This window comes from Pongo abelii, chromosome 22 (genome assembly GCF_028885655.2).
Source record: "Pongo abelii isolate AG06213 chromosome 22, NHGRI_mPonAbe1-v2.0_pri, whole genome shotgun sequence".
NCBI classification, from domain to species: Eukaryota; Metazoa; Chordata; class Mammalia; order Primates; family Hominidae; genus Pongo; species Pongo abelii.
Window position 1 is genome coordinate 33,377,572 of NC_072007.2, and position 72,089 is coordinate 33,449,660.

The following is a 72,089-nucleotide window of genomic DNA, read 5'->3' on the forward strand; positions in this document are numbered from 1 at the left end:
TATCTTTTGCTAGCATTGAATGCAATTTTAGACTTGCAAACATTCATAACCAAAACCTTTCCTTTTGAATGTTTCAAAAGGATTTTTTCATAGTTTAAGTATGGATCAGAATGTGCTGTTTATAATGGACTCTGAAAGATTACATTTGCTTGATAAAACAGTAACACAACAGAAATTGTTTCACTTTTCACTTACTGAAACAAGTGCTTGACACATAGTAAACATTCTATACACATTAGCTATTGTATCTCACAATATCTGTTTAACAGAATCAGGTTATTTTCTAAAAGGATAGAATTAGATCGTACTTTCTACTTGACATGAATTACTTATAAAATAATTTTAATGTCTATCTTGCCACGGTTGTAAAAGTTTTATTTATTTAAGCAAATTAAGCAAAAAAAGCTTACCTTCTGCTATGTAGCTTTCAGTGTAATTAATATAGTCATTGACTCACAATAGTGAATTTAGAATTTTCAAAAAAGATATTTCATTTAGTGAGAAGTGATACGGCTTCTCTGGAACCTGACTACCTCAGTTGGAATTCTGGCTCATCCTCTCACTAATGGTGTGAACTTGGTCACGTTAATACGCATTTCTGTGTCTTCTTTCCTTGTTGGGAAAATGGGAATATAATTAGTAAATACCTCCTTGTGATAGTGCATATAATGTATTTAGAAGAGAGTTTTGTACAGAATAAGAGTTCAATTAAGTGATGCCAACTATTATCGTTACTTATTGTTGTTTCTGTTACTATTATTTCCTTAAAGATTTATTAAAACAATAAACAAAAGGAAAACATGAAAACATGCCTCTTTAAGTCTAGTAATAGCTTTGTGCAATTTATTTTTACTTCCAAGAAAATAAAATATTCCCCCTAAATGTACTTCTTATTAGTCAAAGGCTATCTGTTTAAAATCAAAGTCTTGGCAAACTTGATGTGACAGTTGCCTAACTTGTCAAAACTATTTACTTTTCTTTTTCCTTTTTTTTTTTTTATTGCGCATATAAATGTGACAGAGGGAGCAGGTATGAGAAAGTAGATCATGTATCATTTCCTAAAAAGGAGAGTAATCATAAAATAATAGCATTCCCTCCATAAAGGAAAAGGGCTATTGGTGTCATGACAGGCCAATGGAGATTATATGAAAAACCATTTCTTGGCCAGGCACGGTGCCTCACGCCTGTAATCCTAGCACTTTGGGAGGCCAAGGCGGGCAGATTGCCTGAACTCAGAAGTTCAAGACCAGCCTGGGCAACACGGTGAAACCCTGTCTCTACCAAAATACAAAAAATTAGCCAGGCGTGGTGGCACATGCCTGTAGTCCCAGCTACTTGAGAGGCTGAGGCAGGAGAATCACTTGAACCCAGGAGGCAGAAGTTGCAGTGAGCTGAGATCACGTCACTGCACTCCAGCCTGGGTGACAGAGTGAGACTCCGTCTCCAAAAAAAAAAAAAAAAAAAAAAAAAAACAAACAAAGCCAAAACAAACAAAAACCATTTCTCCATTCAATATATAAACATATCACCCTGAGTCTCCTTTCTCACTTGTGAAAACTGACGTTCAGGTCTCTGTGATGTTTTCACAGAGTATGTCACAGTGGTAGACACAGTTGTACTGCCAAATTGGCCAAAGAGTTTTGTTTTTTCTTTTGGCAGATTCTTACTCTGTCACCCAGGCTGAAGTGCAGTGTGCCATCTCAGCTTCCACAGCTTCTGCCTCCCGAGTTCAAGCAATTCTCATGTCTCAGCCTCCCACGTAGCTGGGATTACAGGCCTGTGCCCCCATGCCTGGCTAATTTTCCTATATTTTTAGTAGAGACAGGGGTTTCACCATGTTGGCCAGGCTGGTCTCAAACTCCTGGCCAAATGATTCAGCTGCCAGAGCCTCCCAAAGTGTGGGAATTACAGTTGTGAGCCACTGTGCCTGGCTCCAAAGAGAGTTTTTAACAACAGTAGTAAAATATCTGCTGACATTTTTAAGAAGTGAGGCAATAGTTTTTTTCTATTATTCCCCTTAAGTATTAAGAGTACATTAAAAAATCTTTTTGCTGCATTACTATACTTAGCCAGAAAAGTATTTAATAACAATAGCCATAGTTTTTGAAGAAAAAAGATTCTATTCTCTTCACTTAGCTGCATCTTTATATTTTAACAACAAATAACAAGTGTATAAAGCTTACCAACTTCTCTATATGAAATAATGAAAAACATATTTTTCTCCTAGTTATTCTACTTAATACATAAGATTATCCATTGCAATATGGAGAAAATAAAAATCTAATATTTATAACAATCACATCACATAAAGTCAACTTTAATCCATGAGTTGTCAACATGATGATCAAAATTATGTTAATACATTATTGTAGAATACTGCAACTCAATAAGAAATTATAAGTGCATTGATTTTCCTTCTTATGAGGGAAAGATTAGGGCACTATCAATCAACAGTTCTTAATTTTTGTATTATTTTCACCCTTACAATTTAAGACACCATTTTTCTGAGCTAAATGGAGTCAAAATATTACTGAACTCATATAAACTCTTCATATTAGACTTTTTTGTGTGAAAATACATGTTAACTTTAGCATTCAGGCGTAAAAAATAGAAAGTAAAAAAGACACTCAAAATATATATTTACTTATCCCATTTAAATAGGTTACTACAAATATTTTCCTTTATTACTGAAAATGTAAAAATGTTAATTTTCACAATTAAATTATATGTCTCCTTATATTATCATAGATTTTTTCCTATCACATAAAGTGAACTTCAGTTTATTGTATATTTGTTGATTGATAAACCCCTCAGGAAATATGCCTTATAAGGCACTCTGTATTAAATCTCAAGTCTTCATAAAAACAGAGAGAGATTATATTTCTATGGTCAACTTGACTGTGATCCGTAAATCTACAGAAGAATATAAGAAGGAAATTACTCTTGTGTTCTTTTGAACTCGCTTTAATTTACCACATTTTCTAATTAGAACAATGCAGCTCAATATTTTGTTTATTGTCATATCTGCCAGAAATCTCAGACCAAAATATGCTCAAATTGAACAAATCATCATTTTTAAAATATTGCTTTTTTTTGGTTTTTCTTATTTTTGTTGTTGTCTTGCTTCTATTTTATAGTGTTATTTCTGTTTCAAATGTGTATGCCATCAGAAGCCCTTTTTGGAAGAATGAATGTATTCAGAGTAGTATATACATATGTACAAATACATTCAGACACACATATATACGTATGCATACACATTTGTGTATGTATGTATACATATATATTAAGAGATTAGATAGATGATTAGATATATATATTAATATCGATGTTACTGATTAGACATAAGAAAACTTTTTCCTGCAAAGGACTATATGTATTTTATTTTATTATTTATTTATTTCTTTGAGACAGGGTTTCAGTCTTTTGCCCAGGCTGGAGTGCAGTGGTGTTATCTCGGCTCACTGCAGCTTCTGCCTCCCAGGCTCAAGTGATTCTCTTGCCTCAGCCTCCAGAGTACCTGGGATTACAGGTGTCTGCCCGGCTGTAATTACACACCTGGATAATTTTTGTATTTTTTTAGTAGAGATGGGGTTTTGCCATGTTGGTCAGTCTGGTCTCAAGTTCCCGGCCTCATTGATCTGCCTGCCTTGGCCTCCTGAAGTGTTGAGATTACAGGCATGAGCCACCATTCCTGACCAGCTATATGTATTTTAAATGGCTCGTGGATTTGTCATAACTGCTGAACTTTGCCACTGTAATAGGTAAGCAGTCATGGATAATATGTAAACAAAAGAGCATGGCCGTGTTTCAGTAAAGCTTTATTTATGAAAACAGGCAGCAAGCCAGATTTGGCCTACAGGATGTTGTTTGCAGACCCTGGATATAGATGATAGATTGAGTTACGTAATGGATAGGGATATATAGCAGATCCTATGTACTCATAAAATACTGTCCTTATTAATATACATTCATCTTCTATTCTGATCTTTCTCATATTTCATGTTTGCCAAAACATAAAATAACTATATATCCAAATCCAGTGAACAGTGGTATGAATTCTCATTACTTATAGGGGCTATATTAATCTCTTCATGAAACTAAAACATATCCTGTGTAATTGAATAATATCATATTTATTTATTTTAGACATTTTTTATTCTAAAGCCTTTACTTTGAGACATGAAGAAAAAATTTTACAGGTACACATGGAAAAGACATGATCACTGCTGAGTGAAAACGATCTAACCAAAAAGGCTGAATGCCTGTCAGCTGATGTTGAAGCTGAAATTCTGGGGGTATAACATGCTGCAGGGCTGAAGACAATGGATAATTAGTATTCCTCTCCTTCCTTCTCACCCTCTCCTTCAACAGAATCCACACTAACCACTTCATAATCCTTCTTAAGGACAACCATGTCCTCGTGGGCCTCAGAAAACTCTCCTTCCTCCATCCCTTCACCCACGGAATAGTGAACAAAGGAACTTGGCATACATCAGGTAAAACTTGTGGTCCAGGTGAGCCCACACCTCAGCAATGGCTGTGATGTTGCTCAGTATGCACACAGCTCTCTGTCCTTTGGCTGGGTCTCCAACAGGTACCACAGTGGGAAGTTGGTAACTAATGCCAACCTTGAAGCCAGAGGGACAGCAATCCACAAACTGGATGCTGCATTTGTTTTTGATGGTGTCAGTGGCAGCACTGAAGTCTTTGGGAATCATGTCACCAGGGTACAATAGGCTGCAAGTTATGCATTTACCATGGTTTGGTTCCATCTTACCATCTGGTTGGCTGGCTCAAAATAAGCATTGGTGATCTATACTACAGAAAACTGTTCATGGTAGGCTTTTTCAGCAGAGATGACAGGGACACACATGGTCAGAGGGAAGTGGATGTGGGTATATGGCACTAGATTGGTCTGGAATTCTGTCAGATCAATATTCAGGGCTCCATCAAATCTGAGGGAAGCAGTGATAGAGGACACAATCTGGCCAATGAGATGGTTAAGGTTAGTGTAGTTTGGACACTCAATATTGAGCTTTCCATAAGTCATCCAAATCACTTTTGGAAAACTGATTAAATGATAGAAAAGGTCGAGGTGATTTTTCAACCTTTTCTATATGAACTATATCATTGGATAACCAAATGGTAGATGTCATAGATGGCCTCACTGTCTACTATGAAGGCACAATCTTAGTGCTCCAGGGTGGTGTGGGTGGTGAGGATGGAGTCGTAGAGCTCAACTACTGCTGTGGAAACCTGGAGGATGGGGGGTTGCTGAGTAAATGGAGAACTGCAGCTTGGACTTCTTGTTATAATCAACAGAAAGATGTACCATCAGCAGGGAGTTGAACCCAGGACCAGTCTGTTCACCAAAACTGTGGAAAACTAAGAAGCCCTAAAGACCTGTGCACTGATCAGTCAGCTTGTGAACTCAGTCCAAGATGTGGTCAACGACCTCCTTGTCAATGAGGTAGTGGCCTCATGCATAGCCATTGGCAGCATTTTCCTTGTCTGGGAAGGGCTTCTCAGGCTGGAAGAGGTGGCTAGTAGGTGTCAGTGTAAACTGTGTTAATAATTGTGGGTTCCAGGTCTACAAACACGGTCCTGGGCACATGCTGTTCAGTGCCTGTCTCACTGAAGAAGGTGTTAAAGGAGTCATCTCCCCCTCGAATTGTCTTGTCTTGTCACTTGGCATCTGGCCATGGTGCTGGATGCCATGTTCCAGGCAGTAGAGTTACCAGCTGGAGCTGCCAGTCTGGACACCAGGCTGGTCAATGTGGATGGAGATGCACTCACACATAGTGGCTAAGAGTTAGGAGACTAAAGCGACAGGAGCAGATAACGGGTCCAATGACCGATCCCAACAAGCTAAGAGTCAAGGTAAGTAATCCACTCAGCAATATTTATATTTAAACACCCCCTTTAGAATTTGCACATAAAAATGATCAAGGTAAAACTAATGTAAAGTTAAATAAATCTAGCTATAAAAGATTATGATTAAGACAAAATGTTGAAGTCATGAAATGTATATGAAAAATACATCTGTAGTTGGAAGTAATATAACATTCTGGTAGTTTTGAAGGAGATCACAAGGAAATCTGGTGTCAACTGTGATGAGGCTTGAACTATTGCTTATTGCTAGACTTTCAATTGCTCCAAGAAGGCGTTGACATATCATTTTAACCTTTACATAATGGTGACAAAACTTGGGTATTAAGTTTTGAAATGTCATCTTAAACTAATTAATTTATGACTGTCAGTAGCAGTGGACATGTAATGTAAAATACTGTTTAAATGTAGTAAAAAGATGACAATGAATAGCTGTTTCTCTTTCATAAATACAATGAAAATATATAAACTTCCATACTCTTTCAATTAATTTATTATTAACTTTATTTCCAAACATTACACTGTATGGTACATTATAGTTTGTTAATACCTATTTTTGTATCAGTTTTCTTTTTTTCATAAATGATTCTTTCCTTCAACTCTGTCTCTGTATTTTTCGATAACCTTTTATTTCTTATCATTGTCTCAATTTCAAAAGGTCAAACATTGGACTTATTTGATTTCTTATTATATCAAACTTTTTTATTTCACTTTTAAAAGAAAAATATTTTGAGCTCTAACTTGGGGAATGCTTTCAAAACTCCTGCATAGTTTCATGAAACATGAAATTATTGTTTTTAAAAATAATCACTATGAAATTATTTCTTTCTAATATAGCTAATTCTCAGCTTCTACGTGGAACCCTTGGGGTTACAATCGGGGACCACATTAACATAAATCCCAATCTCGCAGATTTCTATTAAAAATAATTTCAAATGGTTCTCTATTTTATTGTATTAATTTAGAAATGTTTTCTAAGCAAAATCTGTCACATACCTATTATTTTCAGTAACTGTGGTATAAAACTGACTTGGAAGTCACATTAATGAAAACTTCACGATTACCTTATCTATTTATTTCCAAAAAAAAAATTTACAATACACATGACAAGTATTTCACAAACAGCATCATATACATGGGCATTTTTAGTTTAAAAAAGATGAAAATTATATTGGCTAACATTTCTTGAGCTCCTAACATGTACTAGGCACTGTTCTAAAGTGTTATTTAATTATATCGTTACAGTTCAGGATTATAACGAAATCTTTTTTTTTAATGAACCATTGGTAAACTTACCTATTTAAAGCTATCTGTTGAGAAACATTCAAGCCATATTTAAGTTCACTTGGCAATTAACTTGTAATCATAAATGAGTAAAATCTTTTAAAATAAGGAATGTATTTTATTTTAAAACCACGTTAAAAATAGATGGGAAGACATTGAGGAGCAATTTTTGTTTGACCTTTAATGGATGAATAGCTGAAAGCCTAGAAAATAAAAATAAAATAAAGTCAGCAAGGCTGACAGGAAAGCATGAGAGAAAGCCACACTGATCTACATGCCACACTTAGAATACTTGACCCTACAAAATAATAGATAAATAAAATCAATTTACCCAAAATGTATACTTTGAGAAGATTAATACAATTTATAGTCTTCTAGTCAGACTAATCAGGAATAAGGAAAGAAGATACAAATCATCAATGTAGAAATAATATAAATTGGAGAATAGAGAAATGCAAAACAAAATAACAAAACTCTTGTTAGTAATCATAATCGGAGATGGTAGTATTAGTACTGCTATTCCGAGACAGTTGTATGTGCAATGAGAAATCAAGCAAATGAGTAATTACAGGATATTCTCATTCTATCATCTTTTGTATTTTGAGAGCCAGAATTATCAAGGCATATGAATTGCAACAAAGAGGTAATATAGAAGCCTTGCAAAAATCTTTTTTTTAAATAAATAAATTTAAATAAGCAAAAATCTTATAATTTTGAATTGGAAATGAAGATGGAAATATCAGTATGGCCTCACAAGCATTTTATCTGTATAACTTTCTCTTTATCTATGAATCCTAAATCCCCTGAAAAGAACTAGAAAATATAATAAACTCAGATTGTAGTACTGTCCAATTTAAAAGAGAATGTGTTTTGTGGAGAAATAGATGTGTTCATGCCTATGGCAGAAAATGTACAAGATTGAGTATAGACCATCTTGACAAAACATATAGCAAGGAAGCTGTCAATGACCGCTAGGATCACGCCTGAAGAATTCAAGAGCCAACCTTCTGACGTTTTGCTCATCATAGATGAGACAAATTGAACTTCAATAAGGATAAGAGGCACAGTGAACTGAAACTCATCATAAATCCATGAGTTTATATAAATGTGAAAACTAATAATTGATCAACTGCTGAAAAAACAGTGATCCAAATCACTTTTGGAAAACTGATAAAATGATAGAAAAGATCGACATGATTTTTCCACCTTTCCTGTATGAACTGTATCATTGGATAATCAAATAGTAGATGAAAGGTAGTATTCCTTTGCAAAATTATTACACACGAAAAAATAAAATGATAGAATTAAATTGTGACCACTTTTTAACACCAAATGGAAGATGAAATGAACAATTAGCAGGCAATAAATGGCTGGGAGAAAAATAAAAATAAAAGCCAGAAGGCAGATATACTGAGTCTCCTGTTAAAATAAATCGTCTAAAGACTTTAATCAAATCCTTTTCTGAAATATATTAAAGTGTACCAGGAGTTTATAATCAGCCTGACTCAGATTCAGGAAAACTTTCCAAGGCAAACTTTACAGTTTCTTTAAAAAAAAAATAAGAAAGAAAAAGGAAAAGAAAAGGATGCAGATTCAGACACAGCAAAAATGGGGAATACTATATTCTGGTGTCTCAGGATACACATTTGCTTGACAAGACGTAAAGAAATTCAAGGACTTGATTCTGTATCAGGATAGTAGTTAACTACTGAGATAAAGAGCAGTTAGTGGTCTGGGCCACAAAGGGAGTCTTTTGGAGTGGGTGGAAAAGTTATATTTCTTAACCTATACAGGGAATACAAGTAAGGGCAACTTATAATAATACACTAAGCCAAATAAAGAAAATTCAGAGGTAGTTGTTTAACTGAATTATCGCAAAATTCAAAATCATCAATTTTAAGATAAAAGTTCTTTTATTGTATTCTTTCTTTTGTTAGATTTGTTAATAATGGCATAGATTTCTTAAAACTAAATGTAAAATTATTGACAATTTGATTGTTTCCATCCAAGAACTTCATCTTACTTCATTTATCGTATTAGTTCCTTTTCCAGAAACTGGGGCAGTAAATCATATTCCCTCAAGATATTCTACATATAAGCACAGATCTTAAAGAATACATGGCTTTAGCAATTGAACAATCAAATGGATTTAGAAAAAAAAAAAAACAACAACATGGAAATAGTCAACTTAAATTTAGTGTCCTTTCTTCTACTAAGGTTTCAAAACCATAGGGGAAAATGAAGACAGCTTCAACATAAATTCTGTAATAATGATATGCCATTTTTGGCAAAGTAATTTGTATTGTTAATTAAGTCCCTAATATATGACTTTTATATGCAATTACTAACTGGTTAGGAAACAATCAATGAGAGCATTACCTACCAATTAGTGTTCTTTCTCAATAAATATTTAATTGCTCAGTGGAACCAAACATCACATGTCCTTGTCCATGTAAATTGAGGAAGATGAAAGATAAAGCAACATATCTGAGTAAAATGTCATCTCTCGCATCCAAATTGCTTCCCTTTTATTTTTCAAATGATCTCTTTAACACCTTTCATTAAATGGCTAGCCTGTGGTATTTTTGTATCAGTTTTATCAGTACAGTTAGGGAATATTTCCCAGAGAATGGTTACAGAAATATGAAACTTCTCATTATGCAGTCACCAATTTTCATGTGAAAATTGTGATTCCAAAACTACGTTCCCTTACCTAAGGTAAATCTTGGTTTCCACAAATTACCAAAATCTTATTTCAATCGCTTGCTGAAAATATTGAATGATACAAAAACAGCTACTCTTGCCCATTTGAAAATGAAGAGTCGGAGAATAAAAGTCTTTCATATGAAGATTTAACAGAAGTTAAAAGGTGAGCAAACCTTTTCTTTAAGGAGGCACTTAATAATTTTGTCTTTGCTAACTTCCCATTCTGTCACAACTATTCATCTCTGCCATTGTGCGAAAGTTGCCATAAACATGTTAACAAATTTGGAGGACTCTTTTCAATAAAATTTTATGTACTTATAGAAAACAAATGGCTGGCTAGATTTAGTCTGAGGGCTTTAGGTTATCTGCCTCTGGTATAGAAGTAAAACTCAACTCCTGTCTTTTATGTATTAATTTATTCATTCATTTAACACATATTTATTCTGTATTCGTTAAATATTCTGGTGATTGACTGGCAATAAACAGATAATGAGTAAATATGTGTCAAGTCAAGTGGCAATAAATTGTATGAGGAAAATTAAAGCAATAAATTGGGGAGATGGTGCCAAGGCATGGTTGGGGGATGGGGGCATGCTATATGGTGGCCAGTGTAGATTTCACTGATAGGTGACATATAGCAGAAACACCTGAAGGATAAAGTGATTGTGAAACATTATCTGAGGAAGAAGATTATCAGAACCGTATGCATAAAGGCCATGAGTTAGCAACATATATATTATGGTGGAGACACAACAAGACAACTAACAGCTTAGAGCAGAAAGAGAAAGGGTGAGAGTATAATATGAAGCCAGTATAGTAGGGGGGTGGCATTTGGGGAACACATAACATAGTCTCTTTTTGGTATTCTAATAACTCTTCACTTCGATCCTGAGAAGATGAAAATCTACTAGAGCTTCAGAGTAACATGAGGTGATGTGATGTGACTTGTATGTTTCAAGTGAATCACCCTTGTTGCTTTGTTGAGAATAGAATGTAGAGAGGCAAACGTGGAGGCAAGGAGAAGTCGTAGTAGGTATTGTAGCCACCTAGGTTAGAGGTCATGGCGACTTCAGAGCAGTACCTGCAAAAACGGTGAAAAGTGGCGTAAGCAATGACTTAAAATAATGTGGTTTCCTGGGACTGGAATCAGAATTCAATTACTATTAAACTGAAATCTGAAAAATGTAAGCACGTTGTTTCACAAATTGTCTTTTACTACAAAAATAGTTTTTTCACCTTAAAATACTTTGATTAATTTGTATATATGTGAATGATCTCAAATAACAAAAAATGATCAACATTCACAAAAATATAAGCGTCATATGTTTAATATATTTTATTGAATTTAGGCTTGAACATACTCTGGCCACAATCTTTTCAGAATATGACGAAAAGTGAAAAGGGAAAAAGTCTTATCTTGGCCACTGATTTCACAGAACAAAAATTAAAGAAATGTTACTGCTGTTTCTCCTACCAGATTTGAGCAGTGCTTTGACTACATTATTGGAAAAATTCAAGCCTGATTAAACCTTCTTTAGATATTTTGCAAAATTCTTTAAATGGCTATGTTGACATTTTTCTTGAATTGAGGTCATCTTTTAAAATATATTAGAGATACTGAGTCACCTCTAACAATCAAGAATTAACTTGATGTTTTTCAAACTGAGTGCCATTACATAGGTGACTACCTGTAATAAATGTTAATGCATCAACTACAGACTTTGCTAAAAAGAAAACCTACAATATTTAGAATGTCTTAAATGAACAATAATCTATTAGCATTAGATCTGCACATTTCTAGCATTCATCTAAAGAAAGCAATAAAAGAAACGTGTAGGAGGATTTTACCTAAATTATAAGTCCCCCAAACCTACCTATAAAATAGTTGTTTACTTAAAATTTCTTTAGAAATAGTGATTGACATTTTCTATATGCTAATGGTAGATGTTTCTCATTACTTTCATCTAAAGAGATGTCAGTTTTATGTTTTATGGAACAATATTTTTAAAATATTAATATTAATTTATAAAATGGCAATTTTAGTAGAAACTAAAGGATAATTGTCTATAAAAATATTGATAGAATTATGATTGTGTTAAAATATTTTGTGTTCAGAATATGAGTAATATGTTTATTAAAAATAAATATTAATCAACTAGAGGCAATTAAATTACTTCCAGAAAAGTTGTTTTTGATAGTGTTTTACTCAACACCATAGAAAAATATTTGGAGAGAAAATAACATTATGTATAATTATAAATTCATGAGATCTATTTCCTTACCATATATAATGAGATTTTTTTGGTTTTCTATATGCCTAACTTTTTGACTGATGTTAGGTCAGGTTTTAAAAAGCGCAATTTAAGAGCTCAGCCCTCACAGAGCTTAGAGAAAGAGTCATAGCAGTAATAATACAATATGAGAGAGTACATAATTAGGTAAAGATAACTTGTGTTTCTGAAGGAGACTCAAGAAAGAGGAGACTGATGCAGTTTAGAAGCTGTGTGGAAATTTTTATCAAGGAAATAGGACTTGTTCTGCTCTTTAAAATATGTGGAATATTGAGGTGGCTCTTTTAGTTTTAGGGAATTACTATGGACAAATTATAATTATTTAAATGCAACATGCCTGAAATGAAGAGATGTATTCTGTTGGATTCAGGATTGCTCGTAGTCCTTTCTGTATTAGTTACTGAGATGCTGGAACAGGGCGTTGGAGGAAAGACAAACATGGAAGGGCAAGAAAATGCAAGTGATAGGGTCTGATCAAAAGCAATTCTCATTTTCTGACAATTAGGAAGGCATAATGACATAATTTCATTGTGAATCCTTGTTCTTTTATTTAGATTAATTTCTTTACCAATGCAATTATTTTATTCACAGTTTATAGTTTATGTGAATGATAAATCATAAAAATATACAACATTGTTTCTAATTATATATATTGCCTCTGTATCTACAAAATTTGGTAAAAGCTAATTTTCTAAGAGGACAGAGAGAGAAGAACAGAGAGAAGAAAGAAAGAGAACTAAGGGATCATTCTGAAATGACTTTAATGGTTAAACAGCTAGTTTTTTGAGGTTAAAATAATCTTGATAAATAATCATTAATTTTTCTGTCACTCTTTTTAGCCCTGAAGAATAGCTTAATTGGTTAATAGCTTAACTCTGCCAAGCCTCTCATCTTAAAAGCAGAAATTTAGTGGAAAGGCAAAGTTTATGAAATACTTATTTTTTTAAAATGTAGGGGGAAAAAAAATGGCAGGCTGTGGGAGGCTAAGGCGGGACGATTCCTTGAGACCAGGAATTCCAAGCTGTAATTCATGTAGTAAGCCATGATCGCAGCCTGCGTGAGAGAGTGAGACCCTATCTCTGAAAAAATTTAAAAAAAAGACAAGATTGGGTGTGATCTGTTGAGTACAAGCCATTGATGCCTTACATTGATTTAGCAAATAAAATTGAACATATAATTCACTGGTAGTAAGAATAGTGTTCTGCAAAGATGTTTAATACCTAATCTCCAGCAAAAGGGAATTTACAGGAGTGATTAATATAAAGATCCTGAGAAGGGGGGAATATTCTGGACTATCTGGATAAGACCAATGTAATCACAAGTCTTTATGAGAGAAATAGGAAATCAGAAATGGAGATAACAAAGAGGTCTTAGTGATGCTGTTGCTGCCTAAAAGGGCCATAAAGCCAAGGGGTAGAAGATGCCACCCCTGAAAAAAGTAAACATATTCTTCATTGAATCTCCACTGGGACCATGACCCTGCTCACACCTTGATTTTAACACCGTGAGATGCCTGTTGGACTTCAGATCTCCAGAACTGTAAGATAATGATTTGTGTTAAGCTACTAAATTTGTGACAATTTTCACAGCAGCAATAGGAAACCAATACAGTGTTAATCAAATACTTAAGTTATATTTTGATATGTTGCATTAGCAGTAGTATTTGAAGCAAATGAAAAATGTGTTTTACTGTAGAATACATCGTAGAGCTCAGAGATGAACTGGAGAAATGCCTATTTTTTTTCTCAAAGGCCTCTAATCAGAGAAAAGATTAAGTAGAAGTAAGATCAGATAGCTAACAAGTTCTAGAACGGTTAAAAAAGACCTCACTCAAACTCTTATGTACTCTTAGCTACCACACGTTCCTCAATCTTTTTTAATCTAAACCTCCAAAGTGGGTTTTCCAAACTTATGTACATTTGAATATGTTTATCGTTTTTTAATTGACAGCCTTGCAGTTTTACCTTTACAACTAGATTTCAACTGAGTTTGCACAAATAACAATAATCTCCATATTTCTTATGATTTCTTGTAAGATATCCATTTTTACTTTTTTCCCAAATTGAAACCAGGTGAGAAAATATTTTAAAACTTTAATATTTTATGAGAAACATAGAAAGGGTTATTTTTGAGCCTCTCCAGTTGCAATAGGAAGATTTTCCTGTAAGAACTGGAATACTAACATATTGTAACCATCGAAGTAAGTACTTCACTGGCAATGCCAAAAAAGTCAGTTACTGAATGATTTTTAAATGAAACATTTGATGAATTTATTATTATATTGAACATGACTTCAAAATGCGCTATACTGCCTGAGGGTTTTGTAGATGTTATAATTCACTTTAGTTCTTTGTATTCCTATATTAAGATCACAGACTTTGCAATAAATAAGACTTTATATCAAAACAGCTCCCAATATTATAGTAAGCATGAGTCAAATATAAGAAAATAAACAGAGTGAGAACATGAAGTAGCAATGCTGCTTGAATTTGTCATTTGCATTGATTTATGGAGTTACTTGTAGAAGGGTATCAACAGTTTAGCAAAAACTAAACCAAAGCAGGAAGGTAAGAGCATCAACAGTTTTCTGGCACACTTGAGTCAGGTTTTCATGCACAGCTTTAAATATGATGTACAATATTGTGAATATTATATGCAGTGATACTTAAATATGAGAAAAACATCAATTCTCCATATAAATTATTAAACCATGTAGAATTTAGTAAACTTTTCAGATGGTTGGCACAAATATTTTACTTTATCATATAGATTATATAAATATTTTAAAATATTGTCTATTTTAAGATTCTGGAATTGAAAAGAGATATTGACTGTTGCCTTAAGATGAAGATAATTATCTAATTATGACTTTAATATTCATGTTCATAAAACCAATTACCTTCAATGTATCAACCAAGTATCTGATGGTTATGATATGTAATGGATCTAATGATTGCTCTTCTGATAATGGCAATAGCATAGTATTTTTAATTATCATTTAACATAATAATTACCACAATATTGTGGGCTGAACAATTGATAAATACATGAATTTTTTCATTAATTTATATTTACATTTTTATGCTATTTATCATTCTGAAATACTTTTATTCAGTCTTGAGATTATGTTAGTAAAGAGACATTACAATGAACAAATGAATTTAATATTCTTCCAGGCCGGGCACGGTGGTTCACTCCTGTAATCCCAGCACTTTGGGAGGCCGAGGTGGGTGGATCATGAGGTCAGGAATCAAGACCATCCTGGCTAACACGGTGAAACCCCGTCTCTACTAAAAACACAAAAAATTTAGCTGGGCGTGGGATTGGGCGCCTGTAGTCCCAGCTACTTGGGAGGCTGAGGCAGGAGAATGGCGTGAACCCGGGAGGTGGAGCTTGCAGTGAGCCAAGATCACACCACTGCACTCCAGCCTGGGCGACAGAGCAAGACTCCGTCTAAAAAAAAAAAAAAAATTTCCAATACTAGCAATATAACTGGTAAGCTATATTGGCTTCTGATTTTCTTAAAAATCCGGAAAGTACCTGGAAGGATAAAGAAAATCCTTTGAGCTTGGTTTCACTAGCATTAATTTTCATAGTGAGGCCACAAAGCAAGAATCCCAACACCCAATTTTTTGCTGCTCCTCAGACATTCTGATGACTGGCAGTGAAATTGCCAGGAAGCACTTTATGAGCACATGTCTGATTCACTTTGAATTTATTGTTCCTGTTTTCTTTTCCTTTCTTTTTATTTCCTTATGTTTATTGCATTAGCTCTATTTTCCCTCATAACCCTCCTAGTTGGGCATGTCAAAAAGATTAAGAAAGGCACTTCATTTGTATCATTTGCTGTTTATGTTCACAGCCACACATTGCATTGAACAACATCCCATAGTTCATTTAAGAAGCCATATGCAATAAACCTGCTTAAAGACTACAGAGAAAATGCAAACAGGATTGGGGCAATTTTCATTATTTTACTATAATCTTGTTTGTGATTTGTTTTCACTCTTGTTCACTAAGTGTCATGTGTACCAGAGGAAAATTATAAAGGAAACAAATAACTAATTATTAGGCAGGAAAAAAAAAGACAGAAAAAAAATTCAGTCAACTACGGGTGTTCTCTTCAAATGTATTCTACTTTGTAGCAATCTGATGTTGGCTATTTTATATTCGGTCATACACTCCTTTTGAATTCTGTAGATTACTTATAATAACTGAATTTCCTGGGAGCACTTTAAATAAGACTCTTCAAGTTTGAGCACTTTACCCAGCAGGCTGATTTGACAGAAAGTGCCAATTACAGGTACTAGAGAAACAGATGGGAAGTATTTGCCTCAATAAATAAATAAATAAACACTTTAATAATATGGGTTAAAATAGGGGAAGAGTGATAGCTTTGGAATTAGTTTGAATTGTGTGCACACTTTAAAAAAATATTACTGATACTTAATACAATTAGAGCAAAAAAATTAGAGGATATAGAAAAGAAGTTTGTTTTTTGTTGCTGTTTTTTTTTTTTTTTTGAGATGGAGTCTCTTTTGCTCTGTTGCCAGGCTGGACTGCAGTGGCAAAATCTCGGCTCACTGCAACCTCTGTCTCCTGGGTTCAAGTGATTCTCCTGCCTCAGTCTCCTGACTAGCTGGGATTACAGGCACGCGCCACCACACCTGACTAATTTTTGTTTTTTAGTAGAGATGGGGTTTCACCATGTTGGCCAGACTGGATCTCGATCTCTTGACCTTGTGATCTGCCCACCTCAGCCTCCCAAAGTGCTGGGATTACAGGTGTAAGCCACCGCGCCCAGCCAAAAAGAAGTTTTAACACATATGAAAAATCTACAACAAAAGGAAAAGTCTAAATTAAATAAGGAAATAATAACGATAATATTTTTAAAGCACTTATATATTTTTGAAATTTATATCTTTCCTACAAATGCAGTATGATCATCAGTCACCTCATGAGTTTACAATCACTAATATTGTTCCCATATAAGGTAGAAAAGTGTAGAAAAGTATGTAGAAAATATTTATCCAAAATCTATTCCCAGAGGGAAAATGCAAAAAAAGTACATAAAATAGAAAATATAGGATTATTAATTCATATGAGATAAGATGCTTAACTATAATATATACTTCCTGCCACGCTGTTCAGGGAACAGTAATACTATGTAATTATGTATATCACAACTTATAATAGTGTAACCTGAATGGTGACTATGCATATCTGTGGATAAAAAACAATTTATATTACTCTTACATCACAGCCTTCCTTTTTTTTTAGACAGAGTCTTGCTCCTCTGTCACTCAAGCTGGAGTGCAGTGGCGCCATCTTGGCTCACTGCAACCACTGCCTCCCGGGTTCAAGCTATTCCCCTGCCTCAGCCTCCCAAGTAGCTGGGATTACAGGCACCCACCACTACGCCTGGCTAATTTTTTTGTATTTTTAGTAGAGACAGGGTTTCACCATGTTAGCCAGGATGGTCTCGATCCCTTGACCTCATGATCCTCCTGCCTTGGCTTCCCAAAATGCTGGGATTACAGGTGTGAGCCACCGTGCCCGGCCAGACAGCCTTACATTTGTTATATTTTACAAAGTATGTTTAGAAAGCTAATATATTGAGACAATTTGCATTCACAGTAAAATATTTGAAAACTATAAATATTCTTTCTACCAGAGTCTCTGCTATAAGTTCAGATAAATTTAGCCCCTTTTGACAATATTGATGGAGTGTAGTTGGACATGAAATAGTCTAATCTCCATCTGAATACACTTAATAGAGGAGAAAATGCAATTGTGAGTTATTCCTACTTAAGAAATAAATACTTTCTAAGAAATGAATCAATTTATAATAACAATATAGATAACAAATAGGTAGCAAAATAGTGATATTTGAATTAAAAAACACAGGCTTGTCTAAAATACAAAATATGTTTTATAAAATTAAGATTTTTGTATTCAAGATGGTTTAATTACTAATCAGGTTAAGAAAACAATTACCTTAAATAGAAGAATTGAAAAGAATATATTTTAAAGGATTATACAAAGATGTATGAGCAGTGAACAATTTTGTGGAAATTATAAGAGGGGCTAAAGGATATAAGAAAACAAATAATGAAGTAATAAATAAAAAATACTTTTTGGCTAGGTTCAGTGGCTTATGCCTATAATCCCAGCATTTTGGGAGGCCAAGGTGGGAAGGATTGCTTAGAGCCCACACATTTGAGACTAGCCTGAGCAACATAGGGAGACCCCATCTCTGCAAAACATAAAATAATTATGTTTTGGTATATGGTGGCAGGTGCCTATAGTCCCAGCTAGTTGGGAGGCTGAGGCAGGAGGATTGCTTGAGCCCAGGAGGTAGAGTCTACAGTGAGCTGTGAGTATAATTTTAAAGTATGTGATAAATTAGGGAAAATATTTTATACATGTTTATAGACTGCAGTGCCACTTCGAATGTTGGGACCATTATTGCACTTGTTTATGGGGCTAAAATCAGCATTCAGAAAACCAAGCAAGCAAACAAAAATCGTAAGCAATTTAGGTAAAGAATGAAATTTCACCAACCTGATAAAGAGAATTTATATGAAACTCACTAGGTTAACTCCCAGCTATCAAGCAGCACCAATTTGCCAATGTGTGGGTGAATGGTTTTGTAAATGGTCCTCTGCTGCCCAGCTCACATTTCATGGAACAGACAAATTATCTTCTTTGCGCTCTTCCTAAATTCAAATTCATGGACTAAAATATGTGTATATTTTCTGTTGTTTAAATAGGCTAAGTTTTAAGGAGGCTTACTACTGCAGTACCGCTTTTGTAACAGAGTGCCAAGCAGCTGGGGAAACATGATACAAGAGGCATTGGTTTTGGAGAAAAGAAAAAGGCAGAAGCTGGAAGACCCTTGGGGTTAGTATTAGAAGAAGCCTAAAAGGCTTGAGAAAATTATCAGTAATGGCTTAACAGAAAGTAAAAAAAGAAAATGGAATCTGGAGGAAAGGAAACACTTTGTAGGTAGTAGCTATAAATAGAAAATAGAAATGTACAAAACAAATGTGGTGATCTAGCTAAGAGGATTTTCAGGAAGATTACTGAAAATAATACCTAATGTTTGACTGACTGTAAAAAAATGTGAGAGGAGAAAGATCAACTAAGAAAAGTTAAAACTAATGGAGCCAGGATTTGTTGTATTAAAAAAATAAACACTTTCTCATTTCAAGTCTCTCCAGAGGGAAAATTATACTTAAATTAAGAACAGCTCTCAAGCTTAAGATCAAATCCATAGCAGGTTTAAAAGAGTATTTATGAATGCATCATAGCAAGCCACCTCATAAAAACCTGCAGACCAGAAAAAAACAAACCAAAGATCCTCTAAGTATCTTATAGATGTATCTTGTAGGTTCACTTTCTTAAAACAGTAAGTCTCAGAATCCTAACAGTCATTGGTTGCAGGGAGTTCGTACAATCTTGAAGGCATGTGTGGGTTTTGCTTTTATTAAATAGAGTGAATGATAAATGGATATACATAAAGGTCAGAAATATTGTAAGGCATTGTTTCAGCTTGGACAAAAGGAACAGAGACATTATTACTTGTAAAGAGGATATTGACATGAAATTATTAATATAACGAATTCAGATGAGAGATGTTAAGAGGTGTTATTGTTAGAGTAGGAAAATGGGCAGATGTGAGCAGGGCAGCAGAGCTCCCCCAACCCCTCTCCCCCACCATAAATGTCAGGCAACCATCAGGTGTTGGTCAGGCGGTTGTTAAACTGTCTCTCTAAATAATAATGGGTGACAGCCAGCACCAGGATGGCAGTCTCCCAATAGTTAGAAAATACCGGAAGCTGGTGATCAGCACCTTCCCAATAAGAACTCAGGAGCTGGATACCTGGGCTCAAGCATGCGCACTAAGGGGCAAAATGCTGGAGTTTAACTGGTATACGACCTTCCTCTGGGAACACTTGACTGGTAAGTGAAAATGCCTCAAATGAGCACGTGCATAACTTGAGTAAACACACTGTGTGTGTGCCCCTTTGCAAGTGCCAGCAGGCCACTGCACATGTGAACCCTAGGAAAATTCGAGGGAGGAGAGAGGTAATCCCCTGCCCCAAAACGTGCCAACATATAAAACCTGAAGTCAACGGCTGAACAGCGGATTTGGAGCTCTCAAGTTGCCCTTTTGTCCCTCTTCCGAGTGTAATTCCTTTTGTTTATGTCCAAATACGTTTTAATAAATTCTCCTGCTGAGCGCGGTGGCTCTCGAATGTAATCCCAGCACTTTGGGAGGCTGAGGCAGAAGGATCATGAGTTCAGGAGCTGGAGATCAGCCTGGCCAACATGGTAAAACCCTGTCTCTACTACAAATACAGAAATTAGGCCGGGCGCGGTGGCTCACGCCTGTAACCCCAGCACTTCAAGAGGCCGAGATGGGCGGATCACGAGGTCAGGAGATCGAGACCATCCTGGCTAACACGGTGAAACCCCGTCTCTACTAAAAATACAAAAAATTAGCGGGCATGCTGGCGGGCGCCTGTAGTCCCAGCTACTCGGGAGGCTGAGGCAGGAGAATGGTGTGAACCCGGGAGGCGGAGCTTGCAGTGAGCCGAGATCACGCCACTGCACTCCAGCCTGGGCGACAGAGCGAGACTCCATCTCAATAATAATAATAATAATAATAATAATAATAATAATAATAATACAGAAATTAACCGGGTATGGTGGCGGGTGCCTGTAATCCCAGCTGCTCAGGAGGCTGAGACAGGAGAATTGCTTGAACCCAGGGGGCAGAGGTTGCAGTGAGCCGAGATTGTGCCACTACACCCCAGTCTTGGTGACAGAGCAAGAGTCTGTGGCGGGCGGGGGGTGGGGGGTGGGAGGGTAACTATGCCTTGGCTGGGCGCGATGGCTCACGCCTGTAATCTCAGTCAGCACTTTGGCAGGGTGAGGCAGGTGGATCATCTGAGTTAAGGAGTTAAAGACCAGCCTGGGCAACATGGTGAAACCCCGTCTCTACTAAAAATACAAGAATTAGCAAGTCATGGTGGCAGGCACCTGTAATCCCAGCTACTCAGGAGGCTGAGGCAGGAGACTCACTTGAGCTTGGGAGGCGGGGGTTAAATTGAGCTGAGATCACCTTACAATATTTCTGACCTTTATGTATATCCATTTATCATTCACTCTATTTAATAAAAGCAAAACCCACACATGCCTTCAAGATAGTATGGATTCCCTGCAACAATGACAGGATTCTGAGACTTACTCTTCAGCAAAGTGAACATACAAGATACACACATAAGATATTTACAGGATCTTTGGTTTGTTTTTTTCTGGTCTGCAGGTTTTTATGAGGTGGCTTGCTGCGATGTATTCATAAATATTCTTTTAAACCTCCTAAGGATTTGATCTTAAGCCTAAGACCTGTTCTTAATTTAAGTATAATTCAGTTTCAAAAAGAGTCAACAAAGATTCTTGGAAAGTTTTTCATTAAAACCTTGAACCCACCTGCTTTTGCCATCCTCGGCTCATAGAACGCTCACAAAATATGACTGTGCCAGGTGTGATCTACTCCAGCCAGAATCTCAGTTTTTGTTTTGTGCAAGGGGATTTATGCTTTGGTTCTTTGTTCATTGTTTCATATATATTGTAAACTCTAGGAGGAAAATCTCTACCTTCACCAATAACACCCTTTGCTGGACTTGAATGTCTTTGTAACTCTCCTCCATGAAATCATTCCTAAACTTTTTAAAAAAATTTTCTCCATTAGCTTGGGGATGGGAGAAAAAGAAATCTCAAAACATTCTTCCCCTAAGCTTATCAATTACCTTCTTTAAATTCAACCATTTCTATTCTTCAGGGAATTTCTGCCAATTTCTCATCTTCCTCTGACATAGGCTCTTGAGGTTATTTTGAATATCAATTAACTTACTGTTAGCAAATTCTGTCTAGAGGGTCTAGAAGTCTTCTGTACAATAGAACTTAGTGAAAGTTACATATGTAATTTTAAAATTGTTAGTCACATGAAAAAACTGAAAGAGAAGTAAGTGAAATTAATTTTAGAAATGTTTTATTTAATTCATAATACCTAAAGTATTGTATTCCCACGTTCAATCAATATGAAACATTATTAATTAGATACTTTACATTCTCTTGTGTTTAATTTACACTTACAGTGTGTAACTTACTAGTCTTTAGTTAGACTAGTCACATTTCAAGGGCTCTATAGCTACAAGTGACTAGTGGCTACCATATTTAATGGAAGGTTTACAAAGACTTCCTCAGGTTATGGGTTGTTGGTGGTGGGGACTTATTTCTTATATTCTCAGGTCTCAGGTAACTACCATTCAAAATCCTGATGAACATGTAATGCATAACTGAAGGTATGACTCAGTCATCATTTCCACTTATTTCAAACTTCATCAACAAAAGAAACAATATTAATGCTGCCTTAAGTATACAGAGTGGATCAGATCAATCCCTATATTAACTGACCCTCCATTTGATCCCTTGAATATGTGAAAATAAATCAGGAGCAAAATGTCCTTACTTCATGCCAAGAAGGTTACAAGTAAATAGATCCCAGCGTATTTTGTATCATTTAATTATAACAATTGATGCCTTCCTGAAGTATATCATGTTATCTGTCAATGTATTCATGAAGCACTCCTGTCTCATTTACAAACCATCCCTTGCCCAGATGGCTAAGCACATCTAATTATCTTGAATAATAATTTTAGAAGTCAGAGTTTTCTGACCTTTATAAAAATTAAGCATACTCATCTTGGTTCTCCCTACTGAAAATACTCTGAATATATAGTTATATATAGGCTTAAGATAATAAGTTTATTATAATTATATATTTGCTCAGCGTAAGAGGAATATTTAAGTTATATTATTTTACCCAAATCAATTTGGTCAAAAAAACCTGGGGTGCATGAAGTCTATTAGTCAACTGTAAATATCCTGAAATATTAATGCTTTGATCATTCTTAATTTTGATGCAAAACACTGTATGTCATTTTATATGTATTTGTAGTTTTCTTGTGTTCATAATTTTCTCATATTTTAAGAATATTTGTGTTTCTATTTCAGTTTTCAAACAATCATTACTCATATTTGTTGTTACAATATTTACAATCCTTAAGTGTCTACTAAAATCACTAAATGTTTACTTTGTATATGTGAAACTTGTAAAGTGCTGCAACTAGTTATATATCAACTGGGGACTTGATTGTTATGAAAATTTTAAAAATAGATTACACAGAAATTTCTTATTGTTTAAAGATTTTCTTCAATCAGTCAATTATATATCATCAATCCCTTTTAATTATATATATAGCTGAATGTATATATACACATATATAGCTGATTGTATATATACACACGTATATATACAAGCGCGTATATATACGTGTGTATATATATACACACATACACATATAATACATTTATAATGTTTTGATCACTCTATAGCTCAACCGTAATAAAATTATATTTAAGAAATGTGCTAATTCATTCATCAATATTCAATATCACATATGTGTGTGTGTATACATTGCATATATAATACATATACACATATATGTGTATATATACATTCAGCTATTTATAGAGAGAGAGTGAGAGAGAGAAGTATGTGAAAACATATTCATCAGTTTTTGGGGGGCAAGATGATAATATTGATTAAATGATTTTTTTGTTCATTTTTATTTTACTTTTCTTAAAAAAATCAAGAATGATATAAACTACCTCAAATAATATTCTTTTATGATACAGTATCAGTTGAGGTAACATATTCCCTATAGTTATACATTTGTCTTATTCAAATTAATTTTTTATTAAATATACACACCTGAAGATGTAATTGATGACAAATATTATTTGCTTATTTCCTTATGGATGTTTGGATATCTGCATTTTGTTTGTGATATAATGCATTTTACTTGGCTCCTTGATGTCAACCAATTCAAAAATTGAGCTAACATGCAGAAAAGGTAGATTTTTTATTAATCTACTTAATTGATAAATTACATTAAAAGCAATATTAACAAAAAATGAGGCCAATTTTTTTGAAGACCATTGTAATGAATACATAGGAGTGGAAGGTAAATAGACTTCGGATTTACAATCAGGAATTCTACATGACCATAAGCTGCTTACTGGACACAGGTGGCTGTTTTCTCAGGAGAGAATTTCTTAATAGGTTTTAAATGAGGAAATGGAAATCATCAGTTTTAGATACTTTTGAAATCTCACAAGTGTGAAAGCCTTCATACATCATAACTGAAATAATGAGAAGGGATTAATAAATGTCATTGACTTAAATGAGTTGCCAGATGCATCTGATTCTCAAGTGAGCAGGAAAAATAAAATGCAAAAAAGCCTCATAAAATGTGTCATAACAGTTTGTGATAATTTATGTTAAACCACAGAGATGATTCCAATTTCCAAACATAATGTAATTTTAGAAACCTAAGTTATTTATTTGTAGACTATAATCAAATTATATGTTTTAACATTTGAAAAATTGTATTTTTCTTCTGCCCCAAAGTAAAATTAGAAAAAAAGACAACAAAAATATGGATAATATATAAAAATATCTCATTTGAGTTAACAAGGAATAGAATGGATTATATATGTACACCATTTAAAATAAGTAGACTAAAAAATAATCCATTAAGAGAAGTTCATCTGTTCAGTGAGGATGTTTTTAAAATATTAATTTATCCAGCTACTCGGGAGGCTGAGGCAGGAGAATGGTGTGAACCTGGGAGGTGAAGCTTGCAGTGAGCCAACATTGCACCCCTGCACTCCAGCCTGGGCGACAGAGCGAGAATCTGTCTCAAACAAACAAACAAACAAACAAACAAAAAAACAAGTAATTTATTAGTTTTTATTTTAAAAACTAAGAAGCAACTTAGTTAATAAGCTATGCCATGATACGTGTCATTGGATAGTCATTTAGCAAAGTTAGATTTTAGAAAATCATGTTAAAATAGCAAATTTTTCTTTTTCTATGAGAAACTTAATTTCTGGCAGTAATTCAATATTTTAATCTTTTCTTATGAATCTTTTTTAAATTTATAGAAATTATATAGCCCATCCATAATAAAATTATATTTAAGAAATGTGCGAATTCATTCATTTTGCAAATCAGATAAATTTTAGCCTCATGCCAAATAAACATGAGTCTCTCCATGTTCTTTAATATAAAAAGGTTGTAGTATTTAAAATATCACCAAAGATTTTATTTTATTTTTTATTGGTGGTGCTAATGGAGGTTTTCTAATTATATGTCTTCCACTCCTAAAGATTCTGATTTATAGTCTAGGTGAGTGATCTGGGCATTAGAATATTTTATATGCTCTATGGCTTATTTAAAGTGCAATGAGTTTGAGATGCACTGTGTTACTTAGTATTAATCAATATCTCCTTGCTTAAAAATACTTTTATTCATTCATCATATGTGCATGTATGTATTTCTGCATATCTTTAGAATGCATCAAGTACAAGACACTGTGTACTGTGAATAGCATAAAGTGAAATAAAATACCTTCTTCTTCAATAATAGTTTTAGAACTAGCAGGGATTATAAAATTCTTTGGTAATTTTATCTACTCTAAGTGTTAAATATGAATAACTCTGAAATCTGTTTTTTCACAACAAAACTGGCTTTTAAAATTTTATTTACTGATTAATTCATGAGTATGTAACTTAAATATTCTACCAGCGCCCCGAACTCAAAATGCCTTAAGCAAAACTGATGATTGTCTTTCCTAAATTACTTATTCCTTCTGATTTCTCTATCTCTTTCAGAGGAGTGAATAAGCTCTTTTTCTATTTCTTCCTTTGTGCTGGCTGGAATATCATGATAGCTGAAGCTAGAGGAGCTGCTTTGAATGAACTGGTGTTTAACAGAAACAATGCACCAAGAAGAAGCTGTATTCTCTGTACTTTTCAGCAACATGCCACCTAGTTTCTCATTTTTAAAGTAAATCATCTAAAAATCCCATTTAACCAAAATTATTTGTTTTTTGTTGTCACTCTAAGCATAATCAGAACCAGTATTTATTGTTTTTTTTGTATTTTTGGCACAATTCTTTACCTACAATTAATCTTCTTAATTTGCCTACCAGCATACTATGTGCCAAGCAAAAATTCCATGCAAATTTCTATAACCATGGACCTTAGATTTTAGTTGAAAAAGATAGAAAATAAATAATAAACATGTCACATAATGAAACATAGAATATACCTTTTATTTGTATGAACTTATGATAGATTATATACGTGCATTTATATATAAGTATATATAAATGTACATATATAATTGCATATGGTAGAATTACATATATTTTCAAGCAATTCTATACTTTTACTGTTTAAATAAACTTAATTTGATGCTGTAGAAAGAAATGTGGGTTAAACCTCAGTTGTCAAGTTAATCAATTGTCAGGTGGATGCAAAGGTGTATTTGCTGAAACCTATTTGCATATGGAGTACTATGACCGAAATGTGTCCCCCAAGAAGCAAGTGTTGGAAACTTAATCCCCAATGCAATGCTATTGGGAATTTGGCCTAATGAAATATGTCTAGGTCATAAGAGCTCCACCTTCATAAGTGGATTAGTACTACTTTTAAAAGGGTTTAAGTCTTTGAGTTTAATCATTTTCTCTCGTGTGTTCCTTCTCTTTTGTCCTTCTTCTTTCTACCATGAGATGATGCAGCAAAGAAGGCCCTCACCAAATGTGGGCCTCTTGACCTATTACTCCCGACCTCCAGAACTGTAAGAAGTAAATCTCTGGTTTTACTTCTTTTGTGTGTGTGTGTGTGTGTGTTTGTGTGTGTGTGTGTGTGTGTGTTTTGTTTGTTTGTTTAAGACAGGGTCTCACTTTGTCGCCCAGACTGGAGTGCAGTGGCACAAACAAGGCCCACTGCAGCCTCCACCTTCTGGGCTCAAGCAATCCTCCCACCTTAGCCCCCCAACTAGTTAGGACTACAGGCATGTACACCACACTTTGCTAATTTTTGTATTTTTTGTAAAAACTGTTTCATCATGTTGCACAGACTAGCCTTGAACTCATGAGCTCAAGCCAGCCTCCAGCCTCTGCGTCCCAAAGTGTTGGGATTACAGGTGTGAGCTACTGCACCCTTATGTTTGTTTGTTTGTTTGTTTAATAAATTAACCAGTCTCAGGTATACTATCACAGCACAAAATGAGCCGAGACAGAAAATTGGTACTGAACAATGAGACGGTTGGTATAACAGAAAATTGGTACTGAACAATGAGGCTGTTGGTATAACAAATACCTAGATATGCAGAAGTGGTATTGGAACTTCTAGCCTCTAATGAATAGAGGCTAGAAGAATTTAGAGGAGCAGACTAGAAAAAGCCTAGACTGCCATAAATGAAACATTAAGGGTGATTCTGGTGAGAGCTCAGGAGAAGAGAAAAATTGTAAGAAAATTCTGGAATTTCTTAGATATTAAGTAGTAATGATCAGAATGCTGGTAGAAATACAGACAGGAAAGGACATTCTAAAGATGTTTCAGATAGAACCAAGGAACAAGGTATTGGAAATTGGAATAAAAGCCATCATTATATAGTTACAAGGAACTTGGTGAGATTGTGTCCCTGCCCTAGAGTGTTATGGAAGGCAGAACTTAAGAGTGATGAACAAGGATATCTGGTAGAAGAAACATCTACATAGCCAAGCATCCAAGGTGCTGCCTGGCCTCTTTTGTCCAGGTGAAGTAAAATGAGAGAAGAAAGACATGATTTAAAGATGGAATTGATAACAAAGAAAATTAGAAAGAAATAATTTTGGAAATTTTTAGCATCGCCATGTCAAGAATGAAAAGGCATATTTTGGATAACAAACTTTGTGTATGGCCAAGTAATCCTTTCCAAAGTGCCACAGATAGAAGAGATCCAGATAATATTCATCAAAACAATGAGGGAAAAATCTCAAAGGCATTTCGGAAATCTTCAAGGCCTCTCATTACAGGCCCAAAGCATGACCTTGAGGGCAGAGTTTCCAGAGAGGTGCCCATGGGACCTCAGCATTTGCTGCCCTGCACCACCTCCAGTGTCTGCTCCCTGCATATTGGCACAATGTTCCTCAGTTGCCATTGCCACAGCTCACGTGGGCCCAGGTGCAGCTTGGGCAGGCACTCCAGAGGGTGCAAGCAGTGAGGCTTGACAGCATCATAGTGTTGCTAATTCTACAGGCATACAGAGTTTGGGAGCTGTGGGGCTGTGAAAGTCTTCACTTACATTTCTTGCTTTCTTTTTGTTAAGGCTACTGAAGTGAAGCAGTAGAAGTGGACAAAGAACAAAAAAATCTGTAACTCAGTGTGGTCAATTAGTTGTAAATAACCCTGCACTCAGACCAGCTGTCTCCATCTAAATTTTAACGTATGTTGCAGACAGCCTGGTGGCGTAGGCAGAAACTTGCCATAGGAGCAGAGATGCCACAGAGAGTAGTGCCTAGTGGATCCATGGGAACCAGGCCAACATAGTCTCCAATAGTCTCCTCCAGCTCTTAATGGGGCTGTGGGAGTGGGACCAGCACTAAGACCCCAGAACTGTAGAGCTATGAGCATGCAATGATAGCCAGAGAGAGCCGCTGTCAGGAGATTCCAACTCAGAGAGAGCTGTGGCATGGGCTGAGCCATAAAGGTGAGCCTGCTTGAGGCTTTGGGGGCCAAACTCTCTTGAGTCTACCCAGAATGTGGGATATGTAGTCAAGGAAAATTATTCTGAAAACTTACGATTCAATCCTGTTTGGCCTATTGGATTTGGGACTTGCTTAGGACTTATTACCTCTTTCTTCCTGCTAATTTTCCCCTTTTGAAATGGGAACATGTTTTGCTATTTTATTTTTGAAAGTAGACAACTTGTATTGATTTTACAGACTCACAGCTGGAGAAAATTTGTCTCAAGATGAATCGTGTTTTGAACCTCTCTCATGTCAGATTTAGATTACTGTTTGGACTATGGACCTCTTAGTTGATGCTGGAAAGTGTTAAGATTTTGGGGACTATTAAGGTGGAATAAATGTATTTTGCATGTGAGAAAGACATTAATTTTGGGAGCTGTGGTGGAGAGCTATGGCTTGAATGTGTCCCCTAAGAAGCATGTGTTGGAAACAATCCCCAATGCAACAGTGTTGGAAAGTTGGGCGTAAGAAAAGATGTTTATGTCATAAGGGCTCCACTCACATGAATGCATTATTACTGATTGTTAAAAGGCTTGAGGCTGCAAGTTTGATCTCTCTCATACACAAGCATATGTGGTTTCTTGCTCCTCTGTCTCTCACCATGGGATGGCTCAGTGAGAAGACTCTAACCAGATGTAGGCCCCTTGACATTGAACTTCCCAGCCTCTAGAGCTGTAAGAAATAAATCACTGCTTTTTAAATAAATTATCCAGTTTCAGATATTCTTTTATAGCAGGAAAAAATGTACTATGACATGGAGCTTTAAGAGACATCTGATAAAAATAAAATTTAAGTGAAAAAGTGGGCAGATAGGATGAGAACCTGTCCCATGAAAAAACCCTGCATAGTCATTAGGTGAGAGAAGAAATTCAGAACACCATGTCTTCACTCTGTATGTGTACATCCTGGAGATGAAGAATTATAGATTAAAAAACCAAAATTACTATTTAATTATTTTGTATAACAAAATGAGACACTACCATCACTTTTTGAGACACTTACATGTATGTCAACCAAAAAGCAAAGCCCGGCCGGGCGCGGTGGCTCACGCCTGTAATCCCAGCACTTTGGGAGGCCGAGGCGGGCGGATCACGAGGTCAGGAGATCGAGATCATCCTGGCTAACACGGTGAAACCCCGTCTCTACTAAAAATACAAAAAATTAGCCTGGCGAGGTGGCGGGCGCCTGTAGTCCCAGCTACTCGGGAGGCTGAGGCAGGAGAATGGCGTGAACCCAGGGGGCGGAGCCTGCAGTGAGCTGAGATCGCGCCACTGCACTCCAGCCTGGGCGATAGCGAGCCTCCGTCTCAAAAAAAAAAAAAAAAAAAAAAAAAACAAAAAAGCAAAGCCCAATTTTTCTTCCCCATACAACAGACTATCACATAAACTCTGCCCTGTGAGGGCCCAGGCCATCTAATTACAGCATTGCAGCTATCACAACTAAGCCAAGTTTCTCAGGAGACAAAAAGCCACCTGTTTCTAGCCACACAATTAAGCCATGTAAACACGTGTCATACTTTGTGTCAAAGCAGTGATAGTACCAGTTACTTAGAGATGAATAACTGGTGCTTGGGACTGGAGCAGCCTTGAGACAAGAATATCACTCATCAGTCCCAAAGAAATGGCAGAGGAGGAACCATGGCTGGAAAAGCAGATACTACAGTGGAAGACAACCTTTTAGGGTTCCTCAAAAGCCTGGAGTTGCGGTATCTTGCTGGTAATTGAAATTCCTATGTAAAATGTTGGAATAAAGAATAAAGTTAATTTGGATGTGTTCTATTTTTTCCACATAAACTTGCAAGTTAGACCTACAGTTTTTGCTTATGTATCAATGTTATAATATGCTACTTTAACACTAGTGCTAGTATATTAATCCTATGAGTTCAACTGTGTAATTTTCATTTTTTTTGCTGTGTTTTATAGGATTTTATGTAGTTTAATGTTTTCCTCCATATCTGAAATAAAATAAGAAAAAACATGTGTGCTTGACAGTTTAGAGTGCTTTCTTTAAATTTTTCTTTTAATTGCTGTTCATATTTCTTCTATGATAGATATGCTTATGTTTTCATCTAAAAGTTTTATATTTTAGCACATTTGAAGATTGGCTTGGATCTTCTGGGTCTTTAGATATCCATATAAATTTTTTAATGAATTTATCAGTTTCTTCAAATAAGCAAACCAAGATTTTAATAGGAATTGTATTGAATCTGTGAATCAATATGGAAAGTATTGCCATTTTAGCAATATTAGATTTCCAATCCATGAACAGTGAATGTCACTTCACTTATTCAGGTCTTTAATTTCTTTCAAAGATGCTTTGGAATTTCCAGTGTACATGTTTATCCGAATAATTTATTCTTTTCAATTATATTGTAAACACATTTTTAAAAATTTTACTTTTGGATTCTTCATTGATAGTTTATACAAGTTATTTTTGTATATTGATCTTGCTTCTGGCATGCTTGCTAAACTTCTTTAATAGTTTTAATTTATTTTTTGCCTATACATGTAAATCCCCTTAGATTTTCTATAAACAAGACGATGTCATTTGTGGAAAGAGCTTTCCTTTTTTCTTTGTTATCTTGATGTCCTTCATTTCATTTTCTTACCTAATTGCCCTGAGTAAAACATTCACTAAAATGTTGAAGACAGGTGGCAACAATGGACACCACTTTCTTGTTCCTAAACTTAGGAGAAAACATTTCAGTCTTTCACCCTTAAGAGTGATGTTATCTGTGGGTTTTGGTAATTGATCTCTCTCTCAGTTATGTTTTGTGCTCTACTTCAGGTGGAATTTGTCCCACTTCATTGTTGGGGTTCCCTGGCTGATATGGTTTGGCTCTGTGTCTCCATTCAAATCTCACCTTGAATTGTAATAATCCCCATGTGTCATGGGAAGGATCCAATGGGAGTTAATTGAGTCATTGCAGCAGGTTTGCCACGTGCTGTTCTCATGATAGTGAATAAGTCTCACGAGATCCGATGGGTTTATAAAGGGGAGTTCCCCTGCACACACTCTCTCTTGCCTGCTGCCATATAAGATGTCCCTTTGCTCTTCCTTCTTCTTCCACCATGATTGGGAGGCCTTCCTAGCCATGTGGAACTGTGAGTCAATTAAACCTCTTTCCTTCATAAATTACCCACACTTGGGCATGTCTTTATTAAGCAGTGTGAGAACAGACTAATACAATGTCCTTCATTGTCCTGTTGATATCACATGAAACCTTCATACATGTGATTCATATCAGTTTATATTTCTTCCTGTTCTACTCCACAATATCCCATTCATCCACAGCCACTCTTCAACACGTCTGCACACCTCTTTCAGGGACAGGAAAATTTTATCTGCTTTCTTCCACCATTTGCAGGCTGGAAGTAAGTGTAGGTTGTGGCAGTTGGATGTAGGAGCACCCTTATATGAGGACAGATTAATAAATAAACTATTTTCTTTCAGTAGTAATATTTTGTTTTATTCTCTCATGACTGAATCGATCATGTTGCCATGTTTACTTTGGTATGGCATGTTTTACCATTGAGACATATATTCTCAGGAACTGGCTGTATCCACTGCCATATGCTGAAAGGATGGCACAAAATATTTACTTGAACATCATATTTCTCAAAGGGGATTAATTTAACTCTCTTACCCAAGAGTCTGCACACAAAGGAAAAGGGAGGGCCCAGGGCAACACACATTCTTCAGCCCTCTTCATTTTACCAGTTTAAATAGCATCATTTAAATCTGGAGTTGGGGATAGAAGAAGATGAAAACAAGTACCTAAGCTGTAACTTCCTGCACACACACACACACACACACACACACACACACACACACTATATATATATACAAGTATATATGTACATATATGAATTAGCTTTTAAATTCACTTTATATTTCAATGGATTTAAAAGCTAAGAACTTACCGTGTGTTTTCCTCTCTTCTTTGGTGTTGTTTGGGAGGTAGTTATCTGCCTTAATGATGGAATACAGGAAGATGGGGTAGAAACAATATCAATAACTCTTCATCTCTCTCTCTCTGTCTCTCCTCTCTCTCTGTCTCTCTCTCTCTCACACACACACGCACACACACATCTTCATTCACACTTTCATAAATATTTTAAGGTCAATCTTGTCTCTGGTCCTGGAATATGAGACAAACACTAAATTTTCCTTTAGTTGTGATTGAAATCTAAGTTTACAGTTACTTTTGAGTAATTTGTTTATATTATTCATATTATTTACCCTGAAACTTAAGTTAGCTTTATATAAGATAAAGAAGTCTCCAGAAATAACACCACTACATTTGGGCGTTTGTGCCTGGAACCAACTATGAAGCAAAATAATTTCTATGGTATCTGACTCACCCTGAGGTTTACAGAAATTTTTTCTTCTACTTATTTTTTTCTATATTATCAACTCACATCTGAAATGATGTGAAGGCACCCTATTTGAGAATGAAATTTCTTGAAGACAATTTTCCCACAGGATATTTCAACATGGAATCATCTGAGCAACTATATGAATATAACTGTTACTTTGAGTGATGAAATGCCTGATAGGAGCAAAAGGTATCACAAAAATATAACCAGCGGAGACAGAGAGAGAGAGAGGGAGAAAACAACCCTGTCAAACACAAACACAAACACACATCCAAACAGTAAATCCAGATTTTGTTGAATGTAATTGTGGCCTCAATTGAAGTTGAACTCAGAATCCCTTACAACCCATGAAGACGGAAGGTTGCCTTTATGAAGTGTTTGTAAATACTTGGTAAAGCTAAAATTCATGTGAGTATTTTCTCAAAAGACAGAATTTCATCTAATAGCTATATACTTTGGAAGACAAAAATACTAGTATCAGGATTGTCATTTTTATGTTGCATTGTCATGAACCATAAGGAAAATTCTCTTGCTTATTACTGATTAAAATAAAAGTCCTTTAGGACTGTAAATTTCTCTAGTAGAATACATCTGTACTTTGAGGAAAAAAGAAGTATATTTACATTATGTATTTTTTTTTTTTTTTACAGTGGAAGTACATTCTTTTTCCAAAGCGTGTGATTTCAAGCCTGGGACTGGAGAAAGTGTAACTAGATTAACTCTGACATTATTAGTTTTTATATTAAATTTAAAAAAATTAAAACTGTTTAATCCTTCTAACTTTATTTTTAATCAAACTATCCAAAAGGTCTGGTTGAACATATGTTATGATTTGCTCATTTTTGTCCTACAATCTTTATTTCTTATAGTTCTTTCTATAATTTCTAAAGTGAACCTCCTTTCCCACTGGTCTTGCTGTCAGAATCCAACATCATGATAATTACAGATTGAGTATTCAGTGCATACTTATTGGTGACAATATTCAATGAGATAACATTGCCTCAACTTGTAGATAACTTAGTTTTCCTACCACATTATTATGGTATTAATTTGGTAGATTTTACTGTGATTCTGACTTTAAATATAACTCATATTAATAAATAGCATTTTATTTCCACTATTACTAGGCATTAACAATTTTTTACAGATTTTATTTACAACATCATCATTAATCTGTTTATATATTTTTTTGAGGAGGAAGCCACGTTTATAAGTGCTTTGCAGCTAAAAACTCTTAGAATCTATAAAAATTACCGCACCACAAGATTAGATTAGCTAGAAAGAGGCGATCTGGTACTGGAATGAGGCATAATTATATAACTATATTTCACAAAGAAGGTGTCTACTGGGGTGTTGCCTAGGGCTTCCTTAGCATTTTCTTTGATTCAAGAACAGCTTTTTTTCCCCTCTAGAAAGCAAAAACAGACATTTCATCACAGGGCTATGGGATATAGGTTGCAATTTCCCTTTCTTAGAATTTCATTGTTGATGTTTCCGTATTCACCCTTTCAATCACATACATGTGGATTTGGATGTGTAAAATATGAATACAATTACATTAAATTAAATACATAACACACACGTACATGAACACACACATCCACATATACACACACAGGGGCGTATACCCTTACGTGAGATGCTTTCCAAAGACTAGCACAACCTGTTTTTTTTTTTTTAATTATTCAGTCATGTTTCATTTTACTTTTCTGTCATGAAGAAAACTGATTAACATTGACACTGACCCTTCACATAATGAAGTTCAAGTTTTTGAACTTCAACTATAAAAACATATTTTAAGAATGAATAGCAGTGCTGAGACACTCATATCTTCCCAGTGGCTCTTCCTGGCTTTATTATGTGATAATTATCTGTTTCTTGGATAAACCTCACTTTCTTTAGACAGGCTAAAGGATCATTTTTATTCTCTACACTTTTCTATCATGGTAGGAATAGGCTGAATAAGTGAATAAATGAACTATTGAATAAAAAAATGTGCATTAAGATCTCTGGGTTCAGAAAATGAATCAAGCTCAATTAGGACCAGCAAAAATGTTTTAGTTAACCAAAATAAAATTAGAGCAAAAAATTATCCAATTCTGAGAGTTTTTTATGTGTTCTTTACATTTGTTTGCTTTTTTTTTTTTTTTTGCATGCGTATATATGTGTTTGCTGTGTATATATATGTTTGGTATGTTTTTAATTATTGTAGAGCACACGGTGGTATTCACTGACATGTGATTCACAAGAAAGATGCATAAAATGAATGATGAATATAATTAAGTTGTTATTCTAATGAAGAAACGTCAACATTATTTATTACAAAGTAAAATAAACATGTTTTCAAAGAGCATACACAAATACGATAATATCATTTTTGTATCAACAAATTGTTTTTCAAACAGTACATTTTTCCTGGTCATATCATAACTAATATGGACCTAATCACAGATGTATTTGAGAAAGGGTAGAAATTAAAATAAGACAATTTCCAAAAAAAAAAAAACAGTAAACCTCCTCAATTATTCCTTTGTGTGTTTTCTTGTATCTGGTCCAATCAAACATCGTGTTGTTTTTCTGTTTTTCAGTCTGATTATGCAGCTAACGCTCTGCCAGTAAATAAATAAATACAAGCACTCAGTATGCATATTTATGAGCAGATATCAAAAGTATTTGCATTTTGTTTTTATAAATCTGATTCAGAAAAATATAAATTGCTAAAATTAAAAGGATCTAGATATAGCTCTCCATTTGAAAGAAAGTATTACAAGTTTTGTTTTATAGTATCTTTCTGTTTAAAAATTATTATAAAAAATAAATTCCAAAAAAACATTATTGTATTTCATAAGAAAGGAGTAACTGCATCATTTTTACTAATGTACATAAATGAGATTTTAAAACCAACAAATTATCCTTCATGTAAAATATTTTCATATAAATAAAAGTTTTTGTCATCAGTGTTTTGTTCCACTGAAATGGATATTTTTATATTTCTGATTTAAATTGGAAGTAATTCAATTAAATATTGAAAAAATAAGAAAGAAAAGAAGGACAGAAAGAGACAGAGACTGAATAATCAGGAAACAGGGAGAAAGAAAGCCACACAGGTAATTAGAGATATTTCTGACTGGGCTTGCTTATCCAAATGACAAGAATGATTTCAGCAATGGAATTCCAAGTGTTGACTGACTCAACTTCATAATTCATCTATTACTCTTCTAGAGGCCATTAGACTAGCAGTAAAATGACAAAGATACCTCTGTACTGATCAATCTTCAAATATTGTAGTGCCTGTGTTTTCTTACCTAGGAGCTTTGTGCAAGGTTGACAGTGACAGGCATTCTCTATGGCAACCATAGACTACCTTGGTACACTGAAGAGCTCTCAAATTCCATTTTTATTTCCTTTCAGAATCTGTAGTAAACCCGTTAACTCTGAAGAAGAGTTTAAACGGAAAGTTAGGTCTCCAAGTAAACTAAATTTAAAAAATATTTAATCCTCAAAGATTTAAGAGATGTCTAGGAAGTTTCCAATTAAGCATGCTCCCAAATCATGAAACCTCTGATGTACCTGTAATATTTCCAGGTGCATGACGCACCTATTATCATGCACGTGTGATTTTTCTGTTGATTATTGATGGAAGATGTGGATGTGTCTCACGCATCCTGCTTCTTCTATACATGCAAAATACTGTGAATGTAGAATGGAGAAATGTATTCTAGAATGCAGTGTGGTCATTCCCACAGGTGACTTTATGGAAATAAACTCTACCCTGATTTTCTCAGCAATGATCAAGCCAAATTTGAGGCATATAAGCAGTCTTCAACATGAAACCTCCCTAAAACATCTTAATAAATGAAAATTCAGTATTTTAAGTGATTAGATGACAAACCATTTATTCTTTCTGCAAGTTCTTTCCAGGGTGTGTATGTGTGAGGGAAAGGTAGGTCTCATTTGTATTTTCAGTTTAACAAATAGCAGTAATTGTGCTGCCTACAATTTTATTGAGAACAATGAAATAATTTTAATAGGTGAACAAGCAAGAGTTTTTAGAGAAAAGTGATCACTTTACACACAGGATTTCCTTTAATCTTTCTAACATATGAATTAGCTAGCATTTTTATCTATATTTTCTCATAATTTTATTTTCACATAAAAATGTAGATTGTCATTGACATTTTCACATAGCATTATGTTAATTAATATGGAAATTGAAATCTAGGAGTTTTAACTTCTTTTTTCTGTTTTTCATTATATTTCAACATATTCAAAATTTTGGTTCATTGGTGCTTTGCCACTTTCATTAATAATTTCCTCTGGTACAAGAAAAAAAATGTAGTAGGTAAAGGTGAGATAAACAGCAATAAAAATACAGGTTAAGAATAATTAAGAGTTACCTAAGATCATCTAGTAACTAAGTAGCTTGCCGGGTTTCTGAAAATAGACAAGCAGGCTTACATGCTTACACACACAAATTCTACATCATATTGTTGCTAGCAAAATAAAAACTGAGTAGACACAAGGTTTATTTTATTTTAGGGCATATCTGCCATATTGCATATATTAAAATATTATCTTATAGTTGATAGGTCAAAAACTGACCTATCCATAATATGTGTGTGTGTGTGTGTGTGTGTGTGTGTGTGTGTGTGTGTGTGTGTGTATGTATCTCATAGGAAAACCAGTGAATCAAATTGTGGCTCTCAAAGTTATGAGAGTGAGAATGTATAAGTCCCCCAAATCCCTTGCCTTTCTGGTAAGATAACTGAGGCATATTCTACACAGACTCTCAGTGGCGCCCAGAGGGATGAAGCCACAGCTGCTCTCACGAGGACCCTGCTTATTAACACATCTCTCATATTTCATCCCTTCCCTCTGCTACTTCCCACTCTTCTACCAGTGCTTCCCGGGATCCCTTCCCGAGTAAGCTATATACATTATATATATATATATATATATATATATATATATATATATATATATATATATATAAAGTGTATGGGTATGTATATAAAATGAGTATTAAAATATATAGGGCTCCTCTTCAAGGCATTGAGAATCAAAATAACATAAAACCCCATTTGATAAAAAAGACATTAAGCAATTAGATTTTTCCTTTAAGTCGTAAACTCTTCTCTGTCAAAGGGAAAGTAGGAAACACTAACTTGCCCTAAAACTAACATAGACTCTGAAACCTAATGTTATAGTCTCTTCTCTTTGCTGACTACGCAAGATAGTCAGAAAAGAAAAACCAGAAAATATTAAGTCCATGTAGCTAAACATAATATGCTTGGGGGTGGAGGGCAGAGAAAGAGCAGGAGGAGGACTGGTTATAAAAATAAGTAATGCCAAAGTGTGATTTTGCTCTTCACTAAGTGTCAAATATTCTAGGCTCTTTCCTGATATTTATTGTAAAAAAAAATACTAAATATAAAGGTGTTGTTCAAGACCTGATTCCCATTAGGAAATGCAACACTCAAGCTACTTCATGATGATATGGAAGTAGCTTGCTCAGGAAGGGATCCCGGGAAGCACTGGTAGAAGAGTGGGAAATAGCAGAGGGAAGGGATGAAATATGAGAGATGTGTTAATAAGCAGGGTCCTCGTGAGAGCAGCTGTGGCTTCATCCCTCTGGACGCCACTGAGAGTCTGTGTAGAATATGCCTCAGTTATCTTACCAGAAAGGCAAGGGATTTGGGGGACTTATACATTCTCACTCTCCATAACTCTGACAGCCACAATTTGATTCATCAATTTTCCTATGATCAACACAAGCAGGACCCCAACAGCATCTGCCTCAGAGACTGTCACCTTTTCCCTCCCATCGCCTGATTCTCCCACATCTACCTATCTCCAGCTGGGAATATACCTTGTGATGTAATGGAGAAGGATAATTTAATTGTAACAAACAAGGAAACTTTCTACAAAGAGATTTTTCTTCTTTTACTTTTTTTTAAATAAATTTTATTGTGTATATTTAAGACATGCATGTTGCTATGTGACAGATAGATAATAGATAGATACTAAAATGGTTACTACAGTGAAGTAAATTAACATATCCATCATTTACATAGTTACCATTACCCATTTTTTGGCTTGTTTTTTATGTCAAGAGCAACTGAAATCTACTTATTTAACAGGAATCCCAAATATAGTACAGTTTTTAAAAAATCTATAGTCCTGGCTTGCCGCCGTGACTCACTCTTGTAGTCCCAGCACTTTGGGAGGCCAAGGTGTGTGGATTGCTTGAAGCCAGGAGTTGGAGACCAACCTGGCTAACATGGTGAAACTCCATTGTCTACTAAAATTACAAAAATCAGCAGGGCATGGTGGCACATGCCTGTAATCCCCACTGCCCGGGAGGCTGAGGTGGGAGAATCACTTGAACCCAGGAGGTGGAGGTTGCAGTGAGCCGAGATCACACCACTGCACTCCAGCCTGGGTGACAGAGTGTGACCCTGTCTCAAAAAAACAAAAAACAAACAAACAAAAAAACTATAGTCCTCATATTGTACATTAAATCTGTATATTTGTTCATTATACGTATCTGCTACCTTGCATCCTCTAATCTACATTTCCCTATTTCCCGCCCCCTTTCACCTACTCCTGGTAACCAATTTTATTCTCTATCTCTGTACATTTGACCTTTTTTTAAATATTCCATAGATAAATGAGAGCATACAATATTTTTCTTTCTGTGTTTGGCCTGTTTGATTCATCTTTGTCAGGGCAAATAGCAGGATTTTTTTTTTCATTGTATTTCATAGTATCCGTATACCAAAATGTTTTTATTGATTCATGCATGTAGAGACTCTTCCGTTGTTTTTGTATGTTGGCTATTATGAGTAATGATACAATGGGCACAAGACTGCAGAAATTTTTATGAAAATTAAATTAAATTTTATTTTCTTTGGATATAGACCCAGAAGAGGGATTACTGGGTCACATGTTAGTTCTATTTTTAATATCTTCAAGAACCTCCATACTGTTTTCTATAATGGTGACACCAATCTATATTCCCATTAAAAGTATACGAGTCCCTTTTCTCCACACCATAAGAAACATTTGTTATCTTTTGACTTTTTGATAATATCCATCCTAACAAGTGCGAGGTAGTATTCCATAGTAGTTTGATTTACATTTCTCTGGTGATTAATGATGTTGAGTACCTTTTCATATACTAGTGGATTCTTTTTATGTTTCTTTGGAGAAATGTTTATTATAGTATTTTGCTTATTTTTAATTGATAATTTGTTTTTCCACTACTGAAATGTATGAGTTATTTATATATTTTGGATGTTAACCCCTTATCATATATATGGTTTGCAAGTATTTTTTCCCAATCCATGGATGAAGTTTCATTTTGATGATAGTTTCCTTTGATGTGCAGAATATTTTTAGTTTGATTTAGTAGTCTCATGCGTTATGTTTGCTTTTTTAGTCTTAATTTTTGGCGTGATATTAAAAAAAAAAACAATTGTCAAGACTAATATCCAGGACCCTTTCTTCTATGTTCTCTTCTCATAGTTTTATAGTATCAGGTCTTATGTTGAGATATTTTATCCAGGCCCAGTGGCATATTCAGTTGTTATACTGGAAGATTAGTCATTCAAACCCACTCACTTTTATGTATAAAAGTTGTTCATAAATAAAGTTTCTACCCCATTATTCTATCTTATAAAAATATAATAATTGAAATTTATTTTAAATGTGACAATCAATCTCGTTGCACACATTAAGGGGATCAAGTACACTGCTATTTGATGAATAACAGAAAGGAAAATGACTTTAAATATAGATAACAAACAACAAAGAATCTTAACTAAATAGCATATAAAACCTCAACTATTATATGCACACAGGTATGTAAATACATATCAATGCCCAAATACTATTGACTCATTTTAGAAATATAATTTCAATGTAACATAAAACCGAATAAAAATAGATTAATATTATAGGAAGACTGAGCATCATAGGCAAGAACTCAATCCTAGATTACTTGAAAAATGTAGTATTATAAAAACAGTTGTATGATATAGAGAATGGTAGTTTGCCAATTGCTATTGTCTCTTCCAGAAATATTTGCTCTGATTGTATAGCAGCTTGTTTAAATCCAGGTATCCGTGGTACTCAATTAGTGACTTTCAAACTCCTTGTATATGATCCACTTTCACCAAAAATGGCCTATGTTTCCTACAGAAGATTATTCTCTAGTATTAGGTCCTCAGTTACTGCGTTTGCTTTATGAATACGGACCAAAAATATTACATATTATTCATGATAAATTGGTTTTGTTTGTTTGGAAAGTTAAACAATCAGAGAAACAAATGGCAGCATTCTTGCTTCCCAATCATTGCAAAATTTATCCAATAAGACAAGAACATAGTGGCCTTGCCTGTAAACTTCAATTATCAGTACACCAACATTGGACCAACCCCCAGAGAGACCAAATATTTTACACTCTGACACGTACTCCTCTTCTGGCAATCAGTTTTGGCTGACATAATGAAATACAGTTAATCCATGAACACGTGGAACCACAGCAGTTAACTTGCTCAATCATGCCTGTAACAATTCAATTAGCAAATCCCCATGGACATTCTGTACCTCAGAAGAATTATCCAGGGATATTTTTACTATGCCTGTTTTCTAATCACATTGGCAAATCTAACTGTTTGTACAAGAGAATATCATTGCCCTTGCCAAGAGGAAGGGTCAAATTTATTAACAACCCCATATGTCTACATTCATAAATTGTTATTTCATGTATGTGATAGTGATTATGGTTAAGCAAAGGCTATAAATCTTTGCTAGAGAATAATAGTCAAGATAATATTCTTTTTGTCTACTCATCCCAGAATGAATCTGGCAGAAATTGCAAACAATTACCAGGTCAGAAATAAGCCAGATTTATAAATTAAGAAATGAGAGTCCACAGAAAGGTTAATATGAACATAATTATTCACGGAAGTCTAAGGTAACAAGTCAGTAAGTCAATGACTCACTGTGGTCTAAGCACATGAAAACAGATACACAAAATTGAGGGTTAGTTTAAAAACAATGCAGATCCCAATAATATAGTTCAAAGCCTTCAAAACTATATAAGAAAAGGCAATTATCTGCAGCATTTATTTTTCCTGTTGACTAAACCCTATTGCAGAAATTAAAATAGGTCTGTTTAATTTGTAATGCTGCTTTAAGAAAATAAATAACAACGTTAGAGACTAGTATTATTGGATATATATTGTTCATTAGCACAAGAAAGAATAGTTATTTCACACAAAATTGATCCATTTCACAAATTTTTCTTTTTTAATAGAAAGAGTAACTTAAGTTTCTGTTATCTTTTTAGTATCCCACAACATTTCTGAATTTATAAACAATAAAATTATGTGTGTTCTTGTCACCCATTTATTTATCTTTCCTGTATGTCCCTATGCGAAAAACATGTCTGGAGAGAAAGAAACAGCCACAATCAGAGTGGAGCTCGAAGTAAGTAGCAACTTTTCTTTTATTCTGGATACTGTTAAGTCCTTAATTTTTAATTTTACTACCTTTAAAAAGCAAACATTTTATCTGATAAATAGACTGCTAATAGACATAAAGAGCCAGATTTCTAACTATCCGGTATTTCAAAATTTACTTCAAACATGTTCCCCAAATTCTTCATTTAGAGAACAAACTCAAGCATCATTTATACCTGCATGTTAAGAGATGAAATGAGACTCATATTATGTGGCTAACTTATTTTGGAGTGGAAATTACTTTAAACTCTAATTTCTTCTAATCAAACAGTCCAGTGCTTTGGCAGAGCACTCCATGCCACTTAATTTTCTTTCTTAGTGTTTTAAGATGTCATTGTTCTCTGACTTTCATTATCAAAGGAAATGCCTACCTTTCCCAAACCCTTACAGAATGATAAGAAGATACTCCTCATTTTGAACATTTTCTCCTGAGTCACAGGCCCTGCTTGACATTCTTCAAGGACCCGGTGAATCTCCTCTGTTTACATGTGTGTGTGCTGTGTGTACGGGGTTGGAGGTGGGTAAGATGAACAGAGAGAGTGGGAGAGAGAGAAATCTTCCCTAAGCATCTTTATCTGCAAATACTTATTCTTCTAAAACCTTTGTCACCTTCACTGCTTATTAAGCTTCATAGTACATAAAATTTCAAGCTGGCTCTATGTGTGTGTGTGTGTGTGTATGGGTGTGTGTGTGTGTGTGTGTGTTTGTATGGGTGTGTATGTGTGTGTATAATAATTCACTTTCTACATATATTTTGTTATTACTACCAGATTCAACTTTTAACTTTTCTTACGTTCTTAGGTCGTTCGAACAGCAGTTAGCATAATGAGTTTTTTTTTATCCTAGGTGCTTGGTAAATATGACTCAATTGAGTAATTTTTAGGACTGGCAATTTTCTATCTGACTGTCACAGCCCCTCCTCTCATTTTTTCCATTTATGAAAAGAGATATTTAAGTAAGTGTCTTGTCGATCCCACCACACTGGTAACAGAGGACCCCGTAACATCAGCTGCACCATTCAGCACACTCAGGCATTATTTTCAAATAGCATCATAAAATATGCATTCATGCCCCAGATTGTCCAGATAAGTAGTGGGATTGGAGGCTTATATGGATAACACAGTTTGAAGGATTGGGACAAGTTCCCTGAGGAAGAATAAAGCTGAAAGTTATAGTTAATCAAAGATGAAAATGAAAATCCTTAGTGTTAACATTTCTAAAATCAAATCTTTGCATCGCTGGTACTTTGGGCATGTGAGTTTTCACATAATTTTTGTTTACTAAGTGAATTGGAGATTAGGTTAGTTATTACTAACCTGATCATCAGTTATTACTAACCTAACCATTATTACTGCATAAAGTTTATGCACTAACTTAAGGACACATTCTTAGTACAGCTTTTTAAAAAACATTTTACCATTTTATTTTGAAAGGATTTTAGACTTACGGCAAAGTTGTAATAATATTACAGAAAGTGCTTGAATGGCATTAGTCCCTCTTCCTCTCATGTTAATATCACAGGTAAGAATTGTAAACCTAAGAAATGAGCAATGGTACAACACCATCCTCTAAACCACAAACTTATATTTTGATTCCATTATGATTTTCACTAATATGATTTTCTGACCCAGAATTTAATCCAGGATCACACAATACATTTAACAGTAATGTCTCTCATTTTCTTCCACTTGTGATAGTTTTTTGCTTCTTTTTTTATTACTTTGACACATTTAAAAAATACTGATCAGGTAAGTTTGGAATATCTCTCATTTTTTATTTGAGTGATATTTTATTATCATTAGTTTGAGGTTATTCAGTTTTGGCAAATAATGTTTATTCTTCTCCTCTTAGCGTATCATATCAGATGGTGCCTGATTTTGATATGCCTTATCTGAGGTAACCCATATTGCTTGGTTAAGATAGTGACTGCTAGATTTCTTCATCCTAAATATATTATTCTGACTTTTGTACTTTGAAAGAATGCAATATTCTATTCCTTCTTAGAGTTTTACCCACTGATTTTAGATCTATTGCTACATTTTGCCTTATAACTATTACTACTGTTGATGTTCACCTACTGGTGATTCTATTTTTTCCTCATCTCTTCGACATTGATTAGCTGAAATTATTCTGTAAAACAAACAAAGACAAAAAAACCTTGTTTATACCTATATTTTTTCTATTCTCACGCTGCTAATAAAGACATACCCGAGACTGGGTGATTTATAAAGAAAAGAGGCTTAATTGTCTCACAGTTCCACGTGGCTTGGGAGGCCTCACAATCATGGAAAAGCAAGAAATGCCTTACATGGTGGCAGGCAAGAGAGAGCTTGTGTATAGGAGCTCCCATTTATAAAACCGTCAGATCTTGTGAGACTGATTTACTGCCACAAGAACAATATGGGGGAAACTGGCCCCATGATTCAATTATCTCCACCTGGATCCACCCTTGACACTTGGAGATTATTACAATTTAAGGTGAGATTTGGGTGGGGACACTGCCAAACCGTATCAATACCCATTTGCTTAATTATTCCAGAAAATAAAGTCTGACCTCTATTGTGATGTGTATCACTGACTTCTTTTTGTGCCTCACCTCCCTTCTCCTGTGGGTTCACATATAGACAGGCAGATAAGAAGGCACATGAGCTTACATATCCTGGAAATTCAAATCTTCTCTGTGGGAACTTTTTCTCAGTCTCACACTTTAGTATCATAATGACATAAGAGAGGCTAACTTTAATACCCATAGAATCTTAACACACATATTATAAAGTTGAAAACATAGTAGAGAAACACCATATTATAGTAGCCTGTCCAGTTTTCTTGAATCAATTATTTATACATTTATTTCATAAAATATAATGTATTTATTTATTTTCTTTTTAAATAGTTTTTATTTTTAATTATTATGGATACATAATAGTTGTACAAATTTATGGGGCACATGAAATATTTTGATTAGATACCCACTGAGAATTTTATTTGAATTTTTAACCCCATTACTTACATATACAGAAGATCTTCCAATAATGTGGTTTCATTCAACATTGTTTAATTATAACATTGATAAGAAAAAACTTGATTCCTGATGGCTAAGGTCACTATCTTTGTGGAGTTTGCGTGTTTTCTTTATGTCTGTGTAAGTTTTCTCTGGATTCTCCAGTTTCCTCCTACATCAAAAAGATGTGCTCTTTAGGCAAATTAGTTTGTTTAAATTTTCCCCCTCTGAGTGTGTGAGTGGGTGTGTGAGTGTGCCCGGAAATGGAATGGCCAGCGTTGGTTCCTGCCTTGTTCCCAGAGCAGTCATGATAGGCTCTAGCAATTTGCCACCCTAAACTGGAATAATCATATGAAAAAAAGAATAGAGTGGACGAATACGATTCATTTCCAAGTAAGTATTTTTAAGGCATACAATATGTGATGGTTAATATGAGTATCAACTTGATTGGATTGAAGGATGCAAAGTATTGATCCTGGGTGTATCTTCAGGGTGTTGCCAAAGGAGATTAACATTTGAGTCCGCAGGCTGGGGAAGGCAGATCCACCCTTAATCTGGGTGGGCAAAATCTAATCAGCTGCCCATTCAGGCAGAATAAAAAGAAGAATAAAATGAAGAATGTGAAAAGACTAGACTGGCTTAGCTTCCCAACCTACATCTTTCTCCTGTGCTAGATGTCTCCTGCCTTCAAACATGAGACTCCAAGTTCTTCAGCTTTGGGACTTGGACTGGCTTCTTGCAGTTGGCCCATTATGGGACTTTGTGATCCTGCGAGTTAATACTCATTAATAAACACTTAATAAACTCATGTATATATATACACACATATATAATATGTATATCCTATTAGTTCTGTTCCTCTAGAGAACCCTGACTAATACACAATACTTACACAAATGCACAATAAACAATGTGGTATAAAAGCTCTCCACAAGCCCACCATATTTGTCCTTGTTTTTGAACTGCCCAGTGATAGGTGTTCCTTATGATATTCCTTAGCAAATATTTATTCCTTGATCTAAGTGATAGCCACTACAACCACCATCACTCACTTATTCACCACAAATTTGGTAAATAATACCAACTAAAGAAAAAATCAAGTTTGTAAGTGACTAAAATAAGTTTTATTGGAAGTGTTACTGAGGACTGCAGACTGAAGCTTCTAGCCTGGAAACAGCCCTTTCAAGAGGTTTTTCCAGACTGTTCTGCCACAGTGTTCCAGCCTCCTGCATATATACAGGTGGTGGAGGTTCAGTAAATGTAATATTATACAGAACTTGCTCTGAAGTTACAATACAGCAGAATCACAGCAAGGTTTGGATCTGTTATAGATTACAACTACTCACCAAATCAGACATTATGTTATGTGTAAGAAAAGCCAAGGACTAGGGTTACTTATTTTATAAGGAATATGTTGATTAAAGCAAGAGATGCATGGAATCGTGTGTTGTATCTTGTTTTGTCCTCAAAGCAGATTTTCAGAGAGCTGCACATTGTCTCAAATTCAGGAGATTTACAAAATTTTGTTTGCAAGCAACAATAAGCAAATATGGCTTTTTACATTTGTTACTTTGTCTCACAAGTTGCTCCTTTTGCTCATGAATTAATCCCCCAGTTATATTTACAAAACCCACATTGATGGTGCCAAATAGCTAGGATGGCTGTTTTCTAGGAAGGTTCACAGTCTTCAGTTGCAGTTGTAAGGAAGGAGGGCCACGTGCATATTTGCCAATTCATTGGAAAACATGCTTCGAATTACACATCTATTTTGATTAGAATGACCGTTTTTTCCCCTGATGTTGTCATTTCTGCACCCAAAATGACATCTCAACAGGACTATTGCAAGGATACTACAGATTAAACATGGAAGTACATATTTAATATCATCAAAATTACATGTTGGAAAAAAAACATGATAACTGGAACATATATTTGTATTTTTTATTAGTTGTACTGTTTACCCCTTTTTATATCCATACTTATGAGAGACTTCCCCATAAAAATAAATTTGGACTAAAACAAATTGTAAATATTTTTAGAGAAAAATTCAAACCAAAACTCTGGATGACAAAACCTTAGAATAGCCACAGTTAAAATTTGATGAAAGTTTTCAATTGACAAGGAAATTGGTTATTTTTAGCACATGCAGCATTTTAAGATAATCAGAATCATGACTGGTAGCATCACATCAAGACCAACACATATTTATGTTTTATAAAATTTTTAGAATATTTACATTAATAGCATATCTATATAACTATAATTTTAGAAACAGTTTAGCATAGCCATTAAAAATATAATTAACATTTGATTTTTGTGAATTTATACAATTTTGGCACATTTATATCAATAACATAACCATAAATCTAACTGAAAGATCTCGTATAATTTATTATTTGATAATATTTCTCATACAATTTACCAAGTAAGTCTAATCATTTAATCCAAAAAGACATACTTTAGAATTTTGAAGCTAGGGAAACCTTCAAAAGATGCCAAAAGGTTTAAAATGTTTGATCAAACACAATCACAGGTCACAGTATAAAAAAAAAAAGTCAATTATTTAAAGAGTCCAGAGTGGTACTCAAAATACTTCAAAAGCAATTGAGAAAGTTACATAGATGTAAAAGATGTGAAAACCTTAAGCCCTTTAAAGCCCAGTTTTCTAATTAATCAAAAACCTAATAAAGACAACAGAGGAAATTATTTTGATAAAACATGAAATCTTTCTTTTTAGGCCAGTTACCAAGAGGAAAAGAAAAACCTGAAGTGTAATTTTATCTGCTTTCTGGAAGCCCTTTTAGATAATCTGTATATATCTATATAATCTATATATACTATATATAATCTATATAACATATATAATATATAGATAGATTATATATATTATATAATATATAGATTATATATTATATATTTTATAGATAGATTAGATATATAGATATTATATATTATATATATTATATATATAATAGCGCTGCTATTCATTGTATACAAGGCAGGGAGGCAGGGTAAGGAATATGAGTCATCTCCAATGAGCGACAGAGTCACACAAGTCACCGGGCCACTGGACAGGGGGACTTCCCCTTTGAGGTGGCAGAGGTGGAGAGAGGCAGGACAGCTTATGTCACTGTTTCTTCTATGCACTTATCAGATAGATCAAAGCCTTCAATACTTTCACTAACTCTGCCACTGCTATCTAGAAGGCGGAGCCAGGTGTGCAGAGCGGAACATGAAAGTGGACTAGGAGCGTGACTGCTGAAACACAGCATCACAGGGAGACGATTAAGCCTCCGGATGGCTGCGGGCAGGCCTGACTGATGGCAGGCCTCCCACAAGAGGTGGTGGAGCAGAGGAGTTCTCTAACTCCTCCGGGGAAAGGGAGATTACCTTTCCTGTCTGCTAAGTAACGAGTGCCTTCCCAGGCACTGGCATTACCGCTAGACCAAGGAGCCCTCTAGTGGTCCTTGTCCGGGCGTAACAGAGGGTTCACACTCTTGCCTTCTGGTCACTTCTCACTGTGTCCTTTCAGCTCCTAACTCTGTATGGCCTGGTTTTTCCTAGGTAATAATTATGGAACAGGTAATAAATGTAGAACAAAGATTAATATAATAAACAATTATGCTACAAACTAATGATTGGAGATATTCATATATAATCATATCTATATTCTATTTCTAGTATAACTATTCTTATTCTTATTATTTTCTTTATTATACTGGAACAGCTTGTGCCTTCAATCTCTTGCCTCGGCACCTGGGTGGCTTACCACCCACATCTTATAAATAATGCATCTTCATATTCATAACTTTCTTTACATCTCTTTCTCCTACTTACTGAATTTTTTCTGTTATTTAATAAACACCCTTCAAATCACCTCTGAATTAGACAAAAATATTATTTTCTCAATAAAGAACAAATTTTTATATCATGATTATAATTTTTTACACTAAAAACACATCTAATTTGGGTACACGTTATACATAGAATTACATATATTAATTAAAACATTTTAACTCTTAGTAACCTTAAATTTTAGTGAAAGCCTAAAAAGCAAGATATTGAATTGTTTGTCATATATCAATATTTTACAGATGAGAACCATTTCATAATTTTTAAAGACACTTTTCCTTATAACAGAACTTTTTCTAAATTGAGGATGACTTGGACATTTATTATCTATTATTTAATTTATTATAACTTAAGATTTAAAATCCTATAAAAATTATATTTATAAGCATTTATTCCATTTACACTTCACTACTTTATTTATTTTCAACAATTTCCTTACATTAGTTATGAAAGCTGTGATATTAGACAAACCTAGTCATCATTTCAAATTTTCCTTAACAGTTTTTATAACTGGTGAATATCAGGTGTTTACCTACATAAGAAAATTAAAGTAAAATATATGGGTATTTTGCCAGTAACTCAGAAATACAACTGTTGTTTTTATTAAATCAACAATAATAAATTAGTCATTACACTAACAAAATTTATTTTGTTTGGTGCTGGGCTTATAGTTTTAGGTATTTTGCGCCAAATCCTGACACCTCGTGTCAGACATATAAAACTGTCTGGCCAGTAAACACAGTAAACACAGGCAAAAATGTATGCTGACAAGCTTGAAGACACTTCCATTTTATTTTACCAATAATTTTATAACCAAATTATTTATTAGTAATTTACTTAAGTCATGAGAACTAGGAAATATTTGGGCTTATTTATGAGCACTCATTTATTTAAGATACTCATTATGTAAGATACGGTTTGGCTGTGTTTCCACCAAAATCTCATCTTGAATTCGCATATGTTATAGGATGGGTTCAGTGGGAGGTAACTGAATCACAGGGGCAGGTCTTTCCTGTGCTGTTCTCATGATAGTAAAAAGGTCTCTTGAGATCTGATAGTTTTAAAAAGGGGAGCTTCCCCGAACAAGCTCTCTTCTCTGTCTGCTGCCATGTAAGATGTGCCTTTAACCATCCACCACCATTATGAGGCATTCCCAGCTATGTGGAACTGTAAGTCCATTAAACCTCTTTGTTGGTAAATTGCCCAGTCTCAGGTATGTTTTTATCAGCAGTGTGAAAATGGACTAATACAATGTATAAGTCAATTTGATACCATGTAAAAACAATATATAACACAAAATATGTACATGTATGTAAACATATAAACACATATGCACTCACACTCAAAGATCTCATAGTTTTCACTTTAGAGCTTCAGACATAAAATAGTAATATAAATTCATTTGTTTATAAATAACAGTTGGATCCAAATTATGTCTGATAAAATTGAGAACTGTTCATGTGGCTAAACTCTTCTTGTTCACGTGGAAAATGTATTGAATGCCATCAGCGAAAATTTTGGCTAAAACTGTTCCTACAAAAATGTGATTTTTCAAACCTCTTTTACCTTTTTTTAATTCAATTTCAAGTGAGCTTATGTTTAAATTTTTAATGTTTACATTGTAGCTAGAACTAGCTGAATTGTATGAAAAACAAAAAACCTCCAAGGAGCCTTGAATTAGTGATACTGTAAACAATGAATTTTAACTCAACACCATTAGAAACGTGAATAGATCAAAGGAAGCAGAAAAACATAGCTAGACAGAGAACCTGGCTGACTCTACATGTTAGCTCTATAGTTGCAGGTTGATCATTGGAGCTCTAAGTTTTTCTTGATGTAATTTGACCATCAATTTAAAATATGCATAAGAACAGACCATAATATGTAGGCCTCTGGAAGCCTAGCCAACCCAGCATGTTTTAATGTTTTAGAATTCAATTTTTTATAAATTTAGTATTAAATCTCTTTTAGTAAACCGTTCCATCTAGGGAGGTACTTGCAAGTATAGGCTGCGTGTGAGCTATACATGAAGCCTGCAGGAATGTTGACTAGAAATTAGTTTTTCAGTGCCCCTATTATTTCAGTTTGGGATGATTTATTTCCCATTGTGAAATGTCAGCAAAGCAAGAATACTAGTGAGAAATGTAGCAGATCAAGTGTCCTCTTTTGAGTGTTGCCAATGGCTATCACTCCCATTACACGTTTCAGCTTCTCCACCTGGTCGCCTAAAGCGATCATGGGGACACAAAGCACTGAGTGACTGAGCCTGATGTGTCTGTCCCTGGAAGAACCAATTCTTAATTACATATGACAAGGAATTTTCTACAGGACCACTACGCATCATAAAGATTGTACTTCTGACACTTCCACAAGACCTCTGATCACCAGAAATGCCAAATCAGAATCTGGCTGAAAGGATTCTGAGTGTCTCTTGTCTGCAGAGTTAACGCAGGTCAAATCCTCATAAATTATTAATAATTTCTGTCTCCCTGAGCCTTATTTACAGAGTCAAATTGAAAGGGAAAACACCAATACATCCTAGCCAATCTTACAGCCTCTCACATTTATTCCTTCCTACTATCTATCAACTAGGAGACTTTTCCTTCTTGAGAAAGAAAAAAATCTTGAGAAAGACCTTATCTCTTGTCAAGGAGTGAGAGCAACTAGCTGAATAAAAGTCAAGTTTGTTAACTAAATGGGAATTCTGAGACTCAGGAGAGACACATCCAGTTGTCTGTAACTGTGGAGGAGCCAGAAGGAATTAAAGGGCAGGGACCAAGTGCTGATACCAAGATGCCACGTCCCTGCAATGTTTCAGACGACCCTGAATAGTCAGCTCTGAGTCCCTTTGTGGTTGTTATGACTGTTGATTAAAAGAAAAAAATTAAGCTTTTAAATAATTAAAGTTAATTTTATTCTGAAGTCTTACTCTGAAGACTATAGACTGAACCAGTCTCTAAAAGAGCAGCCATTTAGAAAGGTTCTATTAGACAGTTCTAGCACAATATTTTAGCCCTGTTTATAGATAGGTGGCAGAAATTTTAGAAATTTTATTAGAATTGGTTAGGAAAAGTAAACAGATACTTTGTGCAAAACCACATTCAATTTTCTCAGACATTCCATTAAAGTAAATAACATCAAAGTTTTGGTGTAGGAGTAGTAGATCTGGTTATCGATTACAGAAGCATAATCACTAACATCATCAGATGTTATCTCCTGTACAGGAAAAAGCAAAGACTACATCATTTACTGTTTAAGAAATATAGTGACTCGGCCGGGTGCAGTGGCTCACACCTGTAATCCCAGCACTTTGGGAGGTCGAGGCGGGCAGATCACGAGGTCAGGAGATCGAGACCAGCCTGGCTAACACAGTGAAACCCCGTCTCTACTAAAAATACAAAAAATTAGCCAGGCATGGTGGCGGGCGCCTGTAGTCCCAGCTACTCGGGAGGCTGAGGCAGGAGAATGGTGAGAACCCCCCGGAAGGCAGAGCTTGCAGTGAGCCGAGATCGTGCCACTGCACTCCAGCCTGGGTGACAGAACGAGACTCCGTCAAAAAAAAAAAAGAAATATAGTGACTCAAGTAAGGGATGTGGGAGAGTATGTCTTCTATCCAGTTTTGTCTTCAAAGCATCTTTTTGGAAAGCTGCACATTGTCAGAAAGTGAAGGATTGTGAAAGTATGTTAACAAGCACAAATCAGCAAACGTGGCTTCTTACGTTTGCTACTTTGCCTCACAATAATTATCCTGCTTGGTTTTTATTAATCTTTCTTAAATGTGTATAGCTCACATTTATTTTAATGTTTAATTTTAGAAGTGTTTAGGGTCTTTATTTCAAAGGTTGGTCATTTTACTATTTTTTTTTTTTGACAAGGCATATGCTGTAGGAATTTACCTCTTGTTTTTATCAATTAGCCTATGGTAACATTTGTTTTCTCACAAGTCATTTCACTTAAAAGTCAAAGTTTCCAAGAACCTATCAAAGACAGTAAATGAGGACTTCCTGTATCTTGCCCATTTTCATTAGATTACTAGTTAATTTCAGGGCACGCAAGGAAAAAACACTATATTCTATTTACATATCTATTAATTTATATTCTTTCTTTCAAATATGAATCAAAGTAACAGAATAAATGCCTGAATTGAAAATATTTCATAGATTTCAAAGTGTCATTTTACTTTTCCTAATCAATTCTTATAAATTACTAAAAGAAAACTTTTTTGTGGAAGTAGGGGAATGATTTTAACTTGACTATGCTTTTTTATTCTCAAAGTGACTGGTTAAACTACAAGATATGTTGTGGAAGTCGCCTAAATTCTACTAAGCGTATGACAGCAATGGTCATAAATTGGTTTGGGATTTATGAAAGTTTATAAAGAATACCACTTTTATTACCTACTATAATTGTTAAAAACTTGAAATGCACTCTGTTATTTGAATTGCAGGAGACAAAAGCAAAATGAAAATAAAACAGTTAACTTTGTTAATTATTTATATCTATAGTCACTCTAAGTTATATATTTGATAACATCATGGCAACTTGCATCAAAGATTATCTAAATCTTAATCCTTAATATTGGCTCCTTTGGTAAAAATAGTAACTTTTTAAATGTTTCCCATAATGATAATAGGATTATATTTACCAACTTTTAATTCTTTATAAATGACATTTTTGTGGTGATTTAAGTTGTTTTAATTTACTTTGCAAATTGATAATCATCAAAACATTCATGCTTCTAAGTAGGAAAGTTTATTTTGAATAATTAAGGGCCAGTGCCTGAAGAATATGTTTGCTGTTGATGCTGTGAGTTGTTCTGTATGAGCAGTTAATACCATAAGAAGTGTAAGATAACATAGCTATCATTTTATTGATGTTCAAGAGCTGACAAAAATATGCTAATAATTAAGAGTTGAAGAATTATGACCCAAATATTTCTGATGCTAACAGCATATGCTGTGATCTGTAAAGAAAAAAACAGACTTAGATGAAACAGTTTTGTGTGGTGTTTGCTTTCTGTTAAAATTCTTCCTCAGGGCTAATTTGCAATATTTTATTCCTGACTGGCTAAAGGTGTAATTAATGATTTGCTAAAGCATATTTTACATGTATAAATAACACAAGCACCTGAACTATTCTACAATGGGCTATTTGGATGTTTTAATGTAAAGTAGTTTCCTAGTTTCTTGGCCATATACCTCTGAAATTAAAGTGGATTTCTTTTGTTTACAAGTGTACAATAAAATAATAAAGAGATACATCCATGACTAGATCTCAAGATGCCAGAAAAAAACACTAAAACCTTCTGTTAAAAGACAATTAATTATATTTATGTTATAGTTATTGGCCATTTGATTTAGGTAAAAAGTATTACACACACATAGTTCTTTTTTCTTGCTTTACTCTTGCTTTGAGATAAAGCAAGAGATTTGATATCAAATTTTATCTTTTAATAGAACAGATTTGTCTCACTAAAAGGACAATTTTAATGTAATATCTGAAAGACTAGTATTTGTCGAAAACACTGTATTTAGCTCTATTTATGAGGAATGCCTGATGCTTTCATCAGCTTTACCCAGCCTGAGATCCAGTTACCCAACTTCTCCCAACCTGAGCTCCAGGTTAGTTGGGACAGAAACAGTCCTTCAGGCAGCTCCAGACCCTTTAGAACATTGTAAATACGATCTGCTCTTCTCCCTCCAGCTCGGTTCAAGGGAGAGAAGTGACAATTGGGCCTGCATGCCACCTTCTTCAGACCAAGACTAAGATAACCCAGAACTGGAGAGAAAGTGGGGGAAGAGGAAGCAAAAATGCCACAAAAGTGAGTTTTCCTTGTTTGTTCATTTACTTGAAGCTGTAAACTTTTGACTGTTTTCCACTGCTTCTATATATTTTATTCATTTGCAAGCTTTTAAAAAATATTTCTGTGGGGAACCAAAACTTGAGCTTCCTGTTTTGCATCTTGCTAATTTTACAGGCTGACGTTTCTTGTTAAGGATGTTTCTGTTTGTGTTCAGGAGATGTATGTAGATAAGAGAGATAAGGTCTGTAGTTTTTGATATTTTAAGAAATTTTTTTCTTGTAAATGTTTACTAAATTTGGGTAATGAGATAATGCTGGGCTCATAGAATGAGTTAGAAAGTACTTCTAATGCTTCTATTTTGGGGAAGAGAATATAGAGAATTGGTATTACTTCTTTCTTAAATGCTTGGTTGAATTTATTAGTGAGTAACCTGTAATTAAAGATGTTCTTTTTGGAAGGTTACTAATTAGTTATTAAATTCCTTTATAGAAGAATACTATGCAGATTATCTATTTCTTTTTGTATAAGCTTTGGGTTTTTTTTGCCTTTCCAGCAATTTTAAAATTTCATCCGCTTTGTCAAACTGTGGACATAAAGTTATTTTTAATAGTCAATTGTGATTATGTTTATGGTATCAACCGTAATGACCCCCTTGTCATTTCTCATCTTGGTAATTTGTGTTTTTATTCTTTGTTTGTTTCCCTTTTGCCATGTTAGAGTTTGATCAATCTTTTAGATGTTTTTAATGAACAGCTTTTGGTTTAGTTTATTTTCTATATCATTTCCCTTTTTAAATTTGTTGATTATATTAATCTGTTATTATACTGCTACAGAAAACTAACTGATGCTGGGTAATTTATGAAGAAATGAGGTTTAATTGACTCACAGTTCCACATACTGTACAGGATGCATGGTTGCTGAGGCCTCAGGAGACTTACAATCGTGGCAGAAGGTCACGTGGCATGTCTTCACATGGTGGCAGGAGAGTTAGAGAACGGGGAAAAGCTACACACTTTTAAAAATCAAATCTCCTAAGAACTCACTCACTATCATGAGAACAGCAAGAGGGAAATGCACCCCCATGATCCCATCACCTCCCAGCAGATCCATTTCCCAACATTGGGAATTATAATTTGACATGAGATTTGGGTGGAGACATAGAGCAAAACCATATCATCGATGTATCTTCTACTTTTTTTTTATTTCTTTGTCTTGACTTGTTTAGGCTTAAATTGCTCTTCTTTATATGCTTTCTGTGGTGGTGGCTTGGTTTATTGATTTTAGTAGTTTTTTCTAATATTGCATTTAATGTTCTATACTCTAAGCACTGCTTGTGTTACATATTACACATTTTGATAATTGTATTTTCATTTTGAGTTAGTTTAATCCTTTCTTTCCCTCAAGACTTTCCATCTGACCTATGCATTATTTAGGTATGTGTTATTTAATATCTTAGTGCTTGTATATTTTTCGGGTATGTTCTTCTTATTGACTACTAATTCAATTAAATTATTTTCAGAGAGCATATTTTAAATACAATTTCCATTATTTTATATTTTTAGGGTTTGCTTTATGAATTAAGATAGTCTGTGTTGATGAATATCCATGCACACTTGAAAATATTTGTTCCTACTGTTGGTAGGTGGAATAAATGTCCATCATATAATTTTGCTTCTGGTATTCAGTTTTTCCATGATCTTGCTAATTTTTTCTAGTGAATGGACAGAGAGGTTTTGAAGCTTCAAAACATAACAGTAAATTTGTCTACTTCTTTCAGTTCAATCAGTTTTTTCTTCATGTGTTTTACAGCCATTGTTTGGTGCATACACATGTAATTTTTTTATACCTTCTTGATGAGTTGATATTTTTATTTTTATATGATGTTCTTCTTTGCCTCTGGTAATTTTGTTTGGGTCTTTAATCATTGCCAGATATTAAAATAGCCACTCCAGATATCTTTTGATTAGTTTTTTATGACAACGTTTTTCATCTTTTCACCCTTAACCAACATACATAATTATATTTTATGTGAGTTCTGGTATACATAATATTTCTCCATCTTTTATTTAGGGAGTTTAGACTATATTTAATGGAATAATTAATTTATATTAACTTACGCTAACATAGTGTATCATTATCGATAAGTATTTATTCCTTCTGTTTTTGCGTCCTCCTTTTTATCTTCCTATGGGTTATATAAACATTTTTGATATTCTAATTTTGTTAATCTGTAGTTTATTATATTGAAAATGTCTCTGTATATTTTTCATTGATGGCTCCAGGAAAAGCAATACACTTATAGAATATATTAGATCTACTATTATCAATATTTTATCTCTTCGAGAGAAATACAAATTCACCTCCAACCACAATTGTTAGATAGCTGTCTTAAATACTGTCAGAAAATACTGTTCCATTAAATTTACACATTTCTGCAATTTGGATTTTTGGGCAAAATAAATTGAGATGCTAAAGAAGGTTTCTGTTCTTTCACTCTGCTCAGGATGGTGTCACCTGTATCATTTCTACATGAATCTCAGACTTATAATTTCAGAGTTCTTATGTCACAAAATATATCCCCTTTGTACACGAGGTTTAACTCTCCAGTTCTCACCACATTGCCCCCAAGGAGAGAATAACTGTGTGTGATAAACTGATGTGATCATTTCTAAAATAATCCTTCTGATCTTTTCTCTGGAAATCTCATAATTGAATTCAATATAATATCAAAATTATCAATATTAAAAATCTTATTAAATGTAAACTCTAACAGATATTGGCAACCATCTCAATTTTTGCTTTTGGCAGTCAAACACAATCTTAAAATCTAAATAAGAGAATAATAATGTATTATATTTACACACGTAGTTACTCTTTCTGTTCTCTCTTCATTTATAATCCTCCAATATATATTTTAATATATTTTTCCTTTAATATGTATATCTTTTCTTTCCTTAATATATATTTTTTCTTTCCCCAGAACTCCCTTTAGCCAAGTTTCAGCATATGGGCTTGTGGCAAATCTTTTTAGCTTTCGATCACAGGAGACTATCTTTAATCATAATTTCTGAATATTATTCTTTTTGGATACAGTATTTCATGTTGATAACACTTTATTTCAGTACTGAAAAATGTTATGTCAGTTCATTCTTGCTTCCATGGTTTCTAATGAGAAACCTGTTGTTTTTCAAGTTGTTATTCTCCTATAAGTAGTTTTGTTTCACTAAGACTGCATCAAGATGATTCTCTTGTTTTTAGAAAGAAGTTTACCAGCAAAATATCTCTGCATGATTTTCTTTGTGTTTATCTTGTTTAGAATTGCTCAAGTTCTTACATCCATGTTTGTGTCTTTGCCAAAGTGGAGAAATATTTAGCTTATTATCTTCAAACATTTTTCTTCAGTCACCCATTTGCTCTCTTCTTTTTCTAGAACTCTAATAAAACATATGTTTGATGTTCTACTAGTATCTAACTCATAAAGCTTAGCTGCACAGTTTTAGTTTTGTCTGTTTTCTCTCTGTTGGTTAGATTAGATACTTTTTATTGATCTATGTTTAATTCACTGGGTCTTTCCTCTTTTATTTCCAGTTTGTTACTGAGCATCTCCAGTAAGTTTTACAAATTTATTACTATTATTTCTAGTTCTCAAATTATTCTTTGGTTTCTCTTTACACCCTTTTTGTACCTCAGATATTTCCGCTGAGATTTTCTTTTCTTTACCTGTTTCAAGAGTGTTTAAAAATGCTTTCTAGAACATTGTTATGCCAGCTGCTTCAGAATCCTTTTTCAGTAATTTTAACAGTTTATGTCTTTCATCTCTGTTCTTATTCAAATTACTATTATTTTAGTTTTTGTAGGAAAAAAAATTTTAGCATAGGTCTTGGATGTTTTGAGTATTAGGTTTTAAGGCTCAATTTCCTATTTAAATCCTCTCTTTCAGTATTGTCAACCTGTTAAGGAAGTTGTTCTTTACATTTCAGTTAAGTTTATAAAACCTTGTGAGTCACCCAGATGACAAAGTTCCATGCTGTAGTCTCTTTAGCCCTGGCTTGAAGTTGGGAGAAGCAGCCACCTTGTTATTACATGGTAAGGAAGAGCAGGACAGGGTTTTCCTCACTGACTTAGTTTGAGTGTGGTGTCTTTGTCATTATTGTAGCAGGTTTTTAGTCAGCGATTTTTGAATCTGTAAGATGATAGGAAAAACTCTATTTTATATATATATATATATATATATATATATATATATATATATAATCTTCTTTTTTTCCACACATCCTTTTTTCTCTCCAATGCAAACTCCAGTTACATGTATATTAGTACTCTTGATATTTCCCTTTGGTTGTTGAAACTCTGTTTACTTGTATCTATTTTTATCTTTTTTTCTGAGATTGGATAATTTCAATGAAAGCTTAAATAATAATTTCTTCCCAACTGTCTAATGTTCCTAGAATATGCTGAAATTTCTGTAAATAGATTTATATTGATATCTAATATATAGTTGAATTTTAAACAATTCAACCCATTCAAATGAATTCCTATAAAAGACTTTTTACTATAGGTGATTAATTGCATTCTCAAATTTTCTTGACTTTTATTTTAGCACTGCAGAAACAGAAAAGTGGAATGCCTGATCTCTGCCAAGAGCCTAAGGTTAAATAATATAATTATACTTTACAAAATTACTTAAGGTCTTGGATAATATGCTATTTTATCTAGGAAGAATAGCAAGAGGAGTGTGAGATCTTGTGTGTAGTGATGCTGCACTGTTGTAAAGAATCATCTGTTGACTATGCAAGACAAATATAATAATTTCAAACTTCATATATGCAACATAATTAATTGTATATAATTAAAAAACAATTTTTAAATGTTAAGTAGTTGAATCTATATGCAAACATAAGAGAATATTTACCTTACTCCGAGTTATAAAAATATTTTGAAATTTTGGGAACCCTGTTAAATAATCACCAATGACTAACAGATTGAGAAGTAAAAAACATTAACAAAGAGGTGGGTTCTGTTTTCCAGGTGAAACTTTTAGCTCCATGACAGACCAGTCTGTAGTTACCTGTGTACACAGTTTACAGCTACAAAAACCTACTTTGGTATTTATTACAGGAAAGTGCTGAGTTAATTGTAAGTGTTATTCCTTCAGCAAAATATTCACTGACCTAAAACTCTTTGTGACATTTTACAATTCATACAGCCTCATGCAAGTTTAGACAAGTGGATTTATACTGTCTTATGAGTGCCCGCTCCTGATATATTACCTCATTATGCAAAAATAACATATTTTTCATGACTATTTTGACAAATTTTAAAACACATATGAAGTTCAACTTTCAGGAACCAAGGACTGCCAGAAAATATTAGCCTCTACATCATGCATGCATTTAGAAGCTTACCTGAAATCTACCTTTTATAAAGGAATAGTATGGGTGAGCGGAACTGTACATTTTTTAAACTTGATTGCCATTAAAGCAGAAATTATAAGGCTGCAACAGCAACAACAACAAAAAAAACATTACTGCATGCTTACTGAGTACAGTATTTATATTTTTAGCCACGATGAAATTTTTAAAACAGAGCCAGGGTCAAAATCACTTCATCAGCTTGAGGCAGAATTCAGAAAAAGACCTTGACTGGTTATAATTTACATTTCTAAGAGTCCCATGAGTTTTATTAGTAAGATTTAGCAGGTGTGAAGCAGCTACCTTGGCCCTGTGCTCTCTGAAATCACCTTACCATAGTCTGAAACCACTCTACCATAGTTGTTCAAAAGAGAAGACTTTTAGAAATAGGAGCAATATCATAGGTCAAGTTGCAGAAAATATTAACATATTAGCTGATCTAGTGCCCAGTACTATTATGACAGCTATGCCTGCATAATATTAGCTACATATCCTAAGTAATTAAATTTCACATGGAATATATCAATGTTGTAAAAATTCAATGTTGTAAAGTATTTAATGTGTAGTAGAGAGGCAAAATATACGACAAATATATTAGATAAGTTTACCTTCAAACACCTTTGGTAAACAAAAAAAAAGTCTTATCTTTTCTTTTTACTTTTTCTTATTGTTGTTTCTCTTGTTTTTGCTATTGGTGTATTTTTTTCCTCCAATTTCTGAGGTATAAAAGCCAATAAATATCTGTAAAGCAACAAATTCTGTGTTATAGATCCTACAGAACCGATGCTCACATGTCTTCACAGTGAATTTCTCTTAGTCCTATGTATGTGTTTGTGTGGTTTGTGTGTATATGCACATGTATATATATATATCATAAACATAAATACATATATATGTTTTGATCTTGCTATTTGCTCCAATCTTTGTAGTTTTCAAACGTTAATAATTATCTAATCTGATACTCATAGTGATGTAGGACTCAGTGGATCTTCCAAAACTGTGATTGAGCCCACTCAAGTAGAAAAATTGATATACAGTCACAATGTCCAGAGGGATGCTGGCTTTTGTAGAAGTCCTTTTAAAATCACTAAAAGACCAGGTGCAGTGGCTCATGCCTGTAATCCCAGTAATTTGGGAGGGGAGGAAGGCAGATCACCTGAGGTCAGGAGTTCGAGACCAGCCTGGCCAACATAGTGAAACCCTGTCTCTCTCAAAAATACAAAAATTAGCCTGGTGTAGTGGTGTGTGCCTGTAGTTCCAGCTACTCGGGAGGCAGAGGTGAGAGAATAGCTTGAACCTGAGAGGCAGAGGTTGCAGTGAGCCGAGATCGCACTATTGCACTCCAGCCTGTGTGACAGAGCAAGACTCCATCTAAAAAAATGAAATAAAATAAAAATAAAATCACTGAAAGAGTATGGTCATTATTTGAGTGAACATGCACCCAAAATGCTTTTCCTTGGAGACAGCAAAACTTCATTTCTAGTCATGCTGTCCAGGGAGACTCTGAGTCTTATAGATGTCCTTTATGTAACACCCACGACAGATACTTTCCATTTGAGTGGATATGTCCTGTCCTCTCCAAAACACATGTTGACACTTAATTTCGTATGTGGCAGTATGGAGACGTGGGTCCTCTAAGAAGTGGTTGAATCATGAAGGCTCTGTCCTTATGAATGGATTAAGCTATACATGGATTAATAAATCAATGGGTTTTCATGAGAAGAAAACTAGTGCCTTTACAAGAAGAGGAAAATAGACCTAAGCTAGCATATTAATGTGCTCAGCCTCATCATTATGTGCTACCCTGTACTGTCTCCAGATTCTGAAAAGAGTCCCCACCAGCAAGAAGACCCTTACCAGACACAACCCCTTCACCTTGGCCTTCTCAGCCTTTGAAACTGTAAGAAATAATTTTTTGCCTTTATAAATTACCCAGTTTCAGGTATTCTATTCTAAGCAGCAGAAAATTGGGCTAATACACCCCTAAAATGTATTTTTAATAGAATGCAAATTTGTTTTCTTTGTCTATAAAAGACAGTTATTTTAGCGGGTTTCTGCCAAATTGGATTTTTAAAGAGGATAATTTCTTTCAATAATTAAAAGGAGTTGTTTCTTCTTCATACTTAGAATTCCACTGAATTAATAGGAACTCTGAAGATTTGTGGGTTTTGCATTTCTTTTCTGTACTAAATACTCACTTCTCATGCTTGTTGTTTCAGAAATCCTTTCTCCCTGCAGCTGAAGAAAAAAGTGTGCAGCTGCCTGATAACCTGATAATAAGGGATATCAGAGTCCACTCTCCCCAATGAACAAACAAAAACATATTTATGCATTCCAAAATCAATACAAAAGAAGTAATTTTGCTAAAGTCTAACAAAATACATTTCATTATAACTATATATACACCTAAAATACACATTTGACCTAAACTTTGCTACTCTGAGGTCTAGCCATGGGTAGGCAAGTCTAGAATTTAGATTGTTTTTGTTCATTTGGGCCTTATTTATATAAATGAATACATTCATCCTGGAAACAATGTATTTCAATAGAAAACAGACGGATACTGACATTGTGACAAAGGTTAATGTAATGGCATTGCAGAAGAGGTTTATGTTTTTGTTTTTAAAACATAATGTCTGTTCTTTTTGCCTTTTAGTTTTTGTCCTAAGTGGATTTATGCCTCAGTCACAGTAAAAACTTAAGTTAAAAAGTTTAAAACTTTTTTTAGCATAAAAAAAACAAAACAATGTTTCAACAAAAATTGCAAGTTTGAGAGTACAATTCACAAGCACTCTTGTAAGGGGACTTTGGTGGAATGGGGGACACTCGCTGTGTCAGTATTTTTCGGGCTTCTGAAGAAAGTGCCCCAGCACAGACATTATCCTAGTAGTCCAGTTATCTGGGATGCTGGCATAGAACGTGGCTCTGGCAGCATCACAGCAGAGGCAATGCGTTTGGCAAGAATCAGCATCTTAGATGTTACTTCAGCACAAATAAAAAACTAGAAGAGACAATACAATCCAGAGTTGCCATATACAGGCCAAGAAAACTAATGACTCTGATGGCATGCATGTAGAGCACATAACTAAGCTATGACGAAACAAAGGTATAAGAATGATACAATGGACTTTGGGGACTTGTGGGGAAGGTGGTAGGGAGGCGAAGGATAAAAGACTACAAATAGGGTGCAGTGGATACTCCTTGGCTGATGGGTGCAACAAAACCTCACAAATCACCACTAAAGAAATTACTTGTGTAACCAAATACCACCTGTACCCCAATAACTTATGGAAAAATTTTTAAAAAGTAAAAAAATAAAAATAAAAAAAGAAATTAGCCGGGCGTGGGGGTGCACAAATGTAGTACCAGCTACTCGGGAGGCTGAGGCAGGGGAATCGCTTGAACCCGTGAGGCAGAGATTGCAGTAAGCCAATATCTCTGCACTCAAGCCTGGTGACAGAGCGAGACTCCATCTCAATAAATAAATAAATAAATAAATAAGGTAAACAAAAATAAAAACAGCTTCTGGAATGTCTTCAAATTATTTCAAATGGTTGTAATTGGAGCTGAAGTGACACTAAAGCGTATGTGAGTCAAACCAGCAGAATCTGTTTTTGTGCCTGATGTTCAGAGCTGTTTTAGCTATATTATAGACTGATGGCTTTATTATAGACTGATGGCTTTCATTTCTCACTTCAAATTTCCCTGTATTGTCCACTATATTTTCTCAAGAGCTTAATAAGGACAATAACTAAAATGGAAGCTTATTGCTATCAATAATTACCTGTCTGTTAATGTGTGTGTAGGTATATATAATGCTAACAGTGCAATTTTCTCTTAACTACTATGTAAAGATGTGTCAATGATAATTCATTTCACAGAGAGTAACATGAACCTAAAAATAGAATAGGAAGTACCAAATTATTCTTAAAGGAAAAACTTTCGTTTGTTGTTTTGAGGTGGACTGGACAAACAAGCGTTTATTGTTAAATTATTTACACTTAATTGTAATGCATTATATAGTTCAAAATTATGGGCAAATCACCAAGATATATTTCTAGATATATGTGTTAAATGAGCCTGCTCAAAAGGAGACATCATTTATAGTAAGTTTTATTATTATTATAGACAAGAACAAATGCAAGTGAAGGCTATCAAAATAAGCTACATTAGGCCTGGGTGCGGTGACTCATGCCTGTAATTCCAGCACTTTGGGAGGCCAAGGCAGGTGGATCACCTGAGGTCAGGAGTTCGAGACCAGCCTGGCCAACATGGTGAAACCCTCTTTCCACTAAAAATACAAAAAACTTAGCCAGGCATGGTAATCTCAGCTACTCGGGAGGCTGAGGCAGGGGAATTGCTTGAACTCGGGAGGTGGAGGTTGCAGTGAGCCAAGATTGCGCCATTGCACTCCAGCCTAGGCGACAGAATGGGACTCAATCTCAAAACAAAAAAAAAAAAAAAAAAAAGCTACATTAAAAGTGAACAGTCAATAAAACTCTGAAAAAAAATACAAGCTGATGTCATAAATTCATAAATAAATATGTATTTTTGAGTTTGATCTAGTATTTGAAAAGACTGCAGTATATTACTCATAACTGCTTGTACTGTGTACCTGCGTGAAAATAATATAAAGGCAAGGATGTTTGACATGAGGACATTTTTATTCGAGTGATTTCTCTAGAGATTGATATTTCACAAGTATAGAACTAATATATATTTATATGTGATACAATATACATTTTATATAGCAGTAATAATAAATTAAAATCTTAGCTAATACCATTTCAGCAAGGCAAGAACAATATCCATGAATCTTTTATTATTTCATTATTAAATGCCAGGTCAAGAAAATCAGTGAAAAATGAGCCTTAAACCTGATGGTTCATGCCTGTAATCCCAGCACTTTGGGAGGCCGAGGCAGGCGGATCACGAGGTCAAGAGGTCGAGACCATCCTAGCCAGCATGGTGGTCTAAAATTAGCTGGGCGTGGGGGCTGGTGCCTGTAGTCCCAGCTACTCAGGAGGCTGAGGCAGGAGAATCACTTGAACCCGGGAGGCAGAGGTTGCAGTGAGCCGAGATCAAGTCATTGCACTCCTGGCAACAAAACGAGACTCGTCTCAAAAAAAAAAAAAAAAAAAAATTGCTCAAATAAGAATATTTTTCATAAATCTATTTAATTTGTCTAAACTCATACCTTATATCTCTATGGTATTCCCAAACAACACCAGCAAATTTCAGTTTTTCATTATAATACTTTCACATGTATAATGATAAGATAATGTCTAAATTTGAGAAAAAAGAAAATAAATTACAATATCACAGTACTATAAAGAATAGTGTTATCTATGGGTACGTTTTATACGTTTTCATGTATGTGGAGAGGTTAATAGATATGTATAGGAGTTTACATTTTATTGTTAATATAATCCCCTGTCTCTGTAAGGCTGCCTCTACCCACACTCACACCTCTAGTCTCCTTATTTCAGAGCTAGCTCATGATACAGGCCTGAGGATGGTTGTCTGAGAATTTTGCATGTCCATCTTTTCAGTAGCAGGTAGCCTAGCCCTTAAACTCTCTCCAGTTTTATAGGCAGAAGCACCTGGATGCCTCAATCCTATTAGTAGGCATGGTTTTTGAGTCTAAATTCTTTAATATTAAAGATTTATACTAAAGTGCAGGTCCAGGGAAGATACCAGCAGAGATGGCTTCAGATAAAATCATTTCAATTACTTATTTGGTCTTCTTATATTTACACAGAAGCCCAGCAGAACAGCTGCTTCTAAACCAGTTTCAATTACCTCTTGATCGCTCATGCTAATTCACACCTGGTTGTTAAGTGTAGTTAGCCTCTTTCATTAAAATCTAAAATTTCACATTTTGTTTAGCACGATTTGCGGATTAACAATTGGCATTTGAAACTGCGAAATCACAGTGTTGACTTAATCAGAAGTTTACATGGCAAATACATTTTTAAAAATGTTTTTGTCAGCGTCCTTGATTAAAACAATCAGGGTTTTCAAGCACTGACAGCAAGACAGTAGATACTGTACAGTGGTGAGGAGTTCTGATAAGAAAGAAATAAACTAGGTCACAAATATGAAGGAGAATGGCAGAGATAAAAATGAAAATGATAAACATAGATTGAATAGAAAGAAGTAAAAAAAAATTATAGCAGAAATTCCTCTCCTTTTTAAAAAATCATGGTTTTCAGCAGAAAGCAAAGGCAGAGAAATTAAGATCTCTGGAAAAGGTCAATAACCCAATTAGGAACTGCCTGTCTTTAAGGAGTTGTCTCATGCTTGGTCAGAGGAATTGGACTCCCACAGCAGACCAAAAATATGATGCTTCTTTAAATTAACTTCTTTTAAAATTTTGGATCAGTTCAAGCATTTATTTAGTGAAGAAAACAAGACTTTATGTATTTTTTCCTATAAAACACAGATAACATTATATAGAACAAATGATTCGTTACATTTATATAATTATATATATATCTATATATATATCTATATATGTATCTATATATATATCTATATATGTATCTATATATATCTATATATATGTATCTATATATATATATCTATATATATATCTATATATATATCTATATATATCTATATATATATCTATATATATATCTATATATATATCTATATATATCTATATATATATCTATATATATATCTATATATATATCTATATATATCTATATATATCTATATATATATCTATATATATATCTATATATATATCTATATATATATCTATATATATATATCTATATATATATCTATATATATATCTATATATATATCTATATATCTCTCTCTATATATCTATATATATCTCTCTATATATATATATCTATATATCTCTCTATATATATATCTATATATATCTCTATATATATATCTATATATATCTCTATATATATATCTATATATATCTCTATATATATATATCTATATATATATCTATATATATATCTATATATATATCTATATATATATATCTATATATATATCTATATATATATATCTATATATATCTATATATATATATCTATATATATATCTATATATATATATCTATATATATATGTATTTGAGACAGAGTCTCGCTCTGTCGCCCAGGCTGGAGTGCAATAGCGTGATCTCGGCTCACTGCAACCTCTGCCTCCCGGGTTCAAGCTATTGTTCTGCCTCAGCCTCCTGAGTAGCTGAGACTACAGGCGCACGCCACTATGCCCAGCTAATTATTATTTTTTATTTTTAGTAGAGTGGGAGTTTCACCATGTTGGCCAGGCTGGTCTTGATCTCCTGACCTTGTGATCAACCCGCCTCGGCCTCCCAAAGTGCTGGGATTACAGGCGTGAGCCACCGTGCCCAGCCAGTTAAATATATGAAAATGTAACATGAACAAACAGTCCCAGAAAAGGCATATGAAAAACTTTAACAAATAATAACATAAATTACCTATGTGAACAATAGTGGATTTTTGCTTTTTACTTAGAAACTCTATAATCCTAAACTCTTGTAAAAAAATGGCTGAGTTGTTATATCTATTAAATGAGGAAAAATGCCTACAGTTTTATGGGATACATGTTAAATAGAAATCAATGTTAGTTATTATTAAACTTAATTGCCAAATTCCTTCTAACATGTATATGCTGGTGCAGCCTGTATATCACAAAAATACTCAAAAAATAAATAACTCAGATGAGTTTCCACTCTGGAGGTCAGTGCCTTTTGTAGAAGTGAATCTATTGATTTTACAGTAGTTATTTAGGGGGTTAATATGAAAATCTAAGTCTGACTAATAATTAACTCAGCACTGGGAAAACTGAGTGATGTAAAGGACAGAAGTATTAGCAACATTAGATGAATCAGAAGTCAGTTTACACTTAGTTTTATGTGTGTCATTAAAACAAATTTATTTAAGTCAGATTTAGTTGGATTTGTAATCACCTGGAACTGAGAGATTCTCTAATATCTATTTTCCTGAAAAATGCAAGAGGTGCTCCATAGAGGTGTGTAATTGTATAACTATGTTTCAACTATCAAAAGACCTCATGAAGCAGAAGAAAATAGTCTTACATAACAATAAGTGATCAAAATGACTTAGAAACATAAACAAAAATAACATAAGACAACCTTGATTTTAAAGGGCTGTACCTCTGAACTAAATGGAGGATATATAGTGTGCCTCTCTATTGTTTCTTATAGCTGAATAAGAATCCACAATTTTCTCAAATATAAAGCTTAGTATTAAGAACACTTCAAGTCCCTTAAGCATCATGTAGGTATTTACCAAAAATAACTTCTACAAATAACTTTACTCTAAACATACAGACACAAAGTATAATGATGTCACTCTAATTCTGATACACAAGCAAGCTCCTTGAAAGTAAATTATATACAATTTGTTTTCGATCTGTACCAGACTTACATTTCCCCTTTCTTTTGGAAATCATAGTGTGAAGGTCATACTACCTATCTCAAGAGATAGAAATATAATCTCAGAAAGAAAGACAATGACTAAGTGAGTATAATGTGATAGAAGTAATGTTTGGCTGCTTTATACATTTTTTAAAATCTCTAGTCCAAAGTTACCTTTTTGTATGGAAAAATGACCGGAAGATTGTTTACATAAAACTTTAATTTAGAAATTAGGTTTCTAATCTTTATTAATCTCAAGGAAAAAGTGTGAGAAAAAATTATAATGAGGAATCTAAACTATCATACTTCCCACGTGGGACAGCAATGTACTATGTTTTATATTCATATTTATCAAAGAAAACACTCTCTGCGTCATTCTGAAAATGGTGATGCAAACTAAGTATCCGCTCATTATCTTCTCAGCCAAAATTCTTGCCAAATGGGTGCTTCTTTGATAGAGCTATAACAAGCTCAATTCAATTTATTTTTATATTGAAGGTTTACACAAATTATCCTAAAATATGTCTCACAGAGAATTAAGACAATGAGAAATAGCTCATTGTACTGACTGCAGTGTATGACATGTACCAACAAAAGCTAGAGTTTGCAGATAAATTGGCATATAAGAAAAGAATATTGACATCTAACATAGCTTTTTATTAAAATAATTCTTACATTTTCTGTTTGAAGAGGGCAGATTTTAAAAGGAGGTATATTTTTAATAATAATGTAAAGGAAGGAAGAATAAAGTGTAAGGACACAATATAACAAAGAGCAGTTCAGTGAGAAAGAATAGTTTGCTCAAAAACCTGGGCATATTTATTTTAAATTGTGGTGTAGTTCACATATAATAATATTCACAATTTCCAATTGTACACTTTAATGTACTTTGATGAATAGATACAGCTCCAGAGCTGCTTCTACAAACAAGATACAGAATACACCTATTACCCCATAGACTTCCCACAGAGCCCTTTTCAGTCAGCTCACCCTGAACTCATCTCCAACGCTGGCTGTTGGCTCCTGGAAAAAACTGATCTCTGTTAAGTCCCTATAGTTTTCTCTTTTCAAGGATGTCCTATAAGTTGAATGATACAATGTGAAGCCATTTATTCCTTCTTGCGTGGATCAAGATATTTTTGAGATTTATGCATGTATAAGTAATTTGTTATTTATCTTGCTGAGTAGTATTTATTGTATGATGTAATATTCCACAAGTTGTCCAACTGCCTGGATGAAAAAGTTTTGGTTGTTTCTTATTTTTACCTATGAATAAGTTACCATGAACATTCAAATATACATATCAACACTAACATGACTTTCTGAGATAAATACCTTGGAGAGGACGGGTCTATCTAGGTCATGTGGGAAGTGTGTGTTTTCATAGTAGTTGCACATTTTTACACTTCTATAAGCAGTAAGAATTTCAGTTTTTATTTTTCATACAACCACTAATAATTAATAAACCAGTCTTTTTTTCATTTAAAAAAAATTTCAATAGTTTTTGGGGAACAGGTGTTTTTGATTACATGAATAATTTATTTAGTCGTAATTTCTGAGATTTTGATGCACCCGTCACGTGAACAGTGTACGCTGTATCCAGTATGTAGTCTTTTATCCCTCACCCCCCTTCCACACTTCCCCAAGTCCCCAAAGTCCACTGTATGATTCTTATGCTTTTGTGTTCTCATAGTTTAGCTCCCATTTATAAGTGACAATATGTGATATTTGGTTTTTCATTCCTGAGTTACTTCACTTAGAACAATGGTCTCCAACTCCATTTAGGTTTCTGTGAATGCCATTATTTCATTCCTTTTTATGTATGAGTACTATTCCATGATGTATATATAGCACATTTTCTTTATCCACTCATTGGTTGACGGGCATTTAGGCTGGTTTCATAGTTTTTCAATTGAGAATTGTGCTACTGTTACAGTCAATATATGTCCAATGTAAACTTGTTTTAATTACCATTTGCCTAATGACAAATGATATTGAATATCATTTCACAGGCTTATTTAATATCCATAACCTTCTTTGGTGAAGTGGCATTCAAATATTGCATATTTTTAAATTGCGTTATTTATTGTCTTTTTGCTAAATTTTGAGGTGTTTGTTGTTTTATTTATAATCTGAATATATGTCCTGTTAAATTAAATTAAATTCGGCCTAAAGCTGCCTCCAAATGTAGCAAATTGCAACCTAACTTAGTATGTAAGACAAACTGCAAGCTAACTTAAAATTATATTCTTCTGGCCAGGCTTGGTGGCTTACGCCTGTAATCCCAGCACTTTGGGAGGCCGAGGTGGGCGGATCACGAGGTCAGAAGTTCCAGACCAGCCTGACCAACATGGTGAAACCCCGTCTCTACTAAAAACAAAAAATGGTGAAACTCCGACTCTACTAAAAACAAAAATTAGCCGGGTGTGGTGGTGTGTGCCTGTAATCCCAGCTACTGAGGAGGCTGAGTCAGGAGAATCACTTGAACCCAGGAGGTGGAGTTTGCAGTGAGCAGAGATTGTGCCACTGCACTCCAGCCTGGGTGACAGAGCAAGACTCCATCTCTCTCTCTGTCAGTCTCTCTCCATATATATATATATATTCTTCTAACAGATAGCTGAGTCTCCACAAATCTTAGCAGCTGAGCTTCAGCCAATCACAGGCTGCCAACTGATACAACATGGTTCATTTAAGGAAAAAAAAATTCTTCAACACATCATACCCAAATAAAGCAAATGAGCAAGTTTAGCCAATCAAGATTTTTTGTAAGTGAATTTCTTTTTCTC

The 72,089-nt window shown here is 34.3% G+C and overlaps 1 long non-coding RNA gene and 1 pseudogene across 1 annotated transcript; one reads left to right on the forward strand and one right to left on the reverse strand.

The window, feature by feature from the left end:
• Window positions 1-4,330: 4,330 nt before the first annotated feature.
• Window positions 4,331-5,803, reverse strand: LOC100434508 (tubulin alpha-1A chain-like; annotated as a pseudogene).
• Window positions 5,228-26,177, forward strand: LOC129052427 (uncharacterized). The gene is made up of 3 exons (XR_008517455.2): window positions 5,228-5,883; window positions 18,947-19,076; window positions 25,983-26,177. It is a non-coding gene; the product is annotated as an uncharacterized LOC129052427 (long non-coding RNA).
• The last annotated feature ends 45,912 nt before the right edge of the window (window positions 26,178-72,089 follow it).